Here is a 69,764-nt window from a genome sequence, read left to right as displayed (position 1 = left end):
GCTTCAAAGTAGCACCATGTTCTTCATATAGAGAGTCTCTTGAGTTATCACTTTCATATACTAGTGGGAATTTTCATTATAGAACTTGGCTCGTATATTCCGATTATGGGCTTCCTCAAACGCCCGAGGTCTTCATGAGAAAGCAAGTTGGATGCACACCCACTTAGTTTCAGTTTGAACTTTTTCATACACTTATAGCTCTAGTGCATCTGTTGCATGGCAATCCCTACTCACTCACATTGATATCTATTGATAGGCATCTCCATAGCCCGTTGATATGCCTAGTTGATGTGAGACTATCTTCTCCTTTTTGTCTTATCCACAACCACCATTCTATTCCACCTATAGTGCTATGTCCATGGCTCACGCTCATGTATTGCGTGAAAGTTGAAAAGGTTTGAGAATGTCAAAAGTATGAAACAATTGCTTGGATTGTCATTGGGGTTGTGCATGATGTGAATATTTTTTGTGGTGAAGATGGAGCATAGCCAGACTATATGATTTTGTAGGGATAACTTTCTTTGGCCATGATATTTTGAAAAGACATGATTGCTTTATTAGTAGGCTTGAAGTATTATTGTTTTTATGTCAAATGATAGACTATTGCTTTGAATCACTCGTGTCTTAATAATCATGCCATGATTAGATATATGATCAAGATTATGCTAGGTAGCATTCCACATCAAAAATTATCTTTTTTATCATTTACCTACTCGAGGACGAGCAGGAATTAAGCTTGGGGATGCTGATACGTCTCCGTCATATCTATAATTTTTGATTGTTCCATGCCAATATTCTACAACTTTCATATACTTTTGGCAACTTTTCATACTATTTTTGGAACTAACATATTGATCCAGTGCCCAGTGCCAGTTCCTGTTTGTTGCATGTTTTTTGTTTCGCAGTAAATCCATATCAAACGGAGTCCAAACGGGATAAAAACTGATGGATATTTTTTTGGAATATATGTGATTTTTGGGAAGAAAAATCAATGCGAGACAATGTCCGAGGGGCCACGAGGCAGGGGGCGCGCCCCAGGGGGCAGGCGCGCCCTGGGCCCTTGTGCCCACCCCATAAGGCGGTTGATGCCCTTCTTTCGCCGCAAGAAAGCTAATATCTAGATAGAGATCGTGTTAAAATTTCAGCCCAATCGGAGTTACGGATCTCTGGGAATATAAGAAACAGTGAAAGGATAGAATCTAAGAACACAGAAACAGAGAGAGACAGAGAGACAGATTCAATATCGGAGGGGCTCTCGCCCCTCCCACGCCATGGAGACCAATGATCAGAGGGGAAAACTTTCTCCCATCTAGGGAGGAGGTCAAGGAAGAAGAAGAAGAAGGAGGGGGGGCTCTCTCCCCCTCGCTTCCGGTGGCGCCGGAGTGCCACCAGGGGCCATCATCATCACCACAATCTTCACCAACAACTTCACCGCCATCATCACCAACTATTCCCCCCTCTATGCAGCGGTGTAACCCCTCTTTTACCCGCTGTAATCTCTACTTAAACATGGTGCTCAACGCTATATATTATTTCCCAATGATGTATGGCTATCCTATGATGTTTGAGTAGATCCGTTTTGTCCTATGGGTTAATTGATGATTGTGATTGGTTTGAGTTGCATGTTTTATTATTGGTGATGTCCTATGGTGCTCTCCGTGTCGCACAAGCGTGAGGGATTCCCGCTGTAGGGTTTGCAATATGTTCATGATTCGCTTATAGTGGGTTGCGTGAGTGACTGAAACACAAACCCGAGTAAGGGGGTTGTTGTGTATGGGATAAAGAGGACTTGATGCTTTAATGCTATGGTTGGGTTTTACCTTAATGATCTTTAGTAGTTGCAGATGCTTGCTAGAGTTCCAATCATAAGTGCATATGATCCAAGTAGAGAAAGTATGTTAGCTTATGCCTCTCCCTCATATAAAATTGCAATAATGATTACTGGTCTAGTTATCGATTGCCTAGGGACAAATAACTTCCTCGTAACAAAAATCTCTTCACTAAAACTATCTTAGTTGTGTCTTTACCTAAACAGCCCCTACTTTTTATTTACTTGCTCTTTATTATCTTGCAAACCTATCCAAAAACACCTACAAAGTACTTCTAGTTTCATACTTGTTCTAGGTAAAGCGAACGTCAAGCGTGCCTAGAGTTGTATCGGTGGTCGATAGAACTTGAGGGGATATTTGTTCTACCTTTAGCTCCTCGTTGGGTTCGACACTCTTACTTATCAAAAGAGGCTACAATTGATCCCCTATACTTGTGGGATATCAGTCTCTCCCCGCAGCGAATCCGAGCACGCTCGTCGCTGCCGCTCGTTGCTGCCGCGCCCACCGCCGATGCCTTGCCTCCCCGATCAGTCCAGCGCCTCCGCCACCTCGCGCCACGCATCTCCATCGAAGGAAGCAAACGCGGAGGCCCTGTGAAGCCGACATCGTCGCCATCTTCCTCGTCTCTATCCGGTGAACGCTGTTGTTGATTCACCGGATACAAAGCGTCCCCAAGCCGCTGAGTAGCTCCTCCGCCCCCCAGTGAGCTCCTTCTCTGAATCCCCCTCCTCCCCGCTTTTATTTCAAGCTCAAACCGCCGACTCCTTGCTGACTGAGCTCAACGCCGCTCGAGCTCATCGCCGCCGCCGCTCTGATGACCATTTGGTCATGCCAATGTGCCAAACACGTCGCCGCATCGCATAGTGCCTTGTCCGCGCTTTAGTTCGCGCGTTTGCTCGCTGCAGCCGCTTCCCCGTGCACAGCCGAACTCCGGTCGCCGCTGTCGAGCTCGCCGACGTCGTTTTCGGCGTCCCCGTGTCCAGCCACTTGCACCACTGGATGTGGCAGCTCCCCAGCTTCACGTAGCATGCCTCCGCCGTCGATTTTGTTGCCGGAGCGCGAAACCCGCGCTGCTCCGCCGCGTTTGGCCTCGCCGGTGTCATGTCACCGGTGGGTTTGACCCGCTGACCAGGGGTTTGACCTCCCCTGGGTCGCTGACGTGTGGGCCCAGGCCCCTATTTAGTTAGTGTTAACTTAATTAGTGTTAATTAATTTAGTTAGTTAGACGAGCCATTGACATGTGGGCCCCGCCCTGCTAACAGCCTAGTTAGGGTTACATTAGCACTAACTAACACAGTTAGTTAACTGAGTCACTGACCAATGGGTCCCACTGGTCAGGTTTGACCTGGACTGGGTATGTTGACCTGCTGAGGTCAGCATGATGTACTGCTGATGCAGTAAACATTTTCTGGGATTTTAAATAAGTCAGAAATGACTTATAATTTTTAGAAAATGTCCAAAACTTCAAAAATTCATAGAAATTCAACCATAACTCCAAATGAAATAAGTTATATATTAAAAATGATCATAAAAATCCAATCTGTCCATCTGTACCATTTTCATGCATGTTAGAACATCTTATGACTACTGTTTAGGACAATTCAATTAAATGGCATTTAAGAAATTACATATGGAGTTTAAATTTGAACCTAGGATTCAAACCAACTCCATTTAACCTGTTGCTAGTTGCATTAGCTCAAATCACAACATATTGCCATGTCACATTCATGCATCACATTATTGCATTGCATTGATTGTGTTCTTCCTTCTTTGCCGGTGGTTGTTCCCTCTTCATAGACGTGGTTCCGACGATGAGTTTGATGACACCGACGAAGAACTATACTATCTTCAAAAGTGCCAGGCAAGCAAAACTCCCTTGTTCATTCTGATACAACCCCACTCTCTTGCTTTTGCTCTCTTTTACTGCATTAGGACAACAACAATTCAACTGTTACATGCTGCGGTAGTTGAACCCCTTTTCCTCCGCATGACCTGTCATTGCCACAGTAAATAGATGAAACCCACTAGCATGAGTAGGATTTGTTTGAGCCCTGATGTGCCTACTCATTCATGCTTGTTGTCCTACCTGCTACCGCTTAGAGTTGAGTCTGGTCTGATTCATCGGGGATGAATCGGAATGTGGTGAACATGTCCTACTGTTGAGAGCTAAGTGTGTGAACACGATTTGGTAAAGGTAGCGGTGAGAGGCCATGTAGGAGTACATGGTGGGTTGTCTCATTGAAGCCGTCCACAGGAACTGAGTTTTGTGTTTGTGATCCATGAACAGCTACTACCACACATTGGGCCCTGAAATATGACCCCGCTCGATTTATTAACCCCCTTGTCCTCTGTCCAGGAGTTGCAAGTAGTTTCTGGTGTTTGTAGTATGCTGGAGGCTGTGCGCAGCACTGACTCGAGGGGTGGGCTGTGATGCGGTAGGCACGTGGTCGGGTATGCCGGGTGCCCGTTTGGTGTCTCGGAACCCTGTACACATCGTTCGGGGCCATAAGTGGAAACCTTGGCCAGACTCCCTTCGGATGGAACCTGAATAGGCGATAAACCTGGACTAGAGACTTGTGTGGTTAGTCAGGTCGTGGTCTACACCAACATCGGCTTTCGCTTGAAGTCTGCCGAGCACATGTCGTATGCAGACGCTAAGTGGTGGAAACATGTGTGAAGAAGTACACCCCTGCAGGGTTATAAATGATCTATTAGAATAGCCGCGTCCGCGGTAAAGGACCTTTGGGTTGCCTATACAGTTCATAGACAAGTGAAAGTGGATACTCTAAAATGCGCAAGATAAGCTGAGTGCTATGGATGGCATTCTCGTAGGGAGATGGGAGCGGATCCATAGTGGTGTATTGATTGGTGAATATGTGGACTCGTGTGCGCCACCTCAAAAGAGTTACTTGCAGTTGTATTTTAGGATAGCCACTAAGTCAAAGCTGGCTTACTACAGTTAAACCCCACCATCCTTTCGTTGATACTGATGCATATGTAGATAGTTCTGATGTAAGTCTTGTTGGGTACATCTGTACTCACGTTTGCTTAATTTATGTTTTGGAAAGAGACTTCAGTCTTGCTAGTAGTCCTGCGTGGACTTCGGCGTTTAGCTTGTTACCTCATCTACGATCTTGTGCCCTCTGGAGGGTCTTGTAGATAGTCAGGCTTCTCAGCCCTTTTCATTTGTATTTGTCTGTACTCAGACATGTTAAGCTTCCGCATGTGCTTGTTGCTTGTATGACTTGAATGCTGGGTCCTCAGACCCGTGTTTGTAATATTTAGCTCTTTGGAGCCTACTGAATAAATACCTTGAGTTGTAGAGTTTTGTTGTGATGCCATGTTGTATTTACACATATCGGGCATATTGTGTGTATGATTAAAATGCTTGGTATGTGTGGGATCCGACAACCTAGTTGTTTGTCCTTGGTAGCCTCTCTTATGGGGAAATGTAGTCTTGTGCTTCCACTAGGCCATGGTAGTCTGCTACAACCCGGTTTACCGGAGTCCTGCTAGCCCAGTTACTACTGCTCCGAAACACTTAGACTGGCCGGCATGTGATCCACTTTGTTCCTGTGTCTGTCCCTTCGGGGAAATGTCACGCGGTGACTTCTGGAGTCCTGCTAGCCTGCTACAGCCCGGGTCCCCGGAGTCCTGTTAGCCCAGTTGCTAAAATCCGGATTCACACGCTGATGACCGCACGTTCGATGTTGGTTCATGTATGCATGTCCCTGTAAGTTAGCGCCACTTTGGGTTCACGACTAGTCATGTCGGCCCGGATTCTCTATCATATGGATACTAGCGACACTATCATATACGTGAGCCAAAAGGCGCAAACGGTCCCGGGCCAGGTAAGGTGGCACCCGTGGGAATACCGTGCGTGAGGCCGCAAAGTGATATGATGTGTTACATGCTAGATCGGTGTGACTTAGAATCGGGGTCCTGACATATCACAAGGACAATGCAAGATTGAACCCAAAGCTAAGCACTTCTCCCATTGCAAGAAGGATCAATCTAGTAGGCCAAACTAAATTGATAATTCAAAGAGACTTGCAAAGATATCAAATCATGCATATAAGAATTCAGAGAAGAACCAAATATTGTTCATAGATAATCTTGATCATAAAACCACAATTCATCAAATCTCGGCAAACACACTGCAAAAAGTATTACATCGAATAGATCTCCAAGAACATCGAGGAGAACTTTGTATTGAAGATCAAAGAGAGAGAAGAAGCCATCTAGCTAATAACTATGGACCCGAAGGTCTGTGGTAAACTACTCACACATCATCGGAGAGGCTATGGTGTTGATGTAGAAGCCCTCCATGATCGAATCCCCCTCCGGAAGATCACCGGAAAAGACCCCAGATGGGATCTCACGGGTAAAAAAGGTTGCGGCGGTGGAAAAGTGGTTTTGTGGCTCCCCTGGATGTTTTCAGGGTATAGGAGTATATATAGGCAAAAGAAGTAGGTCGGTTGAGCTCCAGGGGGCCCACGAGGGTGGGGAATGCGCCTACACCCTGGGCGCGGCCCCCTGCCTCGTGGAAGCTTCGCGTACTTCCAGACTTTTACTCCAAGTCTCCTAGGTGATGTTTGTTCCAAGAAAGATCCTCGCGAAGGTTTCGTTTCGTTTTGATTCCGTTTGATATTCCTTTTCCGTGAAACACTGAAATAGGCAAAAAATAGCAATTTGCATTGGGCCTTCGGTTAATAGGTTAGTCCCAAAAATAATATAAAAATGCATATGAAAGCCCATTAAACATCCAAAACAGATAATATAATAGCATGGAACAATCAAAAATTATAGATACGTTGGAGACGTATGGACATGTGTTGTCATTTGATGAACGGGATCACATCATTAGAGAATGATGTGATGGACAAGACCCATCCGTTAGCTTAGCACTATGATCGTTTAGTTTATTGCTATTGCTTTCTTCATAACTTATACATGTTCCTCTGACTATGAGATTATGCAACTCCCGAATACCGGAGGAACACCTTGTGTGCTATCAAACGTCACAACGTAACTGGGTGATTATAAAGATGCTCTATAGGTGTCTCCGAAGGTATTTGTTGAGTTGGCATAGATCGAGATTAGGATTTGTCACTTCGATTGTAGGAGAGGTATCTCTGGGCCCTCTCGGTAATGCACATCACTATAAGCCTTGCAAGCAATGTGACTAATAAGTTAGTTGCGGGATGTTGCATTACAGAATGAGTAAAGAGACTTGCCGGTAACGAGAATGAACTAGGTATGATGATACCGACGATCGAATCTCGGGCAAGTAACATAGCGATGACAAAGGGAACAAAGTATGTTGTTATGAGGTTCGACCGATAAAGATCTTCGTAGAATATGTAGGAGCCAATATGGGCATCCAGGTTCCGCTATTGGTTATTGACCAAAGAGGTGTCTCGGTCATGTCTACATAATTCTCGTTTTTGCTTGTTGGTTAACTTCTTCAATGATATATGGTCCTTCCCATTTGGAAAGAAGTTTTCCTGCAAAAAATCTAAAACAAGAATTGTACAATAGAACATATTCACCAACTTTGAATTCCCGCTTTTGGATTCTTTTGTCATGCCATCTTTTGACTTTTTCTTTGAATAGTTTGGCATTTTCATAAGCTTGGGTTCTCCATTCATCTAGTGAGCTGATATCAAATAACCTCTTTTCATCGGCAAGTTTGAAATCATAGTTGAGTTCTTTGATATCCCAATATGCTTTATGTTCTAACTCAAGAGGCAAATGACAAGCCTTTCCATGAACCATTTTATATGGAGACATACCCATATGATTTTTATAAGCTGGTCTACATGCCCAGAGTGCATCATCTAGTTTCTTAGACCAATTCTTTTGGGACCTATTGAAATTTTTTAATATTAATTTTATTTCTATATTGCTAAGTTTAACTTGGCCACTAGATTGAGGATGATAGGGTGATGCAATTCTATGGTTAACATCATATTTAGCAAGCAATTTACGAAAAGCACCATGAATAAAGTGTGAACCACCGTCAGTCATTAAATATCTGGGGACCCCAAACCTCGGGAAGATAATTTCTTTAAGCATTTTAATGGAGGTGTTACGATCAGCACTACTAATTGGAATAGCTTCTACCCACTTATTGACATAATCAACAGCAACCAAAATATGTGTATACCCATTAGAGGAAGGAAAAGGTCCCATATAATCAAAGCCCCAAACATCAAATGGTTCAATAACAAGTGAAGAATTCATAGGCATTTCCTAATGCTTACCAATATTACCAATTCTTTGGCATTCATCACAAGATAAGACAAACTTACGAGCATCCTTGAAAAGAGTAGGCCAATAAAAACTAGATTGTAATACCTTGTGTGTAGTTCTATGTCCCGCATGATGCCCTCCATAGGCTTCGGAGTGACATTTTCGTAGGATTTGTTCATGTTCATGCTCAGGTATACAACATCTAATAATACCATATACTCCTTCTTTATAGAGATGTGGGTCATCCCAAAAGTAATGTCTTAAGTTATAGAAGATTTTTTTTCTTTTGTTGGTATGTGAAACTAGGTGGTATAAATTTAGCAACAATATAATTAGCATAGTTAGCATACCAAGGAGTATTATGAGAAGCATTTATGACAACTAGTTGTTCATCTGGAGAGCTATCATCAATAGGTAATGGGTCATCAAGAATATTTTCTAACCTAGACAAGTTATCAGCTACGGAGTTCTCAGCTCCCTTCCTATCAGTAATATGCAAGTCAAATTCTTGGAGCAAGAGAACCCAGCTAATGATTCTAGGTTTAGCATCTTTCTTTTCCATAAGATATTTTATAGCAACATGATCGGTGTGAAAAATTACTTTGGAATCAACAATGTAAGATCTGAATTTATCACAAGCAAACATAACTACTAAAAATTCTTTCTCAGTAGTAGCATAATTTCTTTGGGCACTGTCTAGAGTTTTACTAGCATAATGAATAACATTTAATTTCTTACCAACTCTTTTTCCTAGAACAGCACCAACAACATAATCACTAGCATCACACATAATTTCAAAAGGTAAGTTCCAATCAGGTGGTTGAACTATATGTGCAGAAGTTTATGCTTTCTTTAGTGTTTCAAAGGCTTCTACATAATCATCATAAAAACAAATGGAATATCCTTTTGCAAAAGATTAGTAAGAGGCCTAGAAGTTTTAGAGAAATCTTTAATAAACCTCCTATAGAAACCGACATGACCAAGGAAACTATGAATACCTTTAATGTATTTAGGACATGGCATTTTCTCAATTGCATCAACTTTAGCTTTATCCACCTCAATACCTCGTTTAGAAATTTTATGCCCCAAGACAATACCTTCATTTACCATAAACTGGCACTTCTCCTAGTTCAAGACAATATTAGTTTGTTCACATCTCTGCAAAACTCAATCAAGGTTGCTTAAGCAATCATCAAAATAAGTTCCATAAACGGAAAAATCATCCATGAAAACCTCAACAATCTTTTCACAAAAATTAGAGAATATAGCAGTCATACATCTTTGAAAGGTAGCAGGTGCATTACATAAACCAAAGGGAATACGCCTGTAAGCATAAGTTTCAAAAGGACAAGTAAAGGTGGTTTTCTCTTGATCGGGTTGTGATACAAGTATTTGAGAGAAACTGGAATATCCATCAAGAAAACAAAAGTGTGTGTGCTTTGACAATCTTTCTAACATTTGATTAATGAAAGGCAGATGGTAATGATATTTTGTAGTAGCTTTATTTAATTTTCTAAAATCAAATACCATTCTATACCCACTCACTATTCTTTGTGGAATGAGTTCATTTTTATCATTAGGAACAACAGTGATACCTCCTTTCTTAGGGACACAATGAACATGACTTACCCATCTACTATCAGCTATGGGATAGATTATACCTGCTTCCAGAAGCTTTAGTATTTCGGTTCTTACCACTTCTTTCATCTTAGGATTCAACCGCCATTGGTGATCAACAACAGATTTAGCATCAGGTTCCATATTAATCTTGTGCTGACAGAGAGTGGGACTAACGCCCTTAAGATCATCAAGAGTATATCCAATAGCAGCACAGTGCTTCCTCAGAATTTTTAATAACCTATCTTCTTCGTGTTCTGTTAGCACTAATAATAACAGGATATATCTTTTTCTCATCTAGATAAGCCTACTTCAGAGTGTCAGGCAATTGCTTTAATTCAAACACAGGATCACCTTTAGGCGGAGGAGAACCTTCTAGAGTTTCAATAGGCAAATTGTGTTTAAGGATAGGTTGTTGTTCAAAGAATATTTTATCTATTTCATTTCTTTCACGCAAGTGCATATCATTTTCGTGGTCTAGCAAAAAAATTATAGTGGATCAGTAGGAGGTACAACAATAGAAGCAAGACCAATTATTTCATCCGTTCTAGGTAATTCTTTATCATGTGGTTGTCTACGAAACTTAGAGAAAATTAAACTCATGAGACACATCACCAAAATTGACACCGACTGTTTCTTTATGGCAATCTATCTTAGCATTGACAGTGTTCAAGAAAGGTCTACCAAAAATTATGGGACAAAAGTCATCTTGAGGGGATCCAAGAACTAGAAAATTAGTAGGGTATTTCATTTTTCCGGACAAGACTTCAACATCTCTAACAATCCCAAGTAGTGTGATGGTATCTCTATTGGCAAGTTTAATAGTGACATATATGTCTTCTATTTCAATGGGTGCTATGCCATTCATAATTTCTTGGTATAAGGTAAAAGGGATAGCACTCACACTAGCACCTAAATCACATAAACCATGATAGCAATGATCTCCTATTTTAACTAAGACAATAGGCATGCCAAAAACAGGCTTGTTCTTATCTTTAGTATCGGGTTTGGCAATTCTAGCTGCTTCATCACAAAAATAAATAACATGTCCATCAATATTATCGACCAAGAGAACCTTGACCATAGCAACACTAGGTTCTACATTAATTTGCTCTGAGGGGTTAGGTTCTTCAATATTACTTTTGCGAACCACCCTTGATACCTTAGCATGTTCCTTTATCCTAACAGGGAAAGGTGGTTTTTCAATATAAGCAGTAGACACAACTAGATCAACATTGTAAATGATAGTTTCATCTTTAACTATAACCGGTTCTTTAATTTCTTCTTTAATGGGGGGATGCTATTTAAACCACTTCTCCTTAGGGAGATCAACATGAGTAGCAAATGATTCACAAAAAGAGGCTATTATCTTAGAGTCAAGTCCATATTTAGTGCTAAAATTGTGAAAAGCATCGGCACTCATAAAAGATCTAACACAATCAATCTCGAGCTTAATACCTGACTCTTTACCTTCATCGAGTTCCCAATCTTCAGAGTTGTGCTTAATTCTTCCTAAAAGATCCCACCTGAATTCAATAGTCTTCTTCATAAAAGAACCAGCACAAGAAGTATCGAGCATGGATTGATCATTATGAGAAAGCCGAGCATAAAAATTCTGAATGATAATTTATCTTGAGAGCTCATAATTGGGGCATGAATATAACATTGACTTAAGCCTCCCCCAAGATAGAGCGATACTTTCTCCTTCACGAGGCCAAAATTATATATGTAATTCCGAACACAATGAACTAGATGCATATGATAAAACTTTTGGTGAAATTCCAATTTTAGTTGATTCCAATTCCAAGATCCAATATCATCGCATAGCCTATACCATGTCAATGGCCCCCTGTGATGGCATGGCTTATTAGGGATGATAGACTACTCATATCAATAAGGAATTCCTTCTTTTCCGGAAGCTCATTCGGACAGAACTCTAAAGTTAAGCATGCTCAGCTTGGAGTAATTTCAGGATGGGTGACCGACCGGGAAGTTGCTCCCGGGTGCACAAGAGTGAGGACAAAGTGCGCAGAAAAGACTAGTATTGATCTGTGGGGCCAGTCTAGATCCCGCCAGGAGTAGCAACCACCGGCGGGTGTGTCCGGGGCGTTACAATGTTGGAAATATGCCCTAGAGGCAATAATAAAAGCATTATTATTATATTTCCTTGTTCATGATAATTGTCTTTATTCATGCTATAATTGTGTTATCCGGAAATCGTAATACATGTGTGAATAATAGACACCAACATGTCCCTAGTAAGCCTCTAGTTGACTAGCTCGTTGATCAACAGATAGTCATGGTTTCCTGACTATGGACATTGGATGTCATTGATAACGAGATCACATCATTAGGAGAATGATGTGATGGACAAGACCCAATCCTAAACATAGCACAAGATCGTATATTTCGTTTGCTAGAGTTTTCCAATGTCAAGTATCTTTTCCTTAGACCATGAGATCGTGTAACTCCCGGATACCGTAGGAGTGCTTTGGGTGTACCAAACGTCACAACGTAACTGGGTGACTATAAAGGTATACTACGGGTATCTCCGAAAGTGTCTGTTGGGTTGACATGGATCAAGACTGGGATTTGTCACTCCGTATGACGGAGAGGTATCACTGGGCCCACTCGGTAATGCATCATCATAATGAGCTCAAAGTGACCAAGTGTCTGGTCACGGGATCATGCATTACGGTACGAGTAAAGTGACTTGCCGGTAACGAGATTGAACGAGGTATTGGGATACCGACGATCGAATCTCGGGCAAGTAACATACCGATTGACGAAGGGAATTGTATACGGGGTTGCTTGAATCCTCGACATCGTGGTTCATCCGATGAGATCATCGAGGAGCATGTGGGAGCCAACATGGGTATCCAGATCCCGCTGTTGGTTATTGACCGGAGAGCGATCTCGGTCATGTCTACATGTCTCCCGAACCCGTAGGGTCTACACACTTAAGGTTCGGTGACGCTAGGGTTGTAGGGATATGTATATGCAGTAACCCGAATGTTGTTCGGAGTCCCGGATGAGATCCCGGACGTCACGAGGAGTTCCGGAATGGTCCGGAGGTAAAGAATTATATATAGGAAGTGCTATTTCGGCCATCGGGACAAGTTTCGGGGTCACCGGTATTGTACCGGGACCACCGGAAGGGTCCCGGGGGTCCACCGGGTGGGGCCACCTATCCCGGAGGGCCCCATGGGCTGAAGTGGGAAGGGATCCAGCCCAAAGTGGGCTGGGGCACCACTTCCCCCTAGGGCCCATACGCCTAGGGTGGGGGAAACCCTAAAGGAAGAGTCCTAGGAGGGGAAGGCACCTCCTAGGTGCCTTGGGGAGGAGGGATTCCTCCCCTTGGCCGCACCCCCCTAGGAGATTGGATCTCCTAGGGCCGGCGCCCCCCCCCCCCTTGGCCCTCCTATATATAGTGGGGAGATGGAGGACTTCTTACCCCACACCTTTGGTGCCTCCCTCTCCCTCTCCAACACATCCTCCTCCTCCATAGTGCTTGGCGAAGCCCTGCCGGAGTACTGCAACTCCACCACCACCACGCCGTCGTGCTGCTGTTGGAGCCATCTTCCTCAACCTCTCCTTCCCCCTTGCTGGATCAAGAAGGAGGAGACGTTACGCTGACCGTACGTGTGTTGAACACGGAGGTGCCGTCCGTTCGGCGCTAGGATCTCCGGTGATTTGGATCAAGTCGAGTATGCCTTCCTCATCCCCGTTCTTTGAACGCTTCCGTGCGTGATCTACAAAGGTATGTAGATGCAATCCGATCACTCGTTGCTAGATGAACTCATAGATGGATCTTGGTGAAACCGTAGGAAAATTTTTGTTTTCTGCAACGTTCCCCACAGTGGCATCATGAGCTAGGTCTATGCGTAGTTCTCTTGCATGAGTAGAACACAATTGGTTGTGGGCGTTGATGTTGTCAACTTTCTTGCCGCTACTAGTCTTATCTTGCTTCAACGGTATTGTGGGATGAAGCGGCCCGGACCAACCTTACACGTACGCTTACGTGAGACCGGTTCCACCGACTAACATGCACAAGTTGCATAAGGTGGCTGGCGGGTGTCTGTATCTCCCACTTTAGTTGGAGCGGATTTGATGAGAAGGGTCCTTATGAAGGGTAAATAGAAGTTGACAAATCACATTGTGGCTTTCACGTAGGTAAGAAAACGTTCTTGCTAGAACCCTACTTCAGCCACGTAAAAACATGCAACAACAATTAGAGGACGTCTAACTTGTTTTTGCAGCAAGTGCTTTGTGATATGATATGGCCAAAGTTGTGATGAATGATGAATGATATATATGTGATGTATGAGATGTTCATGCTATTGTAATAGGAATCACGACTTGCATGTCGATGAGTATGACAACCGGCAGGAGCCATAGGAGTTGTCTTTATTTTTTGTATGACCTGCGTGTCATTGAGAAACGCCATGTAAATTACTTTACTTTATTGCTAAACGCGTTAGCCATAGTAGTAGAAGTAATAGTTGGCGAGCAACTTCATGGAGATCATGATGATGGAGATCATGGTGTCATGCCGGTGACAAGATGATCATGGAGCCCCAAGATGGAGATCAAAGGAGCTATGTGATATTGGCCATATCATGTCACTATTATTATTTGATTGCATGTGATGTTTATCATATTTATGCATCTTGTTTACTTAGAACGACGGTAGTAAATAAGATGATCCCTCATAATAATTTCAAGAAAGTGTTCCCCCTAACTGTGCACCATTGCGACAGTTCGTTGTTTCGAAGCACCACGTGATGATCGGGTGTGATAGATTCTAACGTTCACATACAACGGGTGTAAGACAGATTTACACATGCAAAACACTTAGGTTGACTTGACGAGCCTAGCATGTACAGACATGGCCTCGGAACACAGAAGACCGAAAGGTCGAGCATGAGTCGTATAGAAGATACGATCAACATGAAGATGTTCACCGATGTTGACTAGTCCGTCTCACGTGATGATCGGACACGGCCTAGTTAACTCGGATCATGTTATACTTAGATGACTGGAGGGATGTCTATCTAAGTGGGAGTTCATTGAATAATTTGATTAGATGAACTTAATTATCATGAACTTAGTCTAAAATATTTACAATATGTCTTGTAGATCAAATGGCCAACATAGTCCTCAACTTCAATGCGTTCCTAGAGAAAACCAAGCTGAAAGACGATGGCAGCAACTACACGGACTGGGTCCGGAACTTGAGGATCATCCTCATAGCTGCCAAGAAAGATTATGTCCTACAAGCACCGCTAGGTGACGCACCTGTTCTCCCTGCAGAACAAGACGTTATGAACGCTTGGCAGGCACGTACCGATGACTACTCCCTCGTTCAGTGCGGCATGCTTTACAGCTTAGAGCCGGGGCTCCAAAAGCGTTTTGAGAGACACGGAGCATATGAGATGTTCGAAGAGCTGAAAATGGTTTTCCAAGCTCATGCCCGGGTCGAGAGATATCAAGTCTCCGACAAGTTCTTCAGCTGTAAGATGGAGGAAAACAGTTCTGTCAGTGAGCACATACTCACTATGTCTGGGTTGCATAACCGCTTGACTCAGCTGGGAGTTAATCTCCCGGATGACGCGGTCATTGACAGAATCCTTCAGTCGCTTCCACCGAGCTACAAGAGCTTTGTGATGAACTTCAATATGCAGGGGATGGAAAAGACCATTCCTGAAGTATTTGCAATGCTGAAATCAGCAGAGGTAGAAGTCAAAAAGGAACATCAAGTGTTGATGGTGAATAAAACCACTAAGTTCAAGAAAGGCAAGGGTAAGAAAACCTTCAAGAAGGACGGCAAGGGAGTTGCCGCGCCCGGCAAGCAAGCTGCCGGGAAGAAGCCAAAGAATGGACCCAAGCCCGAGACTGAGTGCTTTTATTGCAAGGAAAGTGGTCACTGGAAGCGGAACTGCCCCAAATACTTAGCGGACAAGAAGGCCGGCAAAACGAAAGGTATATGTGATATACATGTAATTGATGTGTACCTTACCAGTACTCGTAGTAGCTCCTGGGTATTTGATACCGGTGCAGTTGCTCACATTTGTAACTCAAAGCAGGAGCTGCGGAATAAGCGGAGACTGGCGAAGGACGAGGTGACGATGCGCGTCGGGAATGGTTCCAAGGTCGATGTGATCGCCGTCGGCACGCTACCTCTACATTTACCTACGGGATTAGTTTTAAACCTCAATAATTGTTATTTAGTGCCAGCTTTGAGCATGAACATTGTATCAGGATCTCGTTTAATTCGAGATGGCTACTCATTTAAATCCGAGAATAATGGTTGTTCTATTTATATGAGAGATATGTTTTATGGTCATGCTCCGATGGTGAATGGTTTATTCTTAATGAATCTCGAGCGTAATGCTACACATGTTCATAGTGTGAGTACCAAAAGATGTAAGATTGATAATGATAGTCCCACATACTTGTGGCACTGCCGCCTTGGTCACATAGGTGTCAAACGCATGAAGAAGCTCCATGCTGATGGACTTTTAGAGTCTCTTGATTACGAATCATTTGACACGTGCGAACCATGCCTCATGGGTAAAATGACCAAGACTCCGTTCTCAGGAACAATGGAGCGAGCAACCAACTTATTGGAAATCATACATACTGATGTGTGCGGTCCAATGAGTGTTGAGGCTCGCGGTGGCTATCGTTATGTTCTCACCCTCACTGATGACTTGAGTAGATATGGGTATGTCTACTTAATGAAACACAAGTCTGAGACCTTTGAAAAGTTCAAGGAATTTCAGAGTGAGGTTGAGAATCAACGTGATAGAAAAATCAAGTTCCTACGATCAGATCGTGGAGGAGAATACTTGAGTCACGAGTTTGGCACACACTTAAGAAAATGTGGAATAGTTTCACAGCTCACGCCGCCTGGAACACCTCAGCGTAATGGTGTGTCCGAACGTCGTAATCGCACTCTATTAGATATGGTCCGATCTATGATGTCTCTTGCTAATTTACCGCTATATTTTTGGGGGTATGCTTTAGAGACTGCCGCATTCACTTTAAATAGGGCTCCGTCGAAATCCGTTGAGACGACACCGTTTGAATTATGGTTTGGGAAGAAACCTAAGCTGTCGTTTCTAAAAGTTTGGGGATGCGATGCTTATGTCAAGAAACTTCAACCTGAAAAGCTCGAACCCAAGTCGGATAAATGCGTCTTCATAGGATACCCTAAAGAAACTATTGGGTATACCTTCTACCTCAGATCCGAAGGCAAGATCTTTGTTGCCAAGAATGGATCCTTTCTAGAGAAGGAGTTTCTCTCGAAAGAAGTAAGTGGGAGGAAAGTAGACCTTGATGAAGTATTACCTCTTGAACCGGAAAATGGCGCAACTCAAGAAAATGTTCCTGAGGTGCCTGCACCGACTAGAGAGGAAGTTAATGATGATGATCAAGATACTTCTGATCAAGCTCCTACTGAAATTCGAAGGTCCACAAGGACACGTTCCGCACCAGAGTGGTACGGCAACCCTGTCTTGGAAATCATGTTGTTAGACAACGGTGAACCTTCGAACTATGAAGAAGCGATGGCGGGCCCGGATTCCGACAAATGGCTAGAAGCCATGAAATCCGAGATAGGATCCATGTATGAAAACGAAGTATGGACTTTGACTGACTTGCCCGTTGAGCGGCGAGCCATAGAAAATAAATGGATCTTTAAGAAGAAGACAGACGCGGATGGTAATGTGACCATCTATAAAGCTCGGCTTGTCGCTAAGGGTTATCGACAAGTTCAAGGGGTTGACTACGATGAGACTTTCTCACCGGTAGCGAAGCTGAAGTCCGTCCGAATCATGTTAGCAATTGCCGCATTCTATGATTATGAAATATGGCAAATGGACGTCAAAACGGCATTCCTTAATGGTTTCCTTAAGGAAGAATTGTATATGATGCAGCCGGAAGGTTTTGTCGATCCTAAGAATGCTGACAAGGTGTGCAAGCTCCAACGCTCGATTTATGGGCTGGTGCAAGCATCTCGGAGTTGGAACATTCGCTTTGATGAGATGATCAAAGCGTTTGGGTTTACGCAGACTTATGGAGAAGCCTGCGTTTACAAGAAAGTGAGTGGGAGCTCTGTAGCATTTCTCATATTATATGTAGATGACATACTTTTGATGGGAAATGATATAGAACTCTTGGACAGCATTAAGGCCTACTTGAATAAGAGTTTTTCAATGAAGGACCTTGGAGAAGCTGCTTATATATTAGGCATCAAGATCTATAGAGATAGATCAAGACGCCTCATAGGTCTTTCACAAAGCACATACCTTGATAAGATATTGAAGAAGTTCAATATGGATCAGTCTAAGAAGGGGTTCTTGCCTGTGTTGCAAGGTGTGAAATTGAGCTCAGCTCAATGTCCGACCACGGCAGAAGATATAGAAGAGATGAGTGTCATCCCCTATGCCTCAGCCATAGGTTCTATTATGTATGCCATGCTGTGTACCAGACCTGATGTAAACCTTGCCGTAAGTTTGGTAGGAAGGTACCAAAGTAATCCCGGCAAGGAACACTGGACAGCGGTCAAGAATATCCTGAAGTACCTGAAAAGGACTAAGGAAATGTTTCTCGTTTATGGAGGTGACGAAGAGCTCGTCGTAAAGGGTTACGTCGACGCTAGCTTCGACACAGATCTGGATGACTCTAAGTCACAAACCGGATACGTGTATATTTTGAATGGTGGGGCAGTAAGCTGGTGCAGTTGCAAGCAGAGCGTCGTGGCGGGATCTACATGTGAAGCGGAGTACATGGCAGCCTCGGAGGCAGCACATGAAGCAATTTGGGTGAAGGAGTTCATCACCGACCTAGGAGTCATACCCAATGCGTCGGGGCCGATCAAGCTCTTCTGTGACAACACTGGAGCTATTGCTCTTGCCAAGGAGCCCAGGTTTCACAAGAAGACAAGGCACATCAAGCGTCGCTTCAACTCCATTCGTGAAAATGTTCAAGATGGAGACATAGATATTTGTAAAGTACATACGGACCTGAATGTAGCAGATCCGTTGACTAAACCTCTCCCTAGAGCAAAACATGATCAACACCAGAATTCCATGGGTGTTCGATTCATCACAATGTAACTAGATTATTGACTCTAGTGCAAGTGGGAGACTGTTGGAAATATGCCCTAGAGGCAATAATAAAAGCATTATTATTATATTTCCTTGTTCATGATAATTGTCTTTATTCATGCTATAATTGTGTTATCCGGAAATCGTAATACATGTGTGAATAATAGACACCAACATGTCCCTAGTAAGCCTCTAGTTGACTAGCTCGTTGATCAACAGATAGTCATGGTTTCCTGACTATGGACATTGGATGTCATTGATAACGAGATCACATCATTAGGAGAATGATGTGATGGACAAGACCCAATCCTAAACATAGCACAAGATCGTATAGTTCGTTTGCTAGAGTTTTCCAATGTCAAGTATCTTTTCCTTAGACCATGAGATCGTGTAACTCCCGGATACCGTAGGAGTGCTTTGGGTGTACCAAACGTCACAACGTAACTGGGTGACTATAAAGGTATACTACGGGTATCTCCGAAAGTGTCTGTTGGGTTGACACGGATCAAGACTGGGATTTGTCACTCCGTATGACGGAGAGGTATCACTGGGCCCACTCGGTAATGCATCATCATAATGAGCTCAAAGTGACCAAGTGTCTGGTCACGGGATCATGCATTACGGTACGAGTAAAGTGACTTGCCGGTAACGAGATTGAACGAGGTATTGGGATACCGACGATCGAATCTCGGGCAAGTAACATACCGATTGACGAAGGGAATTGTATACGGGGTTGCTTGAATCCTCGACATCGTGGTTCATCCGATGAGATCATCGAGGAGCATGTGGGAGCCAACATGGGTATCCAGATCCCGCTGTTGGTTATTGACCGGAGAGCGATCTCGGTCATGTCTACATGTCTCCCGAACCCGTAGGGTCTACACACTTAAGGTTCGGTGACGCTAGGGTTGTAGGGATATGTATATGCAGTAACCCGAATGTTGTTCGGAGTCCCGGATGAGATCCCGGACGTCACGAGGAGTTCCGGAATGGTCCGGAGGTAAAGAATTATATATAGGAAGTGCTATTTCGGCCATCGGGACAAGTTTCGGGGTCACCGGTATTGTACCGGGACCACCGGAAGGGTCCCGGGGGTCCACCGGGTGGGGCCACCTATCCCGGAGGGCCCCATGGGCTGAAGTGGGAAGGGATCCAGCCCAAAGTGGGCTGGGGCGCCACTTCCCCCTAGGGCCCATGCGCCTAGGGTGGGGGAAACCCTAAAGGAAGAGTCCTAGGAGGGGAAGGCACCTCCTAGGTGCCTTGGGGAGGAGGGATTCCTCCCCTTGGCCGCACCCCCCTAGGAGATTGGATCTCCTAGGGCCGCCCCCCCCTGGCCCTCCTATATATAGTGGGGAGATGGAGGACTTCTTACCCCTGCCTTTGGTGCCTCCCTCTCCCTCTCCAACACCTCCTCCTCCTCCATAGTGCTTGGCGAAGCCCTGCCGGAGTACTGCAGCTCCACCACCACCACGCCATCGTGCTGCTGTTGGAGCCATCTTCCTCAACCTCTCCTTCCCCCTTGCTGGATCAAGAAGGAGGAGACGTTACGCTGACCGTACGTGTGTTGAACGCGGAGGTGCCGTCCGTTCGGCGCTAGGATCTCCGGTGATTTGGATCAAGTCGAGTACGCCTTCCTCATCCCCGTTCTTTGAACGCTTCCGCGCGTGATCTAAAAAGGTATGTAGATGCAATCCGATCACTCGTTGCTAGATGAACTCATAGATGGATCTTGGTGAAACCGCAGGAAAATTTTTGTTTTCTGCAACGTTCCCCAACAGTTGGTATCAGAGCCGACCCTCGCGGTTACACGGATGTTTGCGGACAGGTGCGCGGTCATGTTGTTCATGACGTTTGTGACCCGTCATGGCACACGGCATGGTACATGTACCTGACTGGATGCACACACGTATGTGCCAAGAGGGAACATTCCTGTGGCCCGACGAGGACATCGGTTCCTCTGAGTGGGGGTGTATGTGATGGCCTGGCTTATTAGGGATGATAGACTACTCATATCAATAAGGAATTCCTTCTTTTCCGGAAGCCCATTCGGACAGAACTCCAAAGTTAAGCGTGCTCAGCTTGGAGTAATTTCAGTATGGGTGACCGACCGGGAAGTTGCTCCCGGGTGCGCAGAAAAGACTAGTATTGATCTGTGGGGGCAGTCTAGATCCCGCCAGGAGTAACGACCACTGGCGGGTGTGTCCGGGGCGTTACACCCCCCCCCCCAAATGAAGGGAAAACCTTCTTCTTAACTTCATCTCCGAGTAAACTTGCAAGCTTAGACAATCCACAAATTTCATCCGAATGTATCAAATGCATATCAGGATGCTTCGTTCCGTCTCCTGCATAAGGATTAGCTAGCAGTTGCTCTATCATACCCGAAGGAATTTCATAACTAATATTTTCAGTAGGTGAAGTAGGTTGAGGGGCAAATCTTTGTGCTTCCGGTCGAGGTGAACATACCCCGAACAAACCCCTCAAAGGATTGTTTTCCATAGTAACAAGTAACAGTAAATTTCAGCACGTCATATAAATTTTTCCTTACCAAGAGCGCTTCACTCCCTGGCAATGGCACCAAAAAAGAGTCTTGATGACCCACAAGTATAGGGGATCAATCGTGGTCCTTTTGATAAGTAAGAGTGCCGAACCCAACGAGGAGCAGAAGGAAATGACAATCGGTTTTCAGCAAGGTAATTTCTGCAAACACCGAAATTGTCGGCAACAGGTAGTTTGATAGCAAGATAATTTGTAATGAGCAAGTAACGGTAATGGTAACAAAAGTGTAGCAAGGTAGGCTAATGCTTTTTATAGAAAAGGATAGGCCGAAACAGTCTCATATAATAAGCAAAGCGTTTTTGAGGGCACAAGGGAATTTCATCTAGTCACTTTCATCATGTTGGTTTAATTCGCGTCCGCTACTTTGATAATTTGATATGTGGGTGGACCGGTGCTTGGGTGATGTTCTTACTTGAACAAACCTCCCACTTATGATTAACCCCCTCGCAAGCATCTGCAACTACGAAAGAAGAATTAAGATAACAATCTAACCATAATTAAACATATGGATCCAAATCACCCCCTACGGAATAGCGCATAAACTAGGGTTTAAGCTTCTGTCACTCTAGCAACCCATCATCTAATAACTACTCCACAATGCATTCCCTTAGGCGCAAAGATGGTGAAGTGTCATGTAGTCGACGTTCACATAACACCACTAAGGGAATCACAACATACATATCATCAAAAAATTGAACGAATATCAAATTCACATGATTACTTGCAACATGACTTCTCCCGTGGCCTCAAGAGAAAGTGCAACTACTCACAAATAATATTCATGCTCAAGATCAGAGGGATATTAAATAGCATAATGGATCTGAACATATAATCTTCCACCAAATAAACCATACAGCATCAACTATGAGATGTAATCAACACCACTAGTCACCCACAGGTACCAACCTGAGGTTTTGATATAAAGATTGAACACAAGAGATGAACTAGGGTTTCATATGAGATGGTGATGTTGAAGATGTTGATGAAGATTGGCCTCCCAAAGATGAGAGGGTTGTTGGTGATGATGATGGCTTCAGTTTCGCCCTCCCGGAGGGAATCCCCCCCCCCCCCGCGCGGAATCGCTCCCGGAGGGAAAAAGTGCTCCTTTCCAAGTTCCGCCTTGAGATGGCAGCGCCCCATCCCGAAAGTCCTCTCCTTTTTTTTTCTAGGTCAAAAGACCTTATGTACCAGAAGATGGGCACCCGAGGTGAGCCGAGGAGCCCACTACCCACCAGGGCGCGCTAGGGGGGCTGGCGCACCCTGGTGCCTTGGGCAGCTGGGTGGCCCCCTCTGGAGTTCTTTTCTCCAATATTTATTATATATTCCAAAATAAATGTCCGTAAAATTTCAGCTCATTTGGAGATGTGTAGAATAGGTATCTTTGACATAGCTTTTTCGGGTCCAGAATTCTAGCTGCCAGTATTCTCCGTCTTTGTATAAACCTTGCATATTATGGGAGAAAAAGCACTAGAATTACTCCATAAATTGTTCTAATGCATAAAAACACTATAATAACAGTAGGAAAACATGATGAAAAATGGATGTATCAGATGCCTCTAGCATAACTAAGGATTCTAGTCCATCCACACCTATTGCTTTGAACCTTGATCAACATACTTTTATTTCATTTACAATCTAAGTTTTTTTTACGTCCCTTGCAATCATTACTTCCAAACACAAGCTTCATTAATACTTGCAATTAGTGACGCTAATAAGACTGACAATCTTACTAGTTTCGTTGGGGCTGAGGCAAATTTTGTAAATGTGTGTGCACGTACTGATCATCGGTAGTTTTGCAACACTCATATTGGTTGGGCATCGCAGAACGAAATTGTTAGTTGCTACAGACCTCTACACTTGGGCCCCCAACACCTTCCTAGATTAGAGGAAGCAGTCACCACTTGCACGCGATGGCATAGGGTTTGCTACCTTTGCGTTGGATTCTTCGACAACACGAGGGACAAGGTAACGACCTAGTGGTGGTGTCTGGTTGTCGGGGTCGTAGCAATCTTTGAAAGCGACATGTCCGCCTTCAAATGGATGCAATCGAACATGGGGTTGAGGCACCTCCAATCCATCGTCGACGGGGACTGGAGACGCCCAAAATGGGCTGAAAACATATTCACTCCCTTTTGGTTTTGGTAATTCATGTCAACATACATATTGTTGGACTAATGTTTTCCTTGAGTATATTTTAGGAGGAGTTCAACTTAGGCAAGTACATGAATGGAGATGTGGACCCCTCAAGCTACTAAGGAACAATGTTAGCAAAGCTTCAAGACTCTACATTTTTGGTTAAGTGATCCCAGATCACATTGAGTCCATAAGAAAGCGAATACTATTAAAAGGGAATGAGGTTTTGATCATAGTCTAAATACTCAAGTGCTTAGAAATATTGCTAAAACTGCTAGTCACACTCTCACATTCATCTATGTCCAAAACCCTAAACTCAATCTCGGTCCCACCGAAACACATACAGCCGGACCTAGTGAGATACACTTAACGTAGCCATTGCCTAAACCATAGCAACTTGGTCTCAACGAGATGACCCTTTGGTCCCACCGAAGAGCAGTTGCCAACCTTCTGTAACCAATTGATTTCATCTCGAAATTTTTGAGTGGTTTCGATCGGTCTCACCAAAGTGTGGAAAGTGATTAGGTCACCACCCATAGGTCTCACCGAGCTATTCCATACGATCTCACCAAAAAGCGTAAAATTCAAACCTTTTGTACAAATCAGTCTCACCGAGTGTTTTCACCTGATCCCACTAAGTAGTGCATAAAGGTGTGCAACGGTTAGATTCTTGGTGTTGCCTATATATACCCCACCCATTCCACCAGCTCTCAGAGAGCAACGAGGACGAAGCCACCACTGCCCATATCCAATTTCTGAGAGAGAACCACCTACACTCATGTTGAAATCAAGGGGATTCCTCCCCAACCTTTGATACTTGATTTCTAGCCTCGCCAAATTGTTTTCCACTCAATTCCTCTCCTACCACATAGCCAAAATCTACGAGAGGTAATTTGGGTGTTGAGGAGACTATCTTTTGAAGCACAAGAGCAAGGAGTTCATCATCAACAACAACATCTATTACCTTTTGTAGAGCGGTGTCTCCTAGATTGATATTGTGTCACTTGGGAGCCTCCAGGCTTATGGAGTTGAACCGAGGATTTTGTACGAGCAAGGAGATCTCCTACTTCATGAAGATCTACCCCTAGCGAGGCTAGTCCTTCGTGGGCGTAAGCCATGATGGCATAGACAAGGTTGCTTCTTCGCGGACCTTTATGGGTGGAGACCTTCATAAACTCACGCAGTCGTTACCCTCAGTGGGTTGAAATCGATCTCCATCAACATGGATGTACGATAGCACCACCTATCGGAACCACGCCAAAAATCACCGTGTCTTCATTGCGTTTGATCTTCCCAAAACTCTACCCCTTCACTTTCTTGCACTTGCATCTCATTTACTTTCCGTTGCCCATACTCTAGATATGCATGTGTAGATTGTATTGCTTGCCACCTAACTTGTGCTAAAATCTGCCTAAATACCAAGTAGATTAAAAATTGCATATTTTGCCTTGTTAGTGTCTATTCACCCCCTCTAGACCTATCCTTTCGATACCTCAGGGGTCAAAGGCGGCGCTACAACTAGGGAAGGGAGGCGGTGACATGGTTGGGAAGAGCATCGAGAGGGGAAAATCTCACTCGTGCCAAACCAATTTCCAGATGGAGTGCACTCCAAATATCCTTCACAACCACCAAATATGGAGGCTCGCGGGCTCGTTTCGGAGCGCCCTCGAAAAATGGTGATTGAGGGCATGATGACGACTCTCCTAAAACGGCCTTTTCGGTCAAAATCGTCATAATGAAACTATTATGGTGATTGAGCCGATACGATGACTCTGCTAGAGTTGCTATAGTGTATGGTAGTTTAGTTTAGATTGTAGAAAACCAACATGGTGCAAACAATAGTTTTATTTTATTTCAAAAAAAGAGAGTGAAGGTGAAAGGACCACAAATCATTCATAAAGTACCTCTCAAGTCTCAACACATGGGGAACACCATGTGCAAAGTGTAACCCGGCAAATAGGCGCCAAAAACCTGAACATCAACGCCGCAACGACACCATCCTACACTAGGTCATGTTGCGGCGGCCATTCCACACCCTCGTCCCCATGGGCTATTTATATCGCTATGGCTAATGACATGGATAGTGTTTCTCACCGTCAAAGCGTTTTGCACCGTTGCAACATGGACGATGTTGCGGTCACAACAAAAACCCATCTGTTGTTGGTCTGCGTCCAGACAGAGTTGTGCCGAGCATGTTGCAAACGCACCATGGACCATGTTGCGTTCATCTCTAGCTTGGTAACATCCCTCCTGATGTTCACATCGCAGCATCAATGATGTTTGAGAAACTTTGGCCAAGTCCACACCGCCCATTGGAACTGGCATTAAACGGCGGCTACCCCTTGCAACACCGGCCACAATCCCTTGCATCACTAGTGGTGGGCGACAAAACACTAGCGAGCGCGGGCAAGCAGTCTTGCAGCGTGTGATGTCCCCCGTCTCCCCTTGCAATAGCGATGCCCGTCGGCGTGTCTCCAATTTGGTTCCCCCTATTCGCAGCAAGGGCTATGAGATTGGGATGTGGCGACGTGCCCGTGGAGATGGAAGAACGAGGAGAGAGCAAAAGGGAACGAGCGGGGAAACAAGACGCGTGGCCGAGAAATTTCTAGAGGAAAAGGAATGTGCGGGAAGAAGCAATGTGTGGGCCCCAAGGATGCGTGGCGTGCGACTCGAGGCGGCGGGCGCGTCACGCGTGACGTGCTTTCCCACAAATCATACATAAACCCTCAACGAAATAAAGAATGACACCACCTCTCAACACGTGGAAAACACCATGTGCCAAGTGCAAACCAGGCACTAGGGCACCGCAGCGGCACCGTCCTAGACCGGGTCCACGGTGCGTCGACGGAGATGGAAGATAGGGGAGAGAGCAAAGGGATCGACCGGGGGAAACAAGACGTGTGGCCGAGAAATTTCTAGAGGATAAGGAAGAAACAAGGGGCGGCGGGTTGAAGCGGTGTGCGGGCCACGAGGGCATGCGCGACTAGTTTTCAGCCGGTTGAGTGTACGCGTTTTCTCACAAATCATACATAAACCCTTATAGCAAATAAAGAATCACACCACCTCTCACCACACGGAAAAAACCACGTGCCAAAGTGCAAACCGGGCGCTAGGCGCCAAAAAGGCAGCGCCGCGGGGGCACACCGTCCTGCACCGGGTCCACGGTGCGCCGGCCATTCCGCTCCGGGTGGCTATTTATAGCGCTCCGACGAACGGCCCGGATAGTGGACGCCCCGCCCCCAAACGAATCGCACCCGCCTGCGCCGCCTTCTCTTCTCCAGCGTCGGATCTTCCCCCACTCGCCGCCCTCACCGCACCTCCATTCCCCTCCACCACCTTCCCTCCCTCCACGCGCTCCTCTATATAAGGTACGCCTCCCTCCTCCCCTCTCCTCTCTCCCCCCGCTCCCGCGCTTCCGGCCGACGGGGGGCTAGGGTTTGGTGCGCTGATGGATCTGGTGGGGTCGCCGCCGGGGCTGCTGTGCTGCAGGGGGAGGGCCGGATGTCGGACGAGGCGGCGAGCCCCCCGGGCGGCGGCGGCGGCGGAGGAGGCGGCGGCAGCGACGACGGCGGCGGCGGCGGCGGCTTCGGCGGCGTCAGGGAGCAGGACAGGTTCCTGCCCATCGCCAACATCAGCCGCATCATGAAGAAGGCCATCCCGGCCAACGGCAAGATCGCCAAGGACGCCAAGGAGACCGTGCAGGAGTGCGTCTCCGAGTTCATCTCCTTCATCACCAGCGAGTAGGTGCCCCTCCCCTGTTTTGCCTGCCTTAAAAGTGTGGTCTTGTGCTGACCTGTCGCCGTTTTGTTTTGTCTGTCTGTGCTGCAGGGCGAGCGACAAGTGCCAGAGGGAGAAGCGCAAGACCATCAACGGCGACGACCTGCTCTGGGCGATGGCCACGCTGGGCTTCGAGGAGTACATCGAGCCCCTCAAGGTTTATCTGCAGAAGTACAGAGAGGTGTGTGCCCATTTAGCCATGTGTGACTTTTTTGTCTGAACTAATTGGGGATGGATTAGTGGTTTGGGTTTGGGAGTTAGGTAGGCCCGTCGCTAGTTTAATATTTTGCTGCTGTAGCGTGAATTAGCTCTGTTTGGCACTTTGGTTAGTCCTACTGTCCTGGAGTAGTTGGCAAGTTTAAACACCCCTATTCAGCTTGGTGACTGAGGACACCCCACACTGCCTGGCACCAATCAGCTTATTGTCCTTAGAACAGGTGTTGCTTTATCCTTCCAATTACTGCCATTCAGATCTTAAAAAAATTCTTTTTTGTACTGTTAATTCAGATAAGTGAATGATTCGAAGCACTAAGAATTGTCTGCGGAATCCAACTATTAAAATGAAGTCTTTTATTCAACTGGGACATGCATGCGAACACTACTTTCTCTTGTGCAGGCCCCAGCTATTTGACCCTGGTCAGCAGCAATTTAGTAGATGTAAACTTTATAAGAGAAGTTCAGAATTTGTTAAAGAAGTTACTGAAAGTTCCTTGCTTAAAGCTATGCATCATACTTACAAGTCAATAAGTCATACATAATCTAGCTTAAAGAATAAAGATCTGATGTCCATTCAATACTTCTTAACACAGCTTAGATTTTATGCATGGCCATTGGTCACTGTATGCTTTTTATCCTCCCCTGTTTAATCCAGTTTATCCATCTGACATGACTTATCTTGGTTTTCTTCTGTTTGGCGGATGGCTGTTTCTGATTGCAGACGGAGGTATGTGTATATCAAATTTGTTGTATACGTTAAAAATGTGTTCCCTCCTTGCATGGATTCCTCCTATATCTTTTCATGTGTTCTTTGCCATTTACCCACAAAGTTTTCTGACTATTAAGTCTTAATGGAAGTTGGAATCACTGGAAATTGATCATTTGAGACTTTGAGCTATCCCATCCTGTTCATATCGTACTTGTATCATTTGTGCAATTTCAACTGACCATGTTAATTATTGATGTACTAGGATATTTGTATAACCTAGATAGGCTGGTTTATTTATGAATTTTGTAATTACATGACCTGTATGCATTGTTTCTAGGTTACCAACTGAACAAAAAAGCTGCATATATAACACAGACTAATTAAGGAGAATTTCACAAGCTTCCCCACTGTGTTGACCATTTTATGGTTGTTCTGTTGGCTTCTCTGACTGCTTGGTTCTTTTGTTCCCCATGATGCTTCTTTAACAAGTACTCCCTCCGTTCAGAATTACTTGTCGCAGAAATGGATGTATCTAGATGTATTTTAGTTTTAGATACATCCATATCCAAGACAAGTAATTCCGAACGGAGGGAGTAGATACTTCTTACTAGGGGTAGGATATTGATATGATTCATGATTTATTGATTGTACTATAATGTCTATACAAATGAGAGGGGTGACAAATATGACTCATCTAGTCATCTCTTCTTCTGTCAATACTTGACAGGGTGATAGTAAGCTAGCTGGGAAGTCTGGTGATGTCTCTGTTAAAAAGGATGCACTGGGTCCTCATGGAGGAGCAAGTGGCACAAGTGCGCAAGGGGTTAGTATGCCTGTTTTCTTATTTATTTTGTAATATTGCTGAAAAACTGAGCTATGTGCGTTCTTTATAGATGGGCCAACAAGTAGCATACAATCCAGGAATGGTTTATATGCAACCTCAGGTGATTATCTTTAATATGCTTGACAATGTTTTAGTCGGTTGCATAATATGGCCTGGACTTGATGTTTAGCACGAGTCTAGCAGAAAATAGTCATGGTTGATGCATGTGAGACGTCTCTCGTGGTTAGGTTGTAGTTAGACTCAGCAGCTCGAGAAACTTTGTAGTTTTTCTAGATTCAGCAGCTTGAGAAACTTCTGTTAAGCTGCTAGGCGTGCAAATGTCAGTTCCACTGATAGTATCTAGTGATAACTGTACCATCTAGCTGCCGTGTCCAACTGTTCATGTTCCCATACAACTAAGTAATGACACCCTGTTCTCTGCAGTCTGCAGCACTATTAGAGAGAAACACTGCCATACAAAAGCAGTACTCTTTATTTGTTTCTCCAGTTAATCAAATCTAGTGGGTTGCAAAATCTTGCACGACATGGAACTTTATGAGCAAGTAGGATTGGCTCACGCATCCTCCATGTTCATGTGTTCCTTTTTTGGGTTGGTTTATACTTATAATCTGGGCATGTCGTAGTGTAGAGGCACTCTTATCTTGGCTGGGAAACCTAGATGTGTTGACAATGCACAAAAACAGGTTTATTTGATGAGGACGCAAATATGACGTGCCCAACTAAGTTTTATCTGTGCTATTAGAAATGCAAACCTTTTGGATATGTTTCATTATTCTGTTTGACAACATGTTTGTATGCGACGGAGTATCTAAGACTACAATTTTTGTAATGTGTTTTTCTTTGGTACGGTGAACTTGTTCATTCGTCAACAGTCGAAATAGTTTAATGTAGTTGTGTTTTCTGACAATTCTCTTTTCCCTTGTACAGTACCATAATGGGGACATCTCAAACTGAAGATATGGACCATCTCCGAGACTGCTGCTACTCTGCTAGGTACACGTCACTGAATCATATAATATTGTGATCATTATGAAATGTCTGATGCATTTCTAATATGTAGGCGGGTTTTCGTCATGTGGAGAGCACTAAGCAGTTAAAGAAAACTCTTAGTACCCCCATTAGTCTCGTGTTGTTGGGTCTGCCAGAACTGATGCTCAAAGGCTGCTTCCCAGATGTAAATTGCTTTTTCCTGAGAATAGATTCAGTTGTGGTTTAGCATGGTTGTTGTTGTTGTCTGTATATTTATGATGATTAGCCTCGTCGTGGCTGTCATTCGGTTCCATATAATCTGGGTATTTGGGGGAGACATAACTCCTCCAGGTGTAGTTTGTCCTGAACTAGCTGTATCAGACTCTTGAGAAGAGTTGCTTTTAGTCCTTCACCAACTCCCATGTGCTAAGATCGCTCTTGAGACGAATGCATTTTGCCCCTCCTGCTGCCTGCATGCCACAGCGCTTTTCTTATAGGCATCTGGTTCACCCATGCGGATGATACTAACCAACTTCATGTCACTTAACCATACAAATTTTGATTCAACACAACATCGCGGACTCCTTTGATTCAAAGGAGTTTTGTAGGATTTTTGAAGGATTTGGATCCTTAGGTTTTTTTTTTCTATGGTGACTCTTTGATTCGCAGGATTGGAATCCGTACTAATTTATTTCATACGACTCATTTGTACTATGTTTTGAAGGAAAATTTCATCCACCCAAACCTTTTGATATTTTTTTTTTGGTTTTTCCTGTGCTATCAAACGCACTTTCATCCAAAATCGAGTTCTTGTAGGATACAAGAAAACATGATATTCTATTCCTCTGTGAATCAAAGAGGCCCTTACCAGAGGCAAACCAGGCCAATTACAGCAGAATTAGAGCTTTACATGCCAGCAGAAGGTCCAAACCGCTTTTCGGGCCTAGATTCCAAAAACATACGGATAGCACAAAAATAGGATTCCTTATAAGAGATTTGAGAGAATGCTAAAATTTTATATACACTCCTTTGATTCAAAGGAATTTCATACGATTTTTGGAGGATTGGAGTCTTTCGGAAAACTTGGGCAGGTGATCCGACATGATTCACACTGAGCAAGCTGAGGTAAAGTCGGGTGAAGATCAGTCTCTTACATTGGTTGAAGCATGTGCCCATGGATGTTGTGACCTTCTTGAAGGCGTCGACAGGGTGCTCTTTCTTCCTCTTCTTGAGACAACTCCAAGGGAAACCCTAGACCCACCTGTTCCCCTCTTGAGGGCATCAATTTTGGAGTTCGATCCGGCTGAAGGGACCAGTAAATGTGTTGGGAGGATGGGTCTGGCATGATGTCTCATATAGCAACGACTGACTACATTGAGCTGTTGTGGCGGGGTACGAGCAACGACGATAACATGCGATGGGCATCTGGTTGAGGGAATCCTCTGCGGCACAGTCCTTACACATCTCTCATTTGCGCGTTTTCAAAATCGGAGTGGCCTTGCCACTTGCGAGTTTTTATTTTTTTAGGCAATCTCGCTAAGTTTTTATTCAACCGTCACCATTGTGGCAGAGACGAACGGAAGACCATGTGGCTGTCCTAACCAAGCACAGCGGCCAGGCCCAATGATAAAGCGAACTTCGCTAAATTGGGCAGCTATTTGTGAGTGTGGCCGGTTGTTTGGCATAGGCCGACGTGGGCTTTGGGCAGCTATTTCAGTGGCCACCTGGTGGCTCGTTGGTGCTTCAATGTGACGAAGTCGGTGTTGTTTGGTCAGGAAAAAGCGATGAATATAGCTCTTGCGGACAACCTCGACGGTGGCCTTCCTCTCGATAGTGCATGTGGGTAGACAGGCCGGCCAATTGTGTCTGGTGTAACGGATTTCACCCGGTTTTCAACAGGCCAATTGTGCCTTGTGTTTCGAGGCATGTTGTAACTGGTTTCGCTACCAACAAAAAAAAAACGATTAACGTATGAAAACTTCATAAGGATTTCAATCCTTCAAAATTGCTACTGAAAATTCTATGAATCAAAGAGGTCCTTCATATCTTCAAACTCAGCCATTACTATCCAACAACCTGACCAATTGGCCACAATCATGAAGAAGTCCAGTCATAGATTCCGAAAGGACAGAAAACAATCTAAATTCACCGTCTTGTCTCTTATTTTCTGATCTACTTAGAATTCTATCATACGAGTACATCCGTTAGAAAGTATGTGAGCGCATTGCTCAAACCAAAAGCACAGCAAACCATCAGGAATAAACATGGCGCGAGTCAAAACAAGCAAAAAATGTTGGCCACAAATCAACACGCAAGCAGAATCTGTTAGAAAAATACAGGAGTCACGATGGAAAAAAAGAGGGGAGAAACGAGCTCCAGAACACAACCAGTTTACAAATGACAATCCATACAAGAATCATATGATGTCCCAGCAGATTCAACCGACGGGGCTGCTGACAACCCGACACTAAAATGTGCATACGAAAGAACATGGCTTTGCCTACCTGATTCAGGATGCTAATTAACCAGATGGAAAAGCCGCACCAACCGAAGTTCCGCAACAGCTCCGCTTTATGGTTACACCAATACCCTAGATGATTGATGAAGCTTATGTGAAAGGGCCCAAATATATGCTATAGCCTTAGCTAACCTAACAGCGGTGCGATGCTAGGGTCAGACAGACTCCCGCCTTTTCCTATACAAAACATGGCATCCTGATGGGGAGAACCGGTTGGGCAGATAGATTACCTTGATACCGACAGAAACAAGAATTCGCCGTGAGCTAGCTAGCCTTTCTGTTCAGTTGCACCACCTGCCCATCAGCCGCCTATGCCATGGCGTCCTCCTCGGCTGTCATAGCTTTCTCATCTGGCGCTTCGACCGTGGCACCCTCTGCGTTTTTCTTGGCTGTCGCAGCTTTCTCATCCCGCGCTTCGACCATGGCATCCTCCACTGGTTTCTTGGCTGTTGTAGCCTTCTTACCTGGTGCTTCAGCCGTGGCACTCTCTACAGGTTTCTTGGCTGTTGTAGCCTTCTTACTTCGTGTTTTAACACCGACACCCTCTGCAGTTTTTCCAGTTGTTGTAATTTCAGCATCAGCTGCTTCGGCAGTCGTTTCACCTTGTGTGGACATACCAGCAAGTGCTTCAACAGCAACTCTCTCATCTGGTGAATCGCCTGTGGCTTCACCTACACCAACCTCCCCACCCGGTGATTCAGCAGCATCCCTGTTTTCCATTTCATCCCCTGGTGCCTTCCCAAGTGTCCCTGCAGTAGCTTTATCTTCTACAGTTTCCTCAACTGGTGCTACAGCTTCTGACTCCACAGCTCCCTCAAACACGACTTCAGTCATAGTTATCTCTTCTGCAGTTTTTCTGTCCACATTGGTGTGTCCACCTGATGCATCGATTACATCTTCCACTTGAACAGTTTGCTCGGGACAGCTGACTTGTTCCGGTTCTATTTCAGCAGTTTTGGGTTCCACGATTTGCTTTTTCAACCCAGCTTCTTGGACTGACACTTCAGTTAGGTCTTGAGCAGTGTCCCCTTCTGCTGCTGTACCCACGTGTTCGACTGGTGTTTCTGGTTGAACTTTTGAAGTGTCGGGTACAGCATCTGATGGAACTTTGACTTGCTCAGTTACAACTTGATCTACAGATTCTTCAGTCAATGCTTCATCCTCCAGCTTCACATCACAAGGAATTTTAACTGCATCTTTTGGAGCTTGATTTTCCATTGTTTGCTCAGTTACATCAGCTGTTGCAATTTGGTCAGATGGCCCAGTTAGCTCAGCAGCAATTTTTCCTGCTTTCTTAACAGCGTCAGCTTCAGGTTGGCATGCTTGCTGGACGGTCTCAACTTGTGCACCTGATGATTGCTTTACAGGTTCAGCTTGGCATGCTTTCTTGACAGTCTCAACTTGTTCACCTGATGATGGCTGTACAGCTTCAGCTTTCTCAGTTTTGTCGACCTGGTTATCTTTCACAGCATCCAGTGAAACTTTGGGCTCACTTGGACCTAGAGAAAAGACATCATCACATGGTTTAAGCATGCAACATTGTTTTAGTTGTGAACTAGTAACTTTTTCTTAAGATAAAAATAGGAGTGTTTACCAGGAAGCTTTGGGCCATGATCTCCAGGGCATGCCTCAGATTTATTCGGTTCTGACTCTCCTAGAGAAAACGGCATATTCACTAGACGAAAACTACGAAGCGAGGGACCAACAGTGCCATACTTCCCAGCAGCGTTGAAAGCCTTTTCAGCATCAGCACGCTTCTTGAACACAATTTTAATAGTATTTGTGCTCTTTTGCACTTCACTTTCAGATTCTTTTAGTGGGCCATAGCGACCGAATTTCTTGATCAGATCATTTCCTGAGAGAAGATCAGTTGACCTGCCAAAGCTTAAAACAAGTGCAGTGGGCTTCCACTCGTCGACTATCTTTTCGTCAACATGGATAATTGATCTTTCTATCACTTGTATCTGCTTCTTAGGAGCCACTTGTATCTGTTTCTTAGGAGCCACTTGTATCTCTTTCTTAGGAGCCATCTGCTGATCCTGTACAGAGGACAAATCTGTTTCATGTGATGACTTGCGCCTACGCCTTGGCCTCGTGTTGGTAGAAGCTCTTTTGAGGCTATGAATCGGGTGATTAAGCAAACTCAAACCAGACCAGTAGGAGTCCTGCATATGATCAATAGTCTCTAGCTCAGGAGAAGGCAAAACCCTCTTCTTTCTCCTCCTCTTTGATGTACTTTTTTCGATAATGCTTGCTTCAGTAGCAACAGAGACAACATAATTCCTGAAATCACTGAAGTAACTGATTGTCAGTGCCGAGAAGTTGTATCCATCCGTTGGCTCTATGGCAACCGAGCAAAGCTGAGAGAATAACTCCTTGGGGTCCGCAAGGTGATGGCTATGCAAGCGTCTCCTCTTTGCGCACTTCTCCACAGTAAGTTCATTCGCAGCATCATCACTAGAGACATCAAATTCTGCATTCTCTGCTTCAGCGGTATTTTCATTCTGGGACTTTGCAATGGGCGAAGGCCCGGTCAGCTGGCTTGCAGCTCGCCGAATGCACTCTCCAATCTTGAAAGAACCACCAGTTGGTGACTTTGCATCCAAATCTTCAAACGAGTCAAGACTTCTTTTCTTATCATCAAAGTCCTTGATCATTTGTCTTTCCGCTGCAACTGCAGGCTTCTGTTTCCCTGGCAACTCCAGTTTATCCTCAGGCTTGTGTTTACGAGGTCTCCCCCTGCCTCTTTTGGGCTTGACCTCTGGAGGAGGCACTTCACTGACGACAACTTCCTCAACCACTACATCCTCGATGGGAGAAATATCTGTATCATCCTCGACCCATGCACTACCGGTCTGGAAGGATGCAAGTTCAGGGCATCCCTTAGATCGATAGAAAGATGTAAGTTGAGAACAGGCTATCACTAACTCTAGGAGATCACCACCTTGGCCAGGGAACAGAGCTAGCGACCTAATATAACGAAGAAGGCTTTCTGGACTAAAAGATGCCAAGATCTCAGACCGGTTGACTGTTGAGCAAGTAACTCCATCCTTGAGCCCAGCATTCTCAACCATATATGACATTCCACTGTCAGAGAGTTCTTCTGGCAGACAAGCACAGCTCATCCCTGACAAAATCCGCCTTGAAAGTTCTTCAAGTGCATAATTGACAGAACCGACAAAGGAATCCAAACTACTCTGTTTCTCCATCTGTGAATAGTCTGTTACAAAAGGCTTCAACTGGGATTCGTCGCACCAAGCAAAAGTGTTGTCACCAAAATATGCAACCAAATGACTATCCTTTCTCTGGTGCTTCAATGCCAGCTCAGATGCATTCGAAGGATCAAAGATCTCACCGGGCCACCAAGGGTGACCTTTCACTTTACCCCAGACAAGATCAGAGACTCGAAAGCCTTCTTTGTCAAGAGGAGGAATGCTGTATCTGGCGCACTGAGCAGAAATTGCCAAGCCATTCTGTATCTCCTCCTCGAAATGTGCCACACCATTATCCTGTCCTTCATTTCCGGCCACAGGGGTTGCGTTGACATGATATTCTCCGAGTTCACCAGATTCTGAAACGAAGTGCGAAAATATTATTCAACGCTGCAGGCTAGAAGCGGTGGCATCTACTATAAGCAGTACACGAAAAAGTGACCGGAGCCTCCTTACCGGCTTCGGCTTGCTCAGATGTAGCAGAAGCACCAGCAACATCCTCTGCTGTGACCAGCTCCCACTCAGGCTCGCCAGTCAAAGCTCCAGCCTTGCTGTCGCTGCTGCCGCTTCCAAGCCCAAGCCCGTTGATGGAATCACCATCGACACATCCTTCTGTGACAACCATGCCAGCTGCCTCCGTGGCGTACAACGGATCAACCGCCGCAGCCGCATCTGCCTCTTCGCGGCCGGCATCTGGCGCACCTCGAATAGCATCCCGGGCCAGGGCAGCCCCCTCATCCTTGACCTCAGCGGCAGCAGCCACCTCCTCGGAGGCCTCCGCCATGGTCACATCGGAGTCTCCCGCCGGCCCCACGGCACCAGAATCCTGCTTGGGGCCGGCGTCCGCCCCCGGATCCGGGGACGCGACGGCCGCGGGGCTCGAGCCCATCGGAGCAAAATCACCCTGCCGAGCAAGGGCGCCGGGGCGGGGGAACCTGGAGGATTTGCGGCGCAGAGGAGAGAAGAGATCAGCCACGGAGCTCGGAAATTCCCCGCCCGCTCTCGATCTGGAGAGCCGCGGGCGGGGGGAAACCCTAGTTTCCAGGCGGATCGGCGACGGGGGCTCGGGAGTTTACCTGGCGCGCGCGGGGGCGCGGTGCAGCCGGCGGGGGGTCGGAGGCGGAGGCGGGGGAGGGGGGAGGGAGGCGGAGGCGGAGGAGGAGGCGGGGGGGGGAGGGAGTGTGCGCTGCGCCCTAGCGAGCTGGTCGCGTGCTCCAGCAGCAGCGTGTGCGTCACTGCGCTCGGGGTCGAAAGGGCCGCGTGGTGGTGGATGATGGGGGAAACAGTTGTTGGGCGAGCGGCTAAATGGAAAAACAGTTGTTTCTTGCGGGCCGGCACGGCACGGCACGGCCAAGCCTGCAAGCACGGCCGGTGTGATCGGCCGGCCCGCGTTCGTATTAGCCTCCAGGCTTCTGCTTTAAAAAATCTAAAAAATATAGAAAAAAAACAGAAAAAAAACTTAAAAATCAACATAAATAAAAAGATCTAGAAAATAAAAAATACAACAAAATAAAAGAGGCCAAAGTGTCATATGGCCCAACAACATTTTTGACTTTGTATCGAGCATTTGATCTATGTTAGAACAATTCTTGGCTAAGATTTTGAGCAGCTCTCATACTATTTGACGTATTAGACGAACCTCGGCACCAAAGCCATGGGTCAAGGTTAAGGTGAAACCTTTACACCGTGAGTTACCTTCAAGAGAAGTAAGAAACTGTGATGGTTAACTCATGTCTAATTTAGTTGCCCATGTTTATGATGGGGGTGTCGTCCCGAGGGGATTCATGGCTCCTTTGACAAAGGACTCGCGCTTCTCCAGGAAGGGCGTCAATGGCCGCCAAAAGTACCACATGTTAAATGAGCACATATGTATATGCAAACCCAAGGAATGGGTGGGGGGAGGGAAGGGTCTTGGCATTCTCGATTCTCGTTGTATGAAAGGGGAAATGGGGTGGAGAATCCTATGGGATTGGAAGGGGGCTTTGGTCGTCCTCCCCGTACGCGTAGCCCCCACGCGCCCATAATGCCCGGAGATGCTCGTTGGGTACTGCAAAAAAACTGTTTGATGGAATGCATAAGAGAAATGCAGATGGAGGGAGATGCATTTTTTATGAGAGGAGAGTGATCATAATGGCATGCGAGCCCATGTATATTTCGTCAATCAACCAAACTCCAGTCAAACGTTGTTAGTTTTGGTTGCCACATCATCGTTTATAGTGGGACTTATCTATCAGCTTTAGAGACAGCAAGTGTTTGTCTGAGCGATCAATGTTTTATGAAAACTGCCAGCACAATGACGACGTTTAAACAAAAAGGTGATGGTTTTCTAAATTAGAGTCCCCAGCCGTGGTGTTTTCCTCTAATTTACTCCCCTCGTGATGTTGGTCTTGGCGCAGACACTGATGCGGGTCTCTGTCGGGGCTGCGGGTGCGGCCACCGTGAAGAACGACATGCCTCCATGGCAACGGCCTGCACACTCCAAGGCTGTAGGGTTTGGAGAACAAAAATGTGCCCTGTCTGTCGGGTCACCAATGCCTTTTGTATGCACTATTTCTGCCTCCGAATCGACTATGCAAAACGAGGCTAAGCCACTAAGGTACAACTCGGCCTTTCTAATGACATGTATCAAAGTCTTTTTTTTTGGTGAGTGACATGTATGAAGTTTCAAATGGACTATTTTTAATGTTTTTATTAGTGACATTTTGTTGTTTCAAAAGAAGTTACAAAAATTCGATTTAAGTAGTCAAGCAATTATTTAGGTCATTTGTAGATATTTTTCAATTATTTCCATCATATCTGGTCAAATTCAGAATATTTCAAACAGGTACCGACATTTCATTGTTTACAAAAATCCGTACTCAATCTTTTCAAATTTGTATTAAATATTACCAATTTTTGATATACTGGGTGCATGTATGCAAACTATAATTGATTATGACTAAAGTACATAAAAAATGTGTGAAATATATGTGAATAGTTCTTGAAATTGTTTGTATGACTCGACGATTGAAATATGTGTGAATTTTCATAAATGTATATAAACATTTTTAAGTAGAGAATATTGATGAAAATAAAAAAAACATTTCACAAAAATGTGGCAAAGAATCCATTAAATGTCTTTTTTGAAATGCCCCCAAGAGAATTGAACAAATTTGAATGAAGCTACCAAGAAACCAACATCGAAATCTTTTTGAAACAATTGTGAAACATGCATTTTTTCCAGATATTGAAACATTGTTAGGACCCACCAAGTATATCTAATAAATTAGATGAGGAGTGTTTTTTTAGGCTACCATATTGTTGTTTTAACACAGCGCAATTGCAGATGCCCACATATATGCATATGTGCACACCCTTCCCTTATGAGTACTTTCAAAATACTAAGCCCACATCACATCTTGAGATTGACAAAGTTATTGCAGGCATCTCGTAGTCGACGAAAACATCTTTTTTTACTTAACAAACATCGCTGAAAAGACTGAAATAAATCTAGAAAAATACGAGCATTAGTGGCAAGTTTAGGACTTAAAGCCTGGTGAGTTGGTTCCACAAGAAACCTAACCAATTAAACTCATTTCACGACCTACTTTATTATTGCCTCTCGTGCTTGACTACGAAATAAAACAATAAAATGGTATGAAATTACCATCCCGACATCTTTGTCCTTAAATGTAATTATGAGGTTTTCAATTGGCAGCTGAAAGTCCAGTTCATCAATCTTAAGATGTGATGTCGGCTCAATTTCCTAGTGAACCGCGTATGTGCATTCATATGGATGAGTTTACGTGCGTATTCTTGTTAAACATGTGCGTGGATGTAAGCATCTACGATTGTCCCGTATAGGTGCTCTTAGAGGTAGGGTCTGTGTATGTGCATTCATAGAGCGTGTATGTTTTTTTAGAAACATGTGCACATATGTGAGCAACTACAATTGCCCCGTGTTAAGAGAAAGTTCCAGCTATTGAAAATTTGCGAACCAACATGTGGTTGGATGGTTAGAGGTACAGTGATATCCCTAGCCCATCGGGATTCAAGCCATGGTATTTGCATTATTCTTGGATTTATTTCAGGATTTTCGACGATGCACTTTCAGTGAGAGGGGACATTCCCGTCGACGATGAGGCGCCTAAGGCGACTTCAAAAATTTCAAAATAATATGCGGGCCCAGTCTCTCAAAGGTGCTCATAGAGATAGGATGTGCGTGTGCGTGCTTATAGCGGTGAGAGTTTACGTGTATATATGAGCGCTTGTTTAAAAAAAAGTTACCGAAAATTTGAGGAAAACTAGCGTATAGGGTGTAGGCCCATTAATAGTCGTGGGCCAAGGCCTGTTGTGCGATGCCTCCGGCCACCAACAGCCGAACCGCCCGCCGCCAGCCCGCCACCCCCGCACGCCGCCAGCGCTAGGGCCACAGCTGAGCGACGGCCGGCAGAGGGACCCCTACTCGCCGGCTCACCGCGACGCCTCCGCTCCGCACCACCAGGCCTCGCTAGCGTGCCGCCGTCGGTGCTGACCCTCCTCGTCCGCTGCCCACTCCTCGTCCGTTCCTTCCCCTCGTCTCCGCCGGCGGCGCCAGCCGACCCCGAGGCCCGACAGCAGCTCGGCAGCGACCGGCCAAGTATGTCTTTTTAGTTGACTATATCAGTTTACCGTTTTTTAGTGCAGAAGAATCCGGTTTTCAGTTATCACTGACCGTGCCTCCTTCTCCCCAGGCCGCCCAGTCCTCCTGTCCCGCCTTCCGCGCCGCCAGCCACCAGCGCGCATGGTTTGCGCCGCCATCTCAGTAGCCGGCGGACCTGCCACGTCCCTCTCCCGTCGTCCAGCACTCGGCCTCCACAGCCGTCGCCTGCTCTGGGCTCGCGCGACGAGTCAATATACAATGAGCCGGGTTGCGCCGCGGCTGAGCTCCACCATGGTTGGGGCCCCCACCCCCGACCATGACGAAGCACGCGCAGGTGCGCAGGGAGGTGATGGGATTGGCTTTGATATGATTATCAGTAGGAATTTGGAATAGTCACATTGGATATTACTACTTATCAGATTCGTAGTAGCTTATTCCTCCTACCAGCGGTTTCAATGTAAAATAGGTTGTTGAACTGATGAATGAATATATATGCCAATAATCCATCACTTGATTCTCCTTCCTGCCTGCGTTTTGATATGACAGTAGACTAGTGTAAAAAACGCTCTTATATTATGGGACGGAGGGAGTACTTGCAACCAGCCACTTGGTCTAATTCTTGAGAACGTTTTGTATTGGTTGTTTAGTTCTATCCGGAAATCATCTGTTGTTATGTGCTAATCGATTAATCTTGTTAGAACTCATGTGTTTAAGTATTCAAGTAACATGGGTCCTAAGAGCCGTATATTCTCTTCATTTAACTTTTTCTCGTGCATAACATATAGAAATGCTTGAAGCAATGAACTAATGACAAGTTCCTACATCAACAGGAGTGAAGCAAGCACTCATATCACTGTCGGATAAAACAGACTTGGCCAGTCTTGGAAACGGTCTTCAGAGCTTGGGGTAACTCTTTCGTGCTGTGGGATCCCCATGCATCACCATGGAGAATTATGTTGTACATCAATGCCTACTTCAGGCAGTGCTGATTTATCATATATATTGTCTTTCCCAAATTATGCATTGCTCACAGTAGCCTTCTTGTTAGCAAGTTAATCTCTCCTGGCTGCATGCTTTTATAGGCTGACTGTTGGTGCGAGGGTTAGTGTTAATATTTATGAAGCTTAATATTGTACAGGAAGAAGCATTCTCCAGCTTAGATTTACCAATGCTATTTTTTTTCTCCGTTCTAGTTATGTAGGGTCTTACGGAGATTTTTTTGCGCCTGTAGGTTTTCTATCATCTCCACTGGCGGTACAGCGTCAAGCCTGGAAGCAGCTGGAGTGAATGTTACAAAAGTTGAACAGATTACACATTTTCCTGAAATGGTATAGCTTAATTTATTGTTTAGCTGCTGCTTTCTTGAAATGGTTTTATCCAGGCATGATTTACCATAGTCAATAAAGTAGTTCCTGAATCAAATTTGTTGCAAGTGCTGTAAAATTTCATTAATGAAATGTTTCTGTAGCACGCTATAGTTGATATAGTTGGCAAGTGTGATGTCCATTTGTGTAAAAGGTGCATGTGGGTCTGATATAATCATCATTCTTTATTTCCAGATCTCTTCTCTTTGAAGTCTCTTGAATCCTCACAATAATTGTTGAATAATCGACATACAACCAAATTATTTTTCTCTTGTCATCCCACTTTAGCCTACCTTCTGCTTTGCCTCTGGCTAGTCATTTAGAGGATATTGAGTATATATTTTTCTTTTCATCTCCATTTACATTTCTGTTTTGTGATTGCAGCTTGATGGAAGGGTAAAAACATTGCACCCCAGTATACATGGTGGTATTCTTGCACGAAGAGACCAGGAGCATCATCTTAAAGCATTGAATGAGCATGGCATCGGTGAGAGTCCATTTTTTTAATCTTATATTAGTTGGCCGTTCATGCCATTAAAGAAAAATCTTGTCTTACATTGTCATTTAACTAGGACATTTGTTTGGGCACAGGGACATTTGATGTGGTTGTAGTGAATTTGTATCCATTCTATGATAAGGTCACCTCTGGTGCAATTTCTTTTGAGGATGGCATTGAAAATATTGATATTGGTGGGCCTACATTGATCCGGGCTGCAGCGAAGGTAACTGTGTTTATCATTTGAAAGTACATACTTAGAGGTTGGTTGAAGTTATAAGATGTTTTGGTAGGCTAAAATAGCCTTAAAACGTCTTATAATTTGGGACGGAGGTAGTGTCTGCTTGCTGTTTATTGAAAAACTGTTTTATGTTCATTTATACTCGTGGGGTCAATGTAATAGTTCTGTACAACTGATGTACGGCTTAATATTGATATCTTTGTTAACCTGACAGAATCATAAGGATGTTCTTGTTGTTGTGGATCATCATGATTACCCTGCTCTATTGAAATATCTACAAGAAAAGCAAGCGGACCCGCAGTTCCGCAAGATGCTAGCATGGAAAGCTTTCCAGCATGTTGCTTCTTACGATTCAGCTGTCTCAGAGTGGTTGTGGAAGCAAACGAACAGTGGTATGATCATTCTTTTGGTGAATGGTCCAATACCTATCTGATAGTTTCATCTGCTATTTTTATTGTATATCACATTGTCATGGTCGTATGTATGTAGGAGATACATTTCCCCCAAGTTTTACTGTTCCCCTCTCGATGAAGTCTACACTTCGGTATGGTGAAAATCCTCATCAAAAGGCAGCATTTTACGGTGACAGGAGTCTTTCTCTAGTCAATGCCGGTGGTATTGCAACAGCAGTTCAGCACCATGGAAAGGTTAGGACATCATGCATTTATTTTCCAGTTCGTGCTCCAAGTAAGTGGCCCAAAAATTATTCAAAAATATTCAAAGATCAATCTCTTCTGAGATGGTGCCACGAATTCCATGTCTCTCAAATTTAGTATTTAGTTTGTTCGGTACACATACAACTTGTTTCTGGATATTCCTGCTCCTTGTGAACTCATGCTGTTGAAAAGTTCAGCGATGCTTCTTTAGGGGTTTTCATAACTGGCATCCTTGCTCTTTGCAGGAAATGTCCTATAACAACTACTTGGATGCTGATGCTGCATGGAATTGTGTGTCAGAGTTTGAGAACCCTACTTGTGTTGTGGTTAAGCACACCAATCCGTGTGGCGTTGCATCCCGCCAGGATGTTCTTGAGGCATATAGATTAGCTGTAAAGGCAGATCCTGTGAGTGCATTTGGGGGAATCGTTGCATTCAACACCACAATTGACGAGGTATGCACTAGACTCTGATCTTATGTTTCGCAAGCTCTAACGTTTTTGTAGTTGTGTTGCTCTGCCCATGATATGTTCCTGCATGCTCATTTGAAAATTCCCAATTAGTCGTGAATTGCGAGAGGGGCAACTAATAAATCTACCTTGTGTAGGATCTTGCAAAGGAGATCCGTGAGTTTAGAAGTCCTACAGATGGCGAGACACGGATGTTCTATGAGATCGTGGTGGCACCAGGATACACAGAGAAGGGCCTCGAGGTCCTCAAAAGGAAATCGAAGACGCTGAGGATCCTTGAGGCGAAGAGAAGTGGGAAAAACATGTTGTCGCTCAGGCAGGTTAGTGGTGGTTGGCTAGCTCAAGAGTCGGACGATCTAGCCCCAGAAGACATCACCTTCACGACAGGTTCTGAGAGAGCTCCGACAGACAGCGAGCTCTCGGATGCCAAGTTTGCCTGGCTCTGTGTGAAGCACGTGAAGAGCAATGCCATTGTGATTGCCAAGGTTAGTCTGCATTTCTCAGTGTGCCAAGGAAAAAATAGGGCTGAGTAAATTTCAGTTTGCAACACAACTGTCGCAAGCAAAAAAAATACACCTGCTGCTGTCAGTGTTTGTATTCCACAACTCACAAATCACTGACCTGCCAAGTTTGGTTCGGTGAATGGTTTTGCTGAGTGAATTGACTTGACTGATCCTCTTGTGAGTGCAGGACAATTGCATGCTGGGCATGGGAAGCGGGCAGCCAAACAGGGTGGACAGCCTGAGGATCGCCTTCAGGAAAGCAGGGGAAGCTGCCAAGGGAGCCGCTCTGGCCAGCGACGCCTTCTTCCCATTCGGTGAGAACAAAACAACCCCATTCGATTCGACCAAGTGAGATCTTACAGGCTGGTAAACTGACTTGTGTGAGTGAAACTGCAGCCTGGAAGGACGCCGTGGAGGAGGCGTGCGAGAACGGCATCGGAACGATTGCGCAGCCCGGTGGCAGCATGAGGGACAAGGACGCCGTCGACTGCTGCAACAAGTATGGCGTCTCCCTCCTCTTCACCGGCGTCCGCCACTTCAGGCACTAAGCCTAACTTTGAGTGCTGAAGGTCATCGCCGCTCTACTGTCGGTCCGTCCGCCGTGGAAACTCGCGGATATTTTTCGCAATAAGGCGGACGCAGGTGGGTTTGCGTCCAACTAGGAATAATTGTATGACAGGGGAGAAATCGTTTTGCTATGTTGTATCACATTGCTGAGCCAACAGAGAGTGGGCAATAACTAAGGTCAGAAAACCAGGGCCAACTAAGCAGAAACTGTGTTTGTATTCAGACCTCGACATGAATCAAACTTGTGAGGCCATTCTGACCTTATCAGATGCCAGCACGTGATCTCTGCTTGAAGATTTGTGATCACCAGCGACCTTCAGATGCTGGTTTGTAGAAATATGATAATTCTGTGGATGGGTAAAGGGTGTCAGATGAGGCTGCCTGAGTGTAGCTTCCGGAGAAAGAAGATTTGATCGTTTTTGTCCTTCTGGAATTCAGATGCATATGTTGAAATATAGAAGCATTCTACAGAGAGGAGCACCGCGAAGCAGAATGAGACCTCAATCTACTTGAGGTGCATTTGCAACTGTACAATGTCCTGCTTGTTGTTTGTTTACAACTTGAGCAGTGTCCACATCGCTGGTGCTGAATTTGTGCAACTTGCATGCTGACAGCCTCCCAAAGAGTTGTATCGCATGCTGTTTGTCTAGACCATTTGGCTATGTTAGCTTCTCGGACTCCGGCAGCGGGCTCGGCGGTGCGGCCACGAGCACCCAGCGCCGGCCTGGAGGAGCAGGTCCTGGGCGCCATACCGGTCGCCCTGCGCCCCTGCCACCTGACCGGGGCCAGCACGGAGCTGCAGCTGCCCACCCGAGCCCCCGGCGACGCTCCCGCCCCTGTCCATCTGCGAGCGGCGGAGGGCAATGTTGAGCGTGAACTCCTCGTCCGACGCGGACGAGCTCGAGCCCTCCCTGGCGAGCGCCGTCCAGTCAATGTCGGACTCGCTGCCGGATCCGACCATGGTGGAGGGGTGGGTAGAGGGCCGGGAGAGGAAGGGGAGGAGGCAATGGTGCCGAGAGGGCGAGAGAGTGAGGTTTCACCAAGGTTTTTTTCTTACAAAAGTTGGATATGCCTTTATTACTGTTTTTTTCCTTAATCTCTTCCCGCCTAAAAACAATTATATAATTTTATTACCAATAACCGATCACAATGGTGTTCTCACTACTATTGGAGGAACAATTGCACCCAAAGAATTTAGAATAGACGGATGAGAATTCCGAGTCCACTCCGTTTGAGATGCAACTCATACCTCTAAACAATAAACAAACAGAAGCAAACAATATATATTGTATTTCCTATTCTCTCACCAGGCAGAAATTCATGATCATTTTTCACTATCTTGGTGATGGGTAAACACTACATGGCAGTCAAATGACAAGAGAAACATCAGTTAAAATCATGGTTTCCATATGATGTTCGAGTAATCAGTTGTGCACGCTAGACACTTAGATCTAGATGAAATTTATACAAATGAACACGAAGGTGTCAATGCTGTTGTTGCCACAAAAATGACAGTATGGTACTATAAGAGTCTACCACTACTCTCTATACAGAACGCATCATACAGATGAGAGAACACATTGACATTGACTAGACGACATGAATGTCAACACAGTTCAATATAAGCTGGTTCGGTACCCACTTGTCCATCAAATGCAACAGTTGGGCCGCCGCCCAGAGTCTTGTCAGCTTCTTTAGTTTCCTATAATCCGCTGGTTTGGCTGCAATCGCACCTTCCGCGGTTTCCTCAGCTAATGGTTCAGCAGCAGCTAAATTTTCTAGCCTCCCCAACAGGCATTTCAACTGTTGACCCCTCGATTCCCTGGAGCGTGTACTCATCCCCCACAGACTGTTTTGGTACATATCGAGTAAAAGCTTGAGCTCTCAGGTCCTTAGGCATGCTAGTTTCTTCTCGAGACTCATCCGTATTATCAACTTCCATGGTATCTTCCGAGGCCTCGACAACACCATGTACACACACAAGTTTGTGTTTTAGGGTGTCATCTACAATTCCAGTTTGCATGGTATCTGAGAGAACATCAGGTGACTCTTCATTTCTGCCTCCGGCATGTAAAGCACGCTCGGTATTGCCTTCATCTTGTCCTGCAAGCTTGACCATCTCAGTGTGTTCAACTGATGGATTCCTTACAGTTTCACCTTTGTCAGCTTTGTCGACGATGTCAATTTGTGCAGAATCCAGTGCAACTCCAGACACCCTACAAGCTATAATAAGAAAACACATACAAAAGGTACTGTAAGCAACTAAGCATATTTAGCTCACTGGATTTTACTCCTTCCGTTCGGAATTACTTGTCGCAGAAATGAATGTATCTAGACGTATTTTAGTTCTAGATACATCCATTTCCGAGACAAGTAATTCCGAACGGAGGGAGTACAAATTTAAGAGAAAGAAATGTTCACCAGGAGTCTCCATGCCTTCAGGGCGTAACTTGGGATAATTCAATTCAGTCGTTCTTAGAGAAAATGGCATATTCGCAAGACGAAAACTTCGAAGTGAAGGTCCAAAAGAGCCAAAGTTGCCAGCAACACTGAAAGCCCTTTCAGCATCGACACGTTTCCTGAAGACAACTTTAGCAGTATTTGTGTTCTTGTGCACTTCAGTCTCGGTTTCTTTTAGTGGTCCATAGCGACTGAACATCCTAATAAAATCCATTTCTGAAGGAAGAGCAATTGACTTGCCAAAGCACAAAACAAGTGCAGTGGGGTTTACATCGTGGACCATCTTCTCGTCAACGTGGATAATTGATCTTTTTATCACTTCTACCTTTCTGTTAACACCCAACGTTTCAGGCTGCATATCACATACAGGGGAAGAACGATCTGATGAAGGTGCACATGTTCGTCGCGTCTGTCTCTGCCTACGTATCGGCCTTGTTTTGCCACTTGCCCCTTTGAGGCTATGAGTCGAGACAGTATGTAAACTCAGTCCAGACCAGTAGGCGTCCTGCATATGGTCCGTTGTTTCTTCCTTAGGGCAAGGCAAAAATTTCCACTCTTCACTCCTGTCCCCTTCAGTTTTTCCAATCATGCTCATTTCAGTAGAAGCTGCCATCCCAGATAATAAGTCCTTGGTGTCCACACCATGGCGCCTCTGCACACGCCTTCTTTTTGCCGGCTTCTTCACAGAGATGTCAACTTCACCACACTCTGTTTCACCAATGTTGTTATGAACTATCGGTTCATTCTGAGGCTTCACAATGGGCCTTCCCTCTGTCAACTCTATGTCATCGTCAGGCTTTCGCTTACGAGGTCTTCCCCTACCTCTTTTGGGCTTCACACTAGGCTGCACTTCATTGGTAACAGTTGTGTCGATGCTATCCTCTGCCCATGCACTGCCAGATTGAAATGATGCAATTTCACCGTATCCCTTAGACCGATAGAAAGACATAAGTTGAGAGCAAGCAATCACTAAATCCTGCAGAACACCTCCTTGGCAAGGGGACAGAGCCAGCGACTTCATATAATGAAGAAGGTGTTCTGGACTGAAATATTGCAATATCTCAGCCTGGCTAACCTTAGAGCAAGCAACTCCAGCCTTGAGCCCAGAATTCCCACGCAGATAACACATGCCATTCTCAGAGAGGTATTCTGGGAGACAAGAGCAACTCGCGGCCGTCAATATCCGCGTTGAGAGTTCTTGAAGCGCATAATTAACTGCATTGGTGAAGGCATCAGAATTGCCTTGTTTCTCCATCTCTAGACAGTTGTCCATGAAAGGCTTCAACTGGGATTCCAGACACCACGCAAAAGAGCCGTCACCAAAAAATGCTACCAGATGGTGGCCCTCTTTCTGATGCTTCAATGCCAGCTCAGATGCATCCGAAGGATCGAAAATTGCACCAGGCCACCAGGGACGACCTTGCAATTTAGCCCAGACAAGATCAGAAACTCGAAACCCATCTTTATCAAGGGGAGGAAGACGGTATCTAACACGCTGACCATCTTCGTTCGATCCTGCAAGATCACAAAAACTGATTAGTCAGTGATGACATACAAGTCGAAGGATGAAGGGCGCGGAACCAACACGCAGTAGATCAAGCTAACCAGAGTCTGGTGTCAGAGTATGCTTACCGGCTTCAGCATCGTGTGGAGGTACGGCAGGATCAGAAATCTCCGCCGTGTCGGCGGCAATATTCTGTGTCTGCGCCAGGCTACTACCCTCCTCCTCCTCCTCCTCCTCGCCCTGCAACCCACCAGATTCCGCCATCATGGCGTCAAAATCTGCCTCGCCGAAACTCCCCTGCGCCATCGCCTCCCCGTCCGTGGCGGCATCCACCGGCGGCAGCTCGTCCCGCCCCTCCGGGTTCACCCCTCCCTCCACCCCCGAAAGCCAGATCATCGCGGCGAACCAACCGCCGGCGCCACCTACTCGAATCTGTGGAATTGGGGCGGAGATGTCAGTTGGCGCACATTAATTAAAGCCTCGAAATCCCCAATCGATCTCGCCGCCGCGGGAGGGGAGGGCGAGGTACCTCAGGCACCGGCCGGCGGGAGCGGGGGGCCGGGGGAGGGAGCGAGCGCGAGCTCCTGCGCGTCGGCCGGGCGGGCGGAGACGGAGGCTCTAGGGTTTGGCCTCCGGGTGGCTTCGGCCTCTGAGGCTGCGCGCGCGCGGGCGATTTGGGTGGTGATATCGGCGAGCTCGGGTAGGGACCGATTGGGAGGAGGAGACGGGGTGGGAAGTGGCCGAAAGGCCGGGCTATATGGGCTGGACTAACGGGCCTGCCGAGGGGTGGGCCGTGAGGTTGGTTCGTGGGCTGGTTTTGCTTAACTTGGCCGTGGGGCGTGTGCGCGTTTATCACGGCGGAGTGTGAGGCGCGGTGGGACTGAAATGTAGGGACAGGAACAGACGCCAGCCAGCCAGTGGGTCCGCGACGGCCTGACGGGGAGTGGACGTGCGTCAAGGCGGTTCGCCGTCGTTGACGAGGTTGCAGGCGGACGTGTCCGACTCCGGCGCTATCGACGGCATAGAAGGCGAGCCGGCAGAAGACAGAAGAAGGTGATCTCTTTCTCTTGTGTTGACATTTTTGTTTTGCTTGATCTGTGGCAATGTAGATTGGAATGATGCTAGCTTTGCTGCCGTAAACATCATTCGATTTCCACTTGTTCTTGATGATTTTTGCATCTTGTCATCTCATCGATAGGTGAAGAACGCAGAGGGGGCAATGGGGAAGAAGGTGAGGTGGTTCGACGCCGTGCACAGGATCCTGAGCCCGTCGGAACCTGATCGCGACGAGAAGGAAGACAAGCAGGTAACTGAAACCGTGCAATTCTCCCGTCTTCATCGAATTCCAGTCGACGCAAATGACCGATCCGCATCGATCGATGTTCTCGATCCAAGAAGCCGGCCGAGAGACCGACGAGCAAATCGAGCTTCAAGAAGCTATGGCAGTTCGGCAAGTCCAGCACGTCCACTTCTTCTTCCTCCGCGGCGCATCAGCAGCCTCCTCCGCAGCCCGATCAGCAGGATGCTGCGGAGGCCAAATCCACCGGAACGACGAGCGAGCAGAACAATGGTGGGTTCCAAGTCGCAGCGCTCGCCGCACCGGTGGCGCAGCAGCCGGCAGAGGCTACGGCCGTCGTCACGCCAAGAGCGCCCGCGCGGTCAAGGGAGGAGCTTGCCGCCGTCAGGATTCAGACGGCTTGCAGGGGCTACCTGGTAATTGCATGATCACATTTCGATCTAGCATATGTCTAACATGTTGAAAACTTGGAAACATTTTATTCACGTTCAGGTAAGGAAGGGGTACAAGGCGAGAGCACAGGCTCGGCTGATGTCGCTGCTGGAGGGGGTCGCCGTGAAGCGCCAGACGGAGGATGCGCTGTACAGCATGCAGATGATGACGAGGGTTCAGACCCAGATATACGCCAGGAGGGTCAACAAGGACAAGGCTCTCAAGAGTCAGGTCCAGCCCAAGCAAGGGCCTGACAAAACCAAGGTGCGAAGCATCATCTCATCTGCTCCGATCATCTATCGTACTAGTTCGTAACGATTCTTGTTCATATGGTACGACGATCACGACTTGCCGATCGATCGATCGATGTCTGAAAATTCTCCGGTATGCTAGCTGAACCTGACCGGTGTGCTGCTGACATTATTGAGCGCAGACTGGTGAAGTCTGGGATCACACTCACCAGTCCAAGGAGCAGATCGAGGCCACGCTCGCGACGAAGCAGGAGGCTGCGTCGAGGCGGCAGAAGGCCCTGTCATACGCCTTCTCTCACCAGGTAGCCATCGGGTCTACGTTGTGGATGGCACTGTCGCTCGACGTGTTCATGTCCTCTGCTGAACTCACTCTGTCTGGCGCAGTGGAGGAACAAGAGCCCCTCTTCTTCATCTTCCTCTGGGAGAGGGAGAGTGACACCCACGCTGTCGCACCCTCCGACGTTCATGGACCCCGGCTGCCCCAACTGGGGCTGGAGCTGGGCGGAGCGCTGTCTGGCGGCGTCCAGGCCGTGGGAGAGCCAGACCGCGCCGCCGGACGTCAAGGACCGCGCTGCTCCGGCCAAGAGCGTCGGCCGGGCCGCCAGCCCGAGGGTGTCCATCTCGGTTCATATTCCCACCACGCCGACGGGCAGGTCCGCTCGGCCGGCCGGCCGGTCGTCGCCGTCGACCCCGACGCAGTCGCGGTCCCCCTCGGCGCTGGGGAAGACGGTCGCGTCGCCCCGGCGGGCTCCGAGCCCGAGGGGTAGCCCGTTCAACAAGTCGGGAAGCATGCTGTCGGAGCGCCCGCGGAGCAGCCAGGAGCACATGGGGGCAAGCAGTGGCGGCGGTGGCGACGAGAAGGAGGCCTCGCTGCGGCGGACGACGAGCTTGCGGTCGGGGGAGCAGCCGAGGAAGCTGAGCCTGGGAACGAGAGAGGTGGACGCAGGCGAGACGGGCGACGCGCCGGTGACGCCCAGCTACATGCAGGCGACCAAGTCCGTGAAGGCCAAGGCCCGGTGCGCGAGCCCCGCGGCGGCCGACAAGGCCGAGCTCCCCGAAAGGGCGCCTCTCGTGTCCTCGCCGTCGATGAAGAGGCGCCCGTCGCCGGAGTTCGCGGACAAACAAGGGGTGTCGTCGCCGAGGACGCCAAGGACGCCGAGCACGCCGGGCAAGGCGAAGCCGGAGATCAGGATGAAGCGGCCTCCCAGCCCCAGGCTCTAGCTCGCCGGGCTTGCGTATATCCGCAGTGGCAGCACGATAACTGTGTGAGATTTTCTTATTTTGTTGCCTAGTTTCGAATTTGTAATCTAGCGTTTTTGGTCTTTTTTGTTTTCGAATTTGTAGATTAGGGTGTTCGGTACAAATTTATCTTTTGAGTTGGCTAACGCTGGTCTAAAGACTCTTTCCACCTTTGTGAATGTATTATTTAAAATGCATGATCTTTTAGATGATGATTTTAAATGCAAGCTTGTGAGTGGATTTTTGTGCCAAACGTGCATGGATCCGCTGTCCACGTTAGATGTGTCTGCCGAGTTTTCTTGATTAATCGAAGTATAGTATTATACTGCTATATTTCGCCATATTTTCTCTCAATGGATAGTTTTTTTTCGGGCTCAACACTTATATTACTCATTCAAAGTATCATTACAATCTTCAGCAACTATCTCCAAAACTTCTGGAGGACCTGACCCTAACCACGTCATAGTCCTATTATTAATACGACCAAAAGCAACTAACTTGTCGCTTGCTTTATTTTGCGAACGAGCGACATGAGTAATACTCCCTCCATTTCACAACGTAGTGCTTCCTCTATCCCCGTGCTTCAATTTTGACCGTAAATTTAACTACCAAGACCGATTGCGGCGGGAGCAAAAGTTATATCAGTGAATTCGTATTCGAAAAAAGTTTTTAATTATGTAACTTTTTCTCCCGCCGCAGTCGGTCTCGTTTGTTAAATTTATGGTCAAAGTTCGACCTCGGGAACCGCGGGCGCACTATATTTTGGAATGGAGAGAGTACAAGTTTGATGTAGATTCAATAAAAACCTCTCATTCACTAAGGAAGAATATATCGAGCGATCCGTGCTCCCACATGTGATCATGGACACTACAACCGAAGAATCCATCTCAATTTCGATCGGCTGTACTGTGCGTTGAATTGAAGAAGATAACCCCTCCATACAAGCACATAACTCAACCTCCAACGCATCCGTACATGAATACAAAGCTCTGCAAGTTGAGAAGATAATCTTCCCTGAAGAATCCCTCAAAATCATACCCGCACCAGCATCTTCGTTCGAACCAAAAGCACCATCAGTGTTCAGTTTAGTCCAGCCTTGGCTCGGTTTGGACCAGAATCTTCTCAATGGATAGTTATTGTAATGTTTCATTGTACCAACAAAAGCGCAACGTTGAAACATGTTTTGAGGTGGCATGAACCTATAGATTACACACTCGACGGGTTGAAACATGTTTTGGATTTGGATGTGAATCTTTACTAGGCATCATACCCTAATGGGCCTACATAGTACTAAAGTTCCGTCAGTTAATTTGAATCGGAGAGAGTATAATAATTAGGGTTTCTGGACACAATAAACACTACTCTTAAGACTTTACACATAAAAAATCACACTATCAAATTTATCAGTTGAGTGTGCGAAACCTCATGCGTGTGATCTTGAGCAACGAGAAGGTAGCACGACTACAACTCCAACGTGCCACGTCGACTAAGTAATTACCAAGTTTTACCGAGACCCATTTGTTTAGGGTTTAGGGCTTAAGGTTTCATATTTGGAGTTTAGGGTTCATGATTTATGTTTCAGGGTTTAAGTTTTAGTATTTGAAACTTGTTATCACTCGTTTGATCATGTTTTAATAGTTGAAACTTGTTATCACTCGTTTGATCATTTGTTCGGTGGGATGTACAAAGTGATTGACGATTTAGGGTTTGAGTTTTGGTAGGATGAGCACGATCTTGAGTATTGTGGCATTGAGAAGGGGGTTCTCTGTATTCATCTGATTGCCCCAGTTCGTCGTGTTTGCACCGATGTAGAGGACGCTTGCAGGCGGTTCTTAGGTTGAGCGTACGAGGTAAGTGTTGTCGCAGTCAGTTTCAGAGTTAGATTAGTTGGCTTTGTTATATGTTTCAGAATTTTGTTACATGTAAAAATGTGTGCGTATGAATTTTGCAGGGCCCTCTTGCTTGCGACTATGTTAAGTGGATTGACAAAAGGTGGGAAGACAGGGCAAAGACAGTGATATGGATCTGTCTTCGAAGAACATAAACCTGGAGAGCAGAATTAAAGCTTGTGAGAGAGAAATGGAAAAGAATAAGGAGTTAATACCACTATTCATACATAAACTTGTAGGGGTGGGAACAGTTTCATACAAAAACTAAAAACCCCACAAAACTAGCCCTCCAACTTGTCTGCTGTAACAAATTCATACAAAACCACCCCGAACTGCACACGTGGCATGCCACGTAGGCTCTGTCGGGCCCGGATCACGTTTTTACAAAGAAACCCTCGCGCTTTAGCAATTTCGCAGACAAATCCATCCCTGGACAGTAAAGCACCTGGTCGTCGCCCCCGATGCAAAGCCCTTCCAAAACCTTCCCCTTCTTTCGCCCACGTCCCCTGTTCCTCCTCATCTCTGCTCGCTCCTCCTGCGAGCGACGCCGCCGTTGGCCTCACCAGCGGCGACACAAGGCGCCATGGAGCCGCGGCGTAGGGAACCCGGCGAGTTCCCTCCTAAATACGGTAAGGACCTGCACCCGGCGCTTCCCCTGTTCCTCTGCTTCCCCTGTTCCTGCACCGGCGCACTAGGGTTTTTCAGGCCGATCATGGCGATGTAGGGTTGAAAATTGGGTCGATCTGCTCACTAGGGTTGGTTGTGTGCGTCCCCAGGGTTCGTAGGGGAACTAGTTTCCATGAGCTTGTCTAGGGTTTCTTGATGCTGATTTGAGGAATTGGGGGGGGGTCAATCAAGGGCAATGTGAGGGGATTTGATCTAGGGTTTTGGGTAGCATACAGGAAAGGGGGGGGGTCCTTGAGGGGGTCTTTTGATGTGATTTTATTGTTTACATATTCAGAGATTATATGCTATTGTTGCACTGAATTGTAGATGCAGTGTACAATGTGATGAAAAGGGTGGTATTTTAGTTCATATTTCAGTGTAAAAATGCTGACTTTCCCTGTTATGCAAAAGTACATGGCTTTTTTTAGATGAAAGTCAGCATTTTTACCATTGATTTGTGATGAAAGGGTTGTCTTTTAGTTGATATTCAGTACATAGTTGTGTTTGAAAATCATGTACAGATTCAGTTAGAGTTTGATCACTGAAACTAAGATTGAGTTGCACTGAATATATCATCTGTCAATTGTTGCAGTGACAAATGGAGAAGCTAGCCAGTTTTTCTCAGTGGAGTTTGAGCACAATGGAATTTTCTTGGGGGAATGCATAGGTGGAGAATTGAAGTTCTCTTACATTGGGTGCAGTCATGAAGCTTTTGACTACTGTCATTCAGACACATGGTCACTGGGGATGATCAAGTATTGCTTGTCAAGGATGGACTATGACCCTACAGACCCTCAAATCAAGGTGTACTGGATTTTGCCAGATAAAGACTATGGTGATGGCCTGCTATGTGTGGACAATCCAGATGTTATAGCTGCTATGGTGAGGTCCAGCAGAGAAGCCAAGACATTGGATTTGTTAGTTGATGAGGAGAACAAGATTCAGACATTATATCCTGAAATCATACTAAAGGGATGCCCAACTGCAGATGGAAATGAGGATGAAGAACAAGGAGAGGATGCAGATCATGATGCAGAGAATGCAGAGGAAGGAGAGGATGCAGTGGCAGATCATGATGCAGAGAATGCAATGGAAGGAGAGGATGCAGAGTCAGATCATGATGCAGATGCAGACAATGCAGATAATGCAGTTGAAAACAATGATGGAGAAGGAGAGTTGAATGAAACTGACTCAGACTTTTATGAGAGTGACTATGATTGTGAAGATGGAGATGATGATTTGTTTGCTCAGAATGTGGACAAATCATTGAATGACAACAATGAAGAAGAGGAAGAGATATTTGAGGAGGAAGATCCACTAGATGATGATGAGCTCAACCTGTCAAAAGATGAGTTGGAGAAGTTGAAATATACATTCAGAACATTCAATGCAGAAATGGACATGAGCAACCCAATCTTTAGGGTTGGGCAAGTATTTGGAGAAATGAAAGAGCTAAGGGAAGCAGTCACTGCATACACAGTCAAAAACAGAGTGAAAATCATCAAAGCTAGAAATGAGGCAGAGAGATTCATTGGTGTGTGTCAACCTGATTGCCCTTGGAGGTTGAAAGCATCTAGAGACAATAGAACAGGAAGCATTGTCATCAGAGAGTACAATGGAGAGCACACCTGTCAGAAAACATGGGATTCCAAGTGCTTGACAGTGAAGTACCTGACTGAGATATTTATGGATGAGTTCAGAGACAACAAGAGCATGGACTTGGGTACATTTGGAAGAAAAGTTCAGCAAAAGTTCAAGCTTAATCCAGTGAGAATGAAGCTTGGCAGGGCCAGGAGTGCTGCACTTAAGATCATACATGGTGATGAGAAAGCACAATACAGCCTGTTGTGGGACTATGGACAAGAACTGAGGAGAAGTAATCCAGGGAGCAAATTCATTGTTTGCACAACCAAAGTGAAGGAAATAGGTGACCTGCTTCCAAAAGATCACCTATCTTCACTATATTGGTCCTATGATGCCTGCAAGAGAGGTTTCCTGAGGGGGTGCAGGCCAATTCTATTTGTTGATGGCTGTCACCTGAAGAGCAAATACAAGGGTGTGTTGCTTACAGCTGTTGGGATTGATCCCAATGATTGCATATTTCCAATTGCAATGGGGATGGTGGAGGTGGAGTCAACTTACTCTTGGGAATGGTTTCTCACCACTTTGAAGAATGATTTGAACATCATTAACACCTCCCCTTTCACTATAATGAGTGACAAGCAAAAGGTGTGTTCCATTTGTCCAAACATGCTGCTGTTGCATATTTCCATATGGTGCTGTTGTCTCACATGTTTATGAACTAATTTTGCAGGGTTTGATCAATGCTGTTGAGAAGATATGGCCAGATGCAGAACACAGATTCTGTGTTAGACATCTTTATCAAAACTTCCACCAGAAGTTCAAAGGAGAAACACTGAAGAATATGTTGTGGGCCATTGCTAGGTCAACTAATGTGGACAAGTGGACCTTGAACAGAGAGAAGCTTAGGGCACAGAACTTGGAGGCATATAATTGGTTGGATGGCAAGCCCCCCAACCAGTGGGTGAAAGCATACTTCAGAGATTTCCCCAAGTGTGACATTTTGCTGAACAACATGTCAGAGGTGTACAACAGGTAAACTTCAGTTAGTTCACTTTTCTAGCAAACAAGTTATGTTATGTTTAACACATAAAACTTCAGTTAGTTCTGACAAAACTTTACTATATATCTCTTGCAGCTACATCTTGGATGCAAGAGAATTGTGTGTTATATCAATGCTAGAATGCATAACACATAAAATTACTGTGAGGCATGACAAAAAGTACAAAGAAGCTTCAGAAAAGTGGACTGGACTTATCTGCCCCAAGATTAGGAAGAAACTGGACAAAAATGCAGAGTACTCAGGTAACTGCTTTCCAACACATTCAGGACTTGGAATTTATGGTGTTGAATCAGGCAACAACAAGTATGTTGTGGATATTCCAGCAAGAACTTGTGATTGCAAAAAAATTCAATTGGATGGCATCCCTTGCAATCATGTGATTGCTTGTTGTAGAGCTGATAGGATTGACCCTGAAACATTGGTTCACAAGTGCTATAGCATAGAAAATTATCTAAAGGCATATGGGCACAACATCATGCCTATGAGGGACAGGAAAAGCTGGGAAAAGATGAATGGCATTCCCATCCACCCTCCAGTCTTCACAAAGAAAATGGGCAGGCCAGCAAAGAACAGGAGAAAGACACCAGAAGAGAAGAAGAAGAAAGATGGAACTGTTTACATCAACAAAAAAGGAGTGGCCATGCATTGCTCAGTGTGTGGCAGTGCTGACCACAACAAGAGAGGACATGCCAAGTTTATGAGGCAACAGGAAGCTCAATTAGAAGATGATGATGAAGTAGAAGATCCTTCAATTCTGCAGGTTAAATCAGTGATTTCAGTTAACTGTTTTTCTCTGAATTTGGACTTTGAACAGTGATTTCAGTTAACTGCATTTAAGTTCATTTATGTTACTAACATGAATTGTTTTCTGACTACAGGATATTATGCCAACAAGACTTGATCCTAGGCTTGATCCTATGAATGACAGAAGCAGTATGGTCTACACCATAGGCCAGGAGGTGCACCTTTAATATTACTGTCTTTCATTTTCAGTTAACTGTTTTTCTCTGAATTTGTATCTGCATTTCCTTTTCTCATTTTGTATCTTCCTGACATTTTGTGATCCTGCATAGGAAAGGGCATATGTGAGCACTTGGAATCCTCCTGGGCCACTTCCTGAAGAGTCTGCTTTTGTGGTGCAAGCTAGGGATTCTATCCCTCCCAGAAGAACCACAACCACAGCCACAACAAGTGTGAGGGGAAGAGGAAGAGGAAGGAAGAAAGCTGCAGCAGTACCACATCCAGATGAGCCAGGGTCAAGTGCAACTGGAGGAAGAGGAAGGAAGAAAGGAAAGACAGTGAGATCTGGCACTACAGAGAGAAGAGGATCTTCTGGGAGTAGAGCAAGAGGCAGAGGAGTGGCTGGGAGAAGAGACAGGAGGGAAGCTAGCTCTTATCCAGCATACAGGCTCATGTTTGGTGAAGATGGAGCAAGGGGGAGCCAATACCTGATCTCAACTTAACTGAAGAAATTCCAGTTTCTCAGAATGCACCTGGGGTTGACATTTAGATGTCTGTTTAGTTCATCAATGAACTTCATGCTAAACTGTAGAAGTTCATATCTGAACTTGATGCTAGCATTTTTCATGTAATACCAATTTTCTGTTGCAATGACAGTTAGACATGTAGTGAACTTCATGGCCATGTACTGAAGAATTAAAAACATCTGAGTTTTGAATACCAGCACATTTGAGTTGTTTGTGCATTACATGAAAAATGTCTGAATGTACTGAATGTGCATTTGCTGAATGTACTAAATTTTCTGCATTTGCTGAACTGAATTTGGTGAAATCCCACAATTAAAAAAAATAAACAAAAAATTGTTTGGCCTGGGTCTTGAACCCAGGACCTGTGGGTAGAGAAGTAGGGTGCAATGCCAGTACGGTAAGAGTAGGAGCTTGTTAGTTGTAGATGCAGAAACTTACTTCTACTCTTCCAGTCGCCAACTCCCACTGTGGACGGTTCGCGTTCCCAGTCGCCGCATCAATAAATCCACCGCTCCGCCCACCCACCGCTCCGCCCACCACTCCCCACTCACCACTCCCCACACACCTACCGCGTCGCCTCCTCTCCCCACTCACCACCGCCGGCCACCGCCGCCATGGCGAACATCGAGGGCTGGAAGCTCGCACTGGAGGATCTGGCCGGCAACGACCAGTCGTTCCGCGCGCAGATTCGAGAGGTCTGCACCTGGTTCACCACCCCGAAGATGATGCTCATGCATGCGCGCGGGTTGGCCAAGCAGCTGACGGACGGCGAGAACGCCCGTGCCTTCCCCACAGGCTGCAAAGTGCCGCCGCCGATGTTCCTCGTCTGGGCAATGCGTGAGGGCACACTTAGCGTGGATCCGTACCAGCGAGCTAGGTGGTGGATGTATCGCTCCACCACCTCTCTGGCCCCGGTCCCCCTCGACGACGACCCTGCGAACATCGTCGGCGTCGTGCTCGCGCTGCCTGCTCCAGTCAACCCTGCGGACTACGCCTCTGACGACGACCTGAAAGAGACTGTTGTCACCAGTGACGACGACACGGATGCGGACGAGGTTGTGCTTGTTGCGCCGGTCGCCGTTGAGGGTGGCAGAAACATGCCCATTGACGTCGAGCTCCTGCCGGACGTCGAGCTCCTGCCAGAAGAGGTGAAGGTTGAACAATAAGAAGAGGTGAAGGAGCCAGAGCAAAACAAGAAGAAGGCGCCTCTGAAGAAAGAGGTGAAGAAGGTGCGCCACTCCATCCGCCTGCAGCAGCTCAAGAACTGAAGAAGATGCAGAAGAGGTGAAGATGCAGAAGAGTAGTTAGGTCTGCTGATCTATATGTTGGCATATAAGTTATCTATTTTGAGCAGTCGATGTTGAACTGCTGTATCTTTGGCAATCTAGTGTTGATCTGCTGTTGAACTGCATGTGCCCATGTTGATCTGCTGTTGAACTGAATGTGCCCATGTTGATCTGCTGTTAATTTGCATGTGCCCAGGTTGTCTGCTTATGTTGTGCCCATGTGCACACATCCTAAAATAGAATGTACTAGGTGCTCACTTTGTGCCAAATATGCCAAGTTGTACTACCTGAAGATCCCTGGGCCCCTTCCAAATGGTTAACTTAACTGAAATTTGCACTGTTAAGTTAACTGAATTTTGCTTAAGTTAACTGAATTTTCATGTCAAATAAGAGAATCATTGATTTCAGTTAAGTAAACAAGCCACTGATTTCATGTCAAATAATAGAATTTTCAGTTAAGTAAACAGAACACTGAACATAGCCACTGATTTCATTTCAAGCCACTGATTCTAGTTTGGAATGTTTACAACACTGAACATAGATAATAGGTAGCCACTGATTTCATATAATCAGTACAAGTAGCAACTGATAACAAATAGTTTCACCTCTAACATCACTAGTGCTACACAAAACCTCTTATCACTAGTGCTACAACACCATACAACAGTGCAGAGCAGCAGACCAAACAGGCTAACCAAATTTCCCTCCTATCCCTAGTTCTGATCTCCTTCTTGTGCTTCATGATCATGGTCTTCCTTTCTTCCTTCAGCCTCATAATTTCAGCATCCTTGTCAAACACAAATTTCTGAAGAGCCACATTCTCTTCAGCAAGTTTGCCAATCACCTGCCTAGGTCTCCCCTGCCATTCTTTGTCCACCCACTTCAGATAAGCACATGTATCATAACCCTGCAAAACACAACCAATTTGTTCAGTACAACAATGGTCAGATCAACATATAACAATGGTCAGATAAACAACACACTTTTTTAAACAAAAGTTGGGCACTTGACTAACCTCACGAGGACAAACAAGAAATCTACGACCATAGTCATATCCATCAGAGCAAACTCTTCTCGCAGGGTTCAGTAAGTGGCAACAATGGTCACTTTTGTCACTGCCATTGAAAGCAGCATCAGGAGAGGATAGATGTATACTCCAGTCAAATTCAGGTAGGTTTTCAGTCCCCTACCATGGCCATCAAATCAAATGTTAGCATCAGAAAGCTCGCACTCATCAGGAAAGCCCAAATTCATGGGCATCCGAACCAAATCGGCGAGGGGAAGGGGGACACGCACCTTGCAGAAATCGACATCCATGTAGCGCACCTCTCCGGTGATTTTCGCCCAAGGCTCGCCGTCCTTCGTCATGTCGGCACCGGCGAGGTCACATCCATTGAGCGGGAGAGGGTGGCTTGAGGATGACGACGCCCCTGCTCCACGGTGTCCTGCCTGCTGCTTCCCGCTCAATGATGTGCACCCCTTCATCTCGACAGGGCGGCGGAGACGGCTGCCGGCGGGAGGCGCCGAGAGGGCGGCGGAGACGGCTGGCGTCGGAGGGGAAGGCGGAGACGGCTGGCGGCGGAGAAGGGCCACGACAAAGGGGAGGGCGACGGCTAGGGATTTACGAATGGGGAATCGATGCAGAGAGAGAGGGCGAGGGGGCTTTTTGTAAAATACACAGAGTGCAAGGGGGCTTTTGTAAAATTAAAGGCGCAGGACAAAATCCAGCGTGGCATGCCAAATGTCGCATCCACAGTTGTTTTGTATGAATTTGTTACAGCAGACAAGTTGGAGGGCTAGTTTTGTGGGGTTTTTTAGTTTTTGTATGAAACTGTTCCCACCCCTACAAGTTTATGTATGAATAGTGGTATTAACTCAAGAACAAGCTTGAAAAGAGGGCAAGTGGAAGGATCCACAAGGAAAGGCTGCTGTTTAGGGATAGGATCATAACATTTGGTGGTCTTTTGTATCTTGGCATGTTTGCCATTATGTTTGCTGTTATTGAAAGCAAGTAGAAGTGGTGGATTACTAGTGGTGTTAAGACAACTCCGTAGTATTGCTTCACTTTTGTTTTTAGTAGTTGATGTTGGCATTGCTGTAATTTTGAAAAGATCCGGGATTTTGCAGTGAAATAAAGTTCAGACATTGTTCATTACAACATAGTTCTTGACTACAAACATGGATACATTGTTACGAACGTGGACTAAAATTGATAAAAATATGCTAAACTGGCGGAGCACGAACTGAAACCTGACAGAATAGTAGTGAACAAGCTAAACTAAAAATAGAATGCATGGGTAGATAATATCGAAATGCAGGTGCTTCTTCTACTCATCGTCGTCGGATGAGCGGACAATTGGGTTCTTGTTGTTGCCCTGTTGAGCGACAGACGTCGACACACCGACATATGCTGCTCTTGCTCGCTCCCTGGCTGCACGCTCTGCTTTTGTAGCCCGACGGCGGACGGCGTCTGCCTACGCCGTGGACCAGGACGCAGCTATGACGACATCATCTAGCTACTGCTTGGCTGCGCTCAGAGCCTCGTCGGCCTGCGCGGTGAGCAAGGATGCCTCATACGCCGGAGATGGTAGCCCGAAGACCACTTGGTCGGGCGGCAGGTATTCGTCGCGACCAACCTCCCTCTGCTAGGCCCGCCGTCTCGCTTGCACCTCCTCAAACTCCGCCTCCTCCCGTGCATCCTCCTCCTCGTGCTCCCGACGGACAACAGAGAGCTCTGAAGCCGTTGGCTCGATGTTAGAGTCTGCGGTGTAGCGGCTCGAATAGCTTCGATCGCTCGATGTTGAGGAGCGGCGCGCGCCCGACGAAGAGGAGCCAGACGCGGCAGGAGAGGGGCCGCCCGCGCCTGGTCGAGGTGTTGGGCCCCGGTCGGCCCTGCGAGGACCGATGGACATCTAGGTGGTCCACCGCTTGCACCCCAAGGAGCTAGAATGGGCAAGGTGGTGATTGTGGTGACTGCGACCACCGGCAGTACCTTGTGATTGTTGGGGAATATAGTAATTTCAAAAAAATTCCTACGCACACGCAAGATCATGGTGATGCATAGCAACGAGAGGGGAGAGTGTCGTCCACATACCCTCGTAGACCGTTAAGCGGAAGCGTTATGACAACGCGGTTGATGTAGTCGTACGTCTTCACGATTGACCGATCCTCAGTACCGAACGTACGGCACCTCCGCGTTCAGCACACGTTTAGCTCGGTGATGTCCCGCGAACTCACGATCCAGTAGAGCTCGAGGGAGAGTTTCGTTAGCACGATGGCATGGTGATGATGTTGATGAAGCTACCGACGCAGGGCTTCACCTAAGCACCGCTGCGATATGACCGAGGTGGATTATGGTGGAGGGGGCACCACACATGGCTGGGAGAGATCAATGATCAACTTGTGTGTTCTAGGGTGCCGCCTGCCCCCGTATATAAAGGAGCAAGGGGGGAAGGCCGGCCGGCCCTGTAGGGCGCGCTAGGAGGAGGAGTCCTCCTCCTAGTAGGAGTTGGACTCCCCTCTTTCCTACTCCTACTAGGAGGGGGAAAGGAAGGGGGAGAAAGAGAAGAAAAGGGGGGCGCCACCCCCCTTCCTAGTCCAATTCGGACCAGAGGGGGAGGGGGCGCGCGGCCTGCCCTGGCCGGCCCCTCTCTCTCTCCACTAGGGCCCAACAAGGCCCATTAACCCCCGGGGGTTCCGGTAACCCCTCCGCCACTCCGGTAAAATCCCGATTTCGCCCGAAACTCTTCCGATGTCCAAATGTAGGCTTCCAATATATCAATCTTTATGTCTCGACCATTTCGAGACTCCTCGTCATGTCCATGATCATATCCGGGACTCTGAACTACCTTCGATACATCAAAACATATAAACTCATAATACCGATCATCACAGAACTTTAAGCGTGCGGACCCTGCGGGTTCGAGAACTATGTAGACATGACCGAGACATGTCTCCGGTCAATTACCAATAGCGGAACCTGGATGCTCATATTGGTTCTGATACGTCTCCAACGTATTTATAATTTTTTGATTGCTCCATGCTATTATATTATCTATTTTGGATGTTAATGGGCTTTATTTTACACTTTTATATCATTTTTGGGACTAATCTACTAACCGGAGGCCCAGCCCAAATTGTTGTTTTTTGCTTATTTTAGGGTTTCGAAGAAAAGGAATATCAAACGGAGTCCAAACGGAATGAAACCTTCGGGAACGTGATTTTTCTCAACAAACATGATCCAGGAGACTTGGAGTGGGCGTCAAGAAACAACCGAGGAAGCCACGAGACAGTGGGGGCGCCTAACCCCTGGGCGCGCCCTCCATCCTCGTGGGCCCCTCGATGCTCCACCGACGTACTTCTTCCTCCTATATAAATCCACGTATCCCTCAAACATCCAGGAGCACCACAAAAACCTAATTCCACCGCCGCAACCTTCTGTACCCGAGAGATCCCATCTCGGGGCCTTTTCCGAAGCTCCGCCGGAGGGGGCATTGATCACGGATGGCCTCTACATCAACTCCATGGCCTCTCCGGTGATGTGTGAGTAGTTTACTTCAGACCTTTGAGTCCATATTTATTAGCTAGATGGCTTCTTCTCTCTCTTTGGATCTCAATACAAAGTTCTCCTTGATCTTCTTGGAGATCTATTCGATGTAATCTTCTTTTGCGGTTGTGTTTTGTCGAGATCCGATGAATTGTGGGTTTATGATCCAGTTTATCTATGAACAATATTTGAATCTCCTTTGAATTCTTTTATGTATGATTGGTTTATCTTTGCAAGTCTCTTCGAATTATCAGTTTGGTTTGGCCTACTAGATTGATCTTTCTCGCAATGGGAGAAGTGCTTAGCTTTGGGTTCAATCTTGCGGTGCTCGATCCCAGTGACAGAAAGGGAACCGCATGTATTGTATTTTGCCATCGAGGATAAAAAGATGGGTTTATATCAATTGCATGATTTATCCTCTACATCATGTCATCTACTTAAAGCATTACTCTGTTCTTCATGAACTTAATACTCTAGATGCATGCTGTAGTGTCATATTGAGAGTCAAGATGCAGAATCGTTTCGGTTATGTGTGGACGTGATGTATATAAGATCATTACTAGAAATAACAGCTCTATCTATAATTCGAAGTAATAAACGTAATACTTAGTTGAGAGAACATAGTGCTATGTTGGAAATATGCCCTAGAGGCAAATAATAAAAATGGTTATTATTATATTTCTTTGTTCATGATAATGTCTGTTATTCATGCTGATAACTTGTGATTATCCGGAAAATCGTAATACATGTGTGAATACATAGACCACAACAAGTTCCCTAGTGAGCCTCTAGTGACTAGCTCGTTGAACAAAAGATGGTCATGGTTTCCTGACTATGGACATTGGATGTCATTGATAATGGGATCACATCATTAGGAGAATGATGTGATGGACAAGACCCAATCCTAAGCATAGCTCAAAGATCGTGTAGTTCGTTTGCTGTAGCTTTTCCGAATGTCAAGTATCATTTCCTTAGACCATGAGATTGTGCAACTCTCGGATACTGTAGGAGTGCTTTGGGTGTGCCAAACATCACAACGTAACTGGGTGACTATAAAGGTACACTACTGGTATCTCCGAAAGTGTCTGTTGGGTTGGCATGAATCGAGACTGGGATTTGTCACTCCGTATGACGGAGAGGTATCTCTGGGCCCACTCGGTAATGCATCATCATAATGAGCTCAATGTGATCAAGTGGTTGATCACGGGATCATGCATTACGGTACGAGTAAAGTGACTTGCCGGTAACGAGATTGAACGAGGTATTGGGATACCGACGATCGAGTCTCGGGCAAGTAACGTATCGATTGACAAAGGGAATTGTATACGGATTGATTGAATCCTCGACATCGTGGTTCATCCGATGAGATCATCGTGGAGCATGTGGGAGCCAACATGGGTATCCAGATCCCGCTGTTGGTTATTGACCGGAGAGGCGTCTCGGTCATGTCTGCATGTCTCCCGAACCCGTAGGGTCTACACACTTAAGGTTCGGTGACGCTAGGGTTGTAGAGATATTAGTATGCAGTAACCTGAAAGTTGTTCGGAGTCCCGAATGAGATCCCGGACATCACGAGGAGTTCCGGAATGGTCCGGAGGTAAAGATTTATATATAGGAAGTCCAGTTTCAGCCATCAGGAAAGGTTTCGGGTGTCGCCGGTATTGTACCGGGACCACCGGAAGGGTCCCGGGGGTCCACCGGGTGGGGCCACCTATCCCGGAGGGCCCCATGGGCTGAAGTGGGAGGGGAACCAACCCCTAGTGGGCTGGTGCGCCCCCCCTTGGGCCTCCCCTGCGCCTAGGGTTGGGAAACCCTAGGGGTGGGGGCGCCCCACTTGGCTTGGGGGGAAGCCACCCCTTAGCCGCCGCCCCCTTGGAGATCCATCTCCTAGGGCCGGCACCCCCCCAAGGCCCCTATATAAAGAGGGGGGAGGGAAGGCAGCCGCACCCCTTGCTCTTGGCGCCTCCCTCTCCCTCCGTAACACCTCTCCTCCCCGCTTGCGCTTGGCGAAGCCCTGCCGGGATCCTGCTGCATCCACCACCACGCCGTCGTGCTGCTGGATCTTCATCAACCTCTCCTTCCCCCTTGCTGGATCAAGTTGGAGGAGACGTCTTCCCAACCGTACGTGTGTTGAACGTGGAGGTGCCGTCCGTTCGGCATTAGGTCATCGGTGATTTGGATCACGTCGAGTAGGACTCCATCAACCCCGTTCTCTTGAACGCTTCCGCGCGCGTTCTACAAGGGTATGTAGATGCACTCCTCTCTCCCTCGTTGCTAGATGACTCCATAGATTGATCTTGGTGATGCGTAGAAAATTTTAAAATTCTGCTACATTCCCCAACAGTGGCATCATGAGCTAGGTCTATGCGTAGTTTCTATGCACGAGTAGAACACAAAGCAGTTGTGGGCGTCGATATTGTCAATTATCTTGCCGTTACTAGTCTTATCTTGATTTGGCGGCATTGTGGGATGAAGCGGCCCAGGCCGACCTTACACGTACGCTTACATGAGACTGGTTCCACCGATTGACATGCACTAGTTGCATAAGGTGGCTGGCGGGTGTCTGTCTCTCCCACTTTAGTCGGATCGGATTCGATGAACAGGGTCCTTATGAAGGGTAAATAGAAATTGGCAATTCACGTTGTGGTTTTGGCGCATGTAAGAAACGTTCTTGCTAGAAACCTATAGCAACCACGTAAAAACTTGCAACAACAATTAGAGGACGTCTAACTTGTTTTTGCAGCAAGTGTTTTGTGATGTGATATGGCCAAAGGATGTGATGAATGATATATGTGATGTATGAGATGATCATGTTCTTGTAATAGGAACTACAACTTGCATGTCGATGAGTATGAAAACCGGCAGGAGCCATAGGAGTTGTCTTTATTTATTTATGACCTGCGTGTCAACATAAACGTCATGTAATTACTTTACTTTATTGCTAAAGCGTTAGCCATAGTAGTAGAAGTAACAGATGATGAGACAACTTCAAGAAGACACGATGATGGAGATCATGGTGTCATGCCGGTGACAACGATGATCATGGAGCCCCGAAGATGGAGATCAAAAGGAGCAAATGATATTGGCCAACCTATGCCAATGGAGATGGCGCTCCCACCCCCCACCACGGCTCTCCCACCCTCTCCGGCGATCTGCCTCGTTCTCCACTAATTTGTGGATTCTCTCCGATCATCTGTTCTGGTGTTCTCTTTGGATCAAGGTAATACCCATCTAGAATGGGTTCCTCTGGTGGATTTACCCTTGGCTTGGATTTCTCCAAGGGCAGGGTTTTTGCAGAAGAGGTCTTCAGATCTACTAGGCATATGGTTCACCCTTCCGGGCACAGGAGGTCATTCATCTTAGTGGTTTCATTCAGCCACCATGCCTTTCGACTCTCGGAAGACTCTGTGGCCGCGGTTTTGGAGGCAGTAATTGGAGGTTCGGCAATTGATCTTCAGGTTATTCACATCAAGGATAAGGTTTACTCCTTTCATGTCTCTTGCAAGCAAGTTGGTTTTCTTATTATGGATCTCCGTTCCTATGCATGCGATCTGTTCAAGTGCTATTTTCATTTGTGGGGAAATGGGGGGCCTAATTGGATTAGAGAGCTCCGGATCTGGAGGAAGGAATGTGACGCCGAATGGATTCTAGTTAGTCCTACTAAGTGTCGATCATATTTAGGTCTTTTGGCCATGAATAAGCCTCCGGTTAGATCAGCTATTAAGACTGCTACATCTGCTCGTAAAAAGCTTTCTTTTGCCACGTTTCAGCGATACTCTGCTTGCAAGGGATATAGATATCCGGCTACGCAAGAGTGCATTGACTTCATTACAGATGCGGGGTATGATCTTCCTGCTCATGAACATGTAGTCATACATCCATCGCCACCCATGGACTTGTGTTGGACGATGGCTCGTCCACCTATCGTTTTTGGTACAGTCACTCCCTTGCCGGCGCTGAGCCGGCCGGAATCTGCTTCACCGGTAATTGATCCGGTTTCGGAGGACCTTTCACCTGTACATGCAGAGTTCTCGCCCGTCAGTTGCGCAGAGGCGGGATTGTCGCCCGTTCAAAACATTTGCCCGGATTCTGGCCCAGTGGCTTTGGAGGCCTGTCAGGATGCTACCCCACCTTCACTGCTTAGCCCAACTGCCTATGGGCCTTTGAGCCCATCTCCTTTTCGCCGTCCAGATATCCCCTCATCTCAGGAGGCAGCCAGGCAGTTTGAGGCCATGGTCGATGACATGGTGGACCGTGTGGTTACCTGTACTATTTCTTCTCAGAAGGGCCACATGTCAACGACTTGTGGAAGGCGAGTAGTTTGCACGGCTTGCTCCCATCCTGGTCACTCTAGCCAGGCCTGTAATGATTTCGCGCGCTCCAATGGATTGGTTTGGAGGCCAATTTCAGTGCAACAAAAAACGAGTTTATTGGAATCTGCTGCTACTCATGGGAACAGAGCCGGAGTTATTGGGATAGACTGTTCAGTCCCATCGCCGCCGCCTCCATTGCATCTTTCCTTACCCCAAACCAAAGAAAACCCCCGACAAGCTTCTGGCTCTTCTATGGCGAACTATGAGCTCGATCCACAGCGCTTTGTGCCCCCTAGACATCTCATCATCGACGGCGGCGATCGTCGGCTTCCACGCACCTTCTTCACGCTCGCCACGCGTCCGCCCCGCCGGCATGAGGACTACATGGTTGCTGAGGTGATGCCGGCGCCGGAGGGGCCGTTCGGCCCGGTGCGGGATGAAGTCGTCCAGTTTCTGCAGAACAGAGGTATTATGGTCCGATCTGCTCAGCCGTGGTTTCATGGGATAGGTCTGTTTCAAGTCAGGGATCCGTCAGTTAGATATACCCTGGTTCAGCATGCACCTTTTCCTTTGGGCAATGATCGTTTTGTCAGATTTATGAAGCATGATGAGGGAGATAATTTCAAAGGAACACACGGTTTTCGTAAGGGTTGGTTAATGTTCATTGGGATTCCCCTGGATTACCACACCACTGAATACATCTCGCAGGCTGTAGGCACTTTTGGAAAGTTTATTTCTTGGGACAGTGAAGATCCTTATCTTGTCCAGACTTTGGTTGAAGCTAGTTTCCCAGATACGCCTTTGGTTCCAAGGGATGTGGTTTTTGGTGATTATGCAGAGTATGGAGGTGCTCAAGTATCTTGGACCGCCGCTTGCTATGTTCTTGGCGCGGATTTTGCAGACCAGATGCCAAATGACGAAGACCCTATGCCCTTGGATGGAAACCCTCACCCGTTGCCTGGCAATCTGTTTCCTGATAATTTGATGTTTGTCTTACCCCCATACCCAATGCTGGGTTGGAATGATGCACCACTTGCTCCACCGCCTCCACTGGTGAATGACGAAGCACCTGGTTGGGGCAATG

General features: G+C 46.3%; 5 protein-coding genes across 8 annotated transcripts; 3 read left to right on the top strand and 2 right to left on the bottom strand.

The window, feature by feature from the left end:
• The first annotated feature begins 26,639 nt into the window (after positions 1-26,639).
• LOC123059400 (nuclear transcription factor Y subunit B-3) lies at positions 26,640-30,430 on the top strand. Of its 2 annotated transcripts, XM_044481983.1 has the most exons (8): positions 26,640-26,871; positions 26,993-27,243; positions 27,332-27,461; positions 28,218-28,223; positions 28,933-29,028; positions 29,099-29,149; positions 29,977-30,042; positions 30,110-30,430. In XM_044481983.1, exons 2-7 carry the CDS (start codon positions 27,005-27,007, stop codon positions 30,001-30,003), a joined length of 549 nt encoding a protein of 182 aa, XP_044337918.1. In that variant the 5' UTR covers positions 26,640-26,871; positions 26,993-27,004; the 3' UTR covers positions 30,004-30,042; positions 30,110-30,430. The 2 variants fall into 2 exon arrangements, with proteins under 2 accessions (XP_044337918.1, XP_044337924.1); XM_044481989.1 differs by lacking the exon at positions 29,099-29,149.
• Positions 30,431-32,309: 1,879 nt separating this feature from the next.
• Positions 32,310-36,973, bottom strand: LOC123059389 (uncharacterized). Its single transcript, XM_044481972.1, has 4 exons — positions 36,825-36,973; positions 36,205-36,683; positions 34,131-36,107; positions 32,310-34,035 (listed from the first exon to the last, which is right to left on the bottom strand). Exons 2-4 carry the CDS (start codon positions 36,635-36,637, stop codon positions 32,846-32,848), a joined length of 3,600 nt encoding a protein of 1,199 aa, XP_044337907.1. The 5' UTR covers positions 36,638-36,683; positions 36,825-36,973; the 3' UTR covers positions 32,310-32,845.
• A 3,122-nt stretch (positions 36,974-40,095) lies between these two features.
• Positions 40,096-44,964, top strand: LOC123059372 (bifunctional purine biosynthesis protein PurH). Of its 2 annotated transcripts, none has more exons than XM_044481963.1 (12): positions 40,096-40,366; positions 40,461-40,703; positions 41,200-41,275; positions 41,601-41,697; positions 42,118-42,220; positions 42,325-42,455; positions 42,685-42,862; positions 42,960-43,117; positions 43,372-43,581; positions 43,734-44,081; positions 44,287-44,413; positions 44,496-44,964. In XM_044481963.1, the coding sequence occupies exons 2-12, from the start codon at positions 40,511-40,513 to the stop codon at positions 44,645-44,647; spliced, it is 1,773 nt and encodes a 590-aa protein (XP_044337898.1). In that variant the 5' UTR covers positions 40,096-40,366; positions 40,461-40,510; the 3' UTR covers positions 44,648-44,964. The 2 variants fall into 2 exon arrangements, with proteins under 2 accessions (XP_044337898.1, XP_044337892.1); XM_044481957.1 differs by having other exon boundaries at positions 40,461-40,715.
• Positions 44,965-46,052: 1,088 nt separating this feature from the next.
• LOC123059349 (uncharacterized) lies at positions 46,053-49,341 on the bottom strand. Its single transcript, XM_044481931.1, has 4 exons — positions 49,160-49,341; positions 48,759-49,062; positions 47,088-48,641; positions 46,053-46,889 (listed from the first exon to the last, which is right to left on the bottom strand). The coding sequence occupies exons 2-4, from the start codon at positions 49,024-49,026 to the stop codon at positions 46,426-46,428; spliced, it is 2,286 nt and encodes a 761-aa protein (XP_044337866.1). The 5' UTR covers positions 49,027-49,062; positions 49,160-49,341; the 3' UTR covers positions 46,053-46,425.
• Positions 49,342-49,425: 84 nt separating this feature from the next.
• On the top strand, positions 49,426-52,013 carry LOC123059358 (protein IQ-DOMAIN 3). Of its 2 annotated transcripts, none has more exons than XM_044481949.1 (6): positions 49,426-49,683; positions 49,829-49,936; positions 50,029-50,343; positions 50,420-50,623; positions 50,793-50,912; positions 50,995-52,013. In XM_044481949.1, the coding sequence occupies exons 2-6, from the start codon at positions 49,850-49,852 to the stop codon at positions 51,829-51,831; spliced, it is 1,563 nt and encodes a 520-aa protein (XP_044337884.1). In that variant the 5' UTR covers positions 49,426-49,683; positions 49,829-49,849; the 3' UTR covers positions 51,832-52,013. The 2 variants fall into 2 exon arrangements, with proteins under 2 accessions (XP_044337884.1, XP_044337876.1); XM_044481941.1 differs by having other exon boundaries at positions 50,026-50,343.
• Positions 52,014-69,764: the final 17,751 nt, after the last annotated feature.

This window comes from Triticum aestivum, chromosome 1A (assembly GCF_018294505.1).
Source record: "Triticum aestivum cultivar Chinese Spring chromosome 1A, IWGSC CS RefSeq v2.1, whole genome shotgun sequence".
Taxonomy (NCBI): domain Eukaryota; kingdom Viridiplantae; phylum Streptophyta; class Magnoliopsida; order Poales; family Poaceae; genus Triticum; species Triticum aestivum.
Note: the sequence above shows the minus strand (reverse complement) of the source record. Positions and strands in the feature narration are given on the sequence as shown.

Bases quoted from the DNA above. Each gene is read 5' to 3' on its own strand.
- LOC123059389 (XM_044481972.1), bottom strand. From the start codon at position 36,637: ATGGGCTCGAGCCCCGCGGCCGTCGCGTCCCCGGATCCGGGGGCGGAC. The intron at 36,108-36,204 runs GTAAGGAGGCTC...ACTTCGTTTCAG, and splicing joins ATCTGAGCAAGCCGAAGCCG to AATCTGGTGAACTCGGAGAA. The intron at 34,036-34,130 runs GTAAACACTCCT...TCTTTTCTCTAG, and splicing joins TCATGGCCCAAAGCTTCCTG to GTCCAAGTGAGCCCAAAGTT.
- LOC123059372 (XM_044481957.1), top strand. From the start codon at position 40,511: ATGGTTTGCGCCGCCATCTCAGTAGCCGGCGGACCTGCCACGTCCCTC. The intron at 43,582-43,733 runs GTATGCACTAGA...TACCTTGTGTAG, and splicing joins TCAACACCACAATTGACGAG to GATCTTGCAAAGGAGATCCG. The intron at 44,414-44,495 runs GTGAGAACAAAA...GTGAAACTGCAG, and splicing joins CGACGCCTTCTTCCCATTCG to CCTGGAAGGACGCCGTGGAG.
- LOC123059358 (XM_044481941.1), top strand. From the start codon at position 49,850: ATGGGGAAGAAGGTGAGGTGGTTCGACGCCGTGCACAGGATCCTGAGC. The intron at 49,937-50,025 runs GTAACTGAAACC...TCTCGATCCAAG, and splicing joins ACGAGAAGGAAGACAAGCAG to AAGCCGGCCGAGAGACCGAC. The intron at 50,624-50,792 runs GTGCGAAGCATC...TATTGAGCGCAG, and splicing joins AAGGGCCTGACAAAACCAAG to ACTGGTGAAGTCTGGGATCA.
- LOC123059349 (XM_044481931.1), bottom strand. From the start codon at position 49,026: ATGATCTGGCTTTCGGGGGTGGAGGGAGGGGTGAACCCGGAGGGGCGG. The intron at 48,642-48,758 runs GTAAGCATACTC...GTGATCTTGCAG, and splicing joins TCCACACGATGCTGAAGCCG to GATCGAACGAAGATGGTCAG. The intron at 46,890-47,087 runs GTGAACATTTCT...TTCTTATTATAG, and splicing joins TGAAGGCATGGAGACTCCTG to CTTGTAGGGTGTCTGGAGTT.
- LOC123059400 (XM_044481983.1), top strand. From the start codon at position 27,005: ATGTCGGACGAGGCGGCGAGCCCCCCGGGCGGCGGCGGCGGCGGAGGA. The intron at 27,244-27,331 runs GTAGGTGCCCCT...TCTGTGCTGCAG, and splicing joins ATCTCCTTCATCACCAGCGA to GGCGAGCGACAAGTGCCAGA. The intron at 29,150-29,976 runs GTGATTATCTTT...TCCCTTGTACAG, and splicing joins TGGTTTATATGCAACCTCAG to TACCATAATGGGGACATCTC.